This window comes from Muntiacus reevesi, chromosome 21 (genome assembly GCF_963930625.1).
Source record: "Muntiacus reevesi chromosome 21, mMunRee1.1, whole genome shotgun sequence".
Taxonomy (NCBI): domain Eukaryota; kingdom Metazoa; phylum Chordata; class Mammalia; order Artiodactyla; family Cervidae; genus Muntiacus; species Muntiacus reevesi.
The window spans coordinates 23,586,008-23,658,096 of record NC_089269.1 but is presented as its reverse complement, the minus strand read 5'-3'; the positions used below and the strand labels follow the sequence as shown (position 1 = coordinate 23,658,096).

The 72,089-nt window shown below is 35.7% G+C and overlaps 1 pseudogene; it reads right to left on the bottom strand.

Annotated features, from left to right (window-relative positions):
- Positions 1–33,834: 33,834 nt before the first annotated feature.
- LOC136152334 (small ribosomal subunit protein eS6-like) lies at positions 33,835–70,512 on the bottom strand (annotated as a pseudogene).
- Positions 70,513–72,089: the final 1,577 nt, after the last annotated feature.

Here is a 72,089-nt window from a genome sequence, read left to right as displayed (position 1 = left end):
TTTTATTAGTTGGAGGCCATTTACTTCACAACATTGCAGTGGGTTTTGTCATACTTTAACATGAATCAGCCATAGAGTTACACGTATTCCCCATCCCAATTCCCTCCTCCCACCTCCCTCTCCACCCGATCCCTCTGGGTCCTCCCAGTGCACCAGCCCCGAGCACTTGTCTCTTGCATCCCACCTGGGCTGGTGATCTGTTTCACCATAGATAATATACATGCTGTTCTTTTGAAACATCCCACCCTCACCTTCTCCTACAGAGTTCAAATTATTTATTTATTCTTTTAAAAATCACTTTGAGGTGTAGATGTACTTTATCCAAGTAATGCTTACAGATACCAGAAGTTGTTTTAAATCTTATATATGCTAAATTATAGGCTAAAAAATCACAAGACTTAAACTACAACATATTTAGAAGGGATTTAAGATTGTGTAAATATGCTACATTTCCTATGTTGTAACCTTAATTATAGTATCCATGAAAATGAAGCTCTTCTCTGATGGTCAAGAGGTAAGGGGGAGTTGCTATAAATAATCTGATTTAAGTCATGTGCTAATTAATGTTAAAGATTAATTTTATATTAGAGCCACACCATTTGAATGAGAGGGTTGACTTCTCCTCCTCCAAATTTATAAAGTAAATAATCAAGGGGACTGAGACAGCAGTGACAAATTGGAGCTTTTAGCAGTATCCCCACTATGTTATAACCTACTCTGTGAGAAAGCAGCTTGACAATAAGAGTGACTGATGTGGGCCCATGGTTTAGAGAAATGATAGATGGATATTCCTTAACATATCACATAATACAACAAGAGTCTTAGAATTTTTTTAGATTAAAAAAACACTTTATGCTGATAACATTTATACAGGAATAATTAAAATATGCTATGTATAAATTAATTAAGCTTATCTAGAAATCTTTTTGAAAACCCATACTGTCCCAAAATATATCATAGTCTATTTTCTCTGCCTTCATTTTTAATGAAATCTACAATGTCTTTATTTCATCAATAATCTAATGTAGGAACTTTTCTCGTGCCCATTAAAAAAGCACATTCTCATAATTTGTAATAAAGTGATGCTATCAATTGTCCTTTGTAACCATTTTATTTATTTTTCTGTGGCTATGTTGTTTTTTAATATCCAGTTATCAGGTATGTTAATTATACCTCCACTTTAGTACACATGGTAAATATTAGATGCTTTTCTGTACATAATGCCATGGTCTACAAGGTAATTTTGTTTGCTGAGTTGATACAATCAGTCTACATGTTTTCTTTCATATCCTTTAAAGGGAGCATGCTAATATAAATTGCTAAAGCATACTTCTTTCCTAAATTTGATAAATTATAATGAAAAATGAGAAAAAATAAGGCTTTAGAGCAGCACACACATTCAGTGGATATGGACTCTCTGTCATGAAAAAACCAAGTATGTCAATGAATTATGATATATTTCAGACTAACAATTGTTTGATAAGAATATCTTCTGAAGAGCTGTTTTATTACCTCAGAAATATTCAAAATACTCTCACAAAATCTAAAATAAGTGCAAACATTGAAATAAGATGCATATCATCTGCTAAAATTTTACAAACTGCTAAATATTTTTACAATAATTCAAAATTCTTAAAGTTCTTTTGATATATAATAATTTTCTGCACTTCTTATACATTTATAAGGTTGATTCATAAAATATTTTACTTTTTTCTTGAGAAATGACTGGAGCATTTTCTTGGGGTATTATGGAAATCCATATCTGAATTACCCTATAATAGCTCAATTTGTCTTTGACATAGGTTACTGAGAGAAAGGGAAAGGGAGAGGAAAAGTGAGGGAAGATGAAGTGAAGGAAAAGATACATGGTTTTCTGAGTAAAGAATAGACTGTGTCATGTCTACTAGTTAGAAGCAATGTTAAGAAAAAATGCATAACTTTCTGGCCACAGGGATTACACATGAATGGATAATTAACACTTGAAAATCAATTAATAAAGACAATCCTGTGATTATTTAAATAGAGATAGCTGTAGACAGAGATTACCACACAATATTTGAAACAATAAGATTAATATGTTATTTAAAATGAAGGAAAACTACAATAGTTGAGCACAGTCTTTTCAAAAAAGTAGACTTTTAATTTTTTATGAATATTTTGGTTGAGCAATTGTCCTGAGGCTGGTTGTATTGAGGCAGGAGGCATCTGATGTTAGCCTAGGGAGAGTTGTTTAATGAGACTTTTATTGATTTACTAGTTTCAGAAGGTGATTCATAGAAATGAATCCACTGTTGATTGGTTTACCTTCAAACTTAGAACCGTTCAACTTCAGCATCTTCAGCATTACTGATTGGGGCATAGACTTGGATTTCTGTGATACTGAATGCTTTTCCTTGGAAATGAACAGAGATCATTCTATCACTTTTGAGACTGCACTCAAGTACTGCATTTCAATCAATGAATAAGTGAATACAGTCAGTCAATCCTAAAGGAAATCAGTCCTGAATATTCATTGGAAGGATTGATGTTGAAGCTGAAACATCAATACTTTGGCCACCTGATGTGAAGAACTGACTCATTGGAAAAGACCCTGATGCTGGGAAATATTTAAGGCAGGAGGAGAAGGGAACGACAGAGAATGAGATGGTCAGATGGCATCATCTACTCGATGGACAAAAGTTTGAGCAACTTCTTGGACTTGGTGATGGACATGGAAACCTGGCATGCTCTTGTCCATAGGGTTATAAAGAGTTGAACACAACAGGGCAACGGAACCAAACTGAACTGCATTTCGGACTCTTTTGTTGACTATGAGGGCTACTCCATTTCTTCTAAGGGATTTTTGCCTAGGGTAGTAGATGTAATGGTCATCTGAATTAAATTTGCCCATTCCCGTTCATTTTAGTTCACTGATTCCTAAAATGTCTATGTTCACTCTTGCCATCTCCTGTTGGAGCACTTCCAATTAACTTTGGTTCATGGAACTAACATTCCAGGTTCTTATATAACATTGTTCTTTACAGCATCGGGTCCTACTTCCATCACTTAGTAAAATATTACTAAGAGACGTTGAAGATCTAGATAAGTAGAGACATGTTCCATGTTCATGAAATAGAAAACTCAATATTGTTAAGATAAAATTCTCCCAGTTGGCTATATATGTTCAGTGAAACCTCTACCAAAATATCAGCAGCTTCTTTTTAAGACAAATCTGGTAACCTACACTGCCCAGTTTCAAAGCTTAACGATGAAATGTAAAATTACAATAATCAACACTGTGTGATGCTGGTATAACAATAGACATAGATATATGCAACATAATTGAGAAGCCAGAAATATATCCTTAGAATATAATCAACTGATTTTAGACAAAGTATGACTATTGGCACAAATCCCTTAGAAGAAATGGATTAGCCCTCATAGTCAACAAAAAAAATCTGAAATGCAGTACTTGGGTGCAATCTCAAAAACAAAAGAATGGTCTTGGTTTGTTTCCAAGGCAAACCATTCAGTATCACAGTCATCCAAGTCTTTGCCCCAACCACTAAAGCCAAAGAAGATGAAGTTGAACGGTTCTATGGAGACCTACAAGACCTTCTAGAACATATATATATATATAAAGATTTCCTTTTCATCATAGGATAATGGAATGTAAAAGTAGGAAGTCAAGAAATACCTGGAATATCAGGCAAGTTTGGCCTTGGAGCACAAAATGAAGCACAGCAAATGTTAATAGTTTTGTCAAGAGAACATGCTCGTCATAGCAAACACTCTTGTCCAAAAATATAAGAGATGGTTCTACACATGGACATCAACTGATGTCAATACTGAAATCAGATTGAGTGTATTCTTTGCAGCTGAAGATGGAGAAGCTGTATACAGTCAGTAAAAACTAAGACCTGGAGCTGACTGTGGCTCAGATCATGAGCTCCTTATTGCAAAATCCAGACTTAAATTGAAAAAAGTAGGGAAAACCACCAGGAGTCTGAGGTGGCACTACTGATAAAGAACCAATTTGCCAATGCAAGAAAGTATTAGATATGGGTATGATCCCTGGGTTGGGAAGATACTCTGGAGGAGGGCATGGCAACCCACTGAGGGATTCTTGACTGGAAAATCACATGGACAGAGGAGACTGGTGGGCTACACTCCATAGGGTCACAAACAATCGGACACAACTGAAGTGACTTAGCATGCACTCAGGGAAAACCACTAGGCCATTCAGATATGACTTAAATCAAATCCCTTATGATTATACAGTGGAGCTGATTGAACAGACTCATGGGACTAAATTTGGTAGAGTGCCTGAAGAACTATGGACAGAGTTTCATAACATTGTACAGGAGTCAGTGACCAAAACCATCTCAAAGAATACGAAGTGCAAGAAGGCAAAGTGGTTGTCTGAGGAGGAATTACAAATAGCTGAGAGAAAAAGAAGCAAAAGGTATAAGGAGAAAGGGAAGGATACGATATACCCAACTGAATGCACTGAAAGTGGAAGCGTTAGTAGCTCAGTTATGGCCGACTCTAGCAATCCCAAGGACTGTAGCCTGTCAGGATCCTTAATCCATGGAATTCTCCAGCAAGAATACTGGAGTGGGTTGCTGTTCCCTTCTCCAGGGGATCTTCCCCATCCAGGGTTCAAACCTGATCCTGCTGCCTATACATATTAATAACAATAAATTTGTGACCTATAAACTGCACCCTCTCCCTACCTCAAGCTTCTTTGTAACTCAGCCAAATTTTCATAACAAAAGCAATATTTTCATAATATATCACTTAAACATATCATTCCCATGTTAAAATATCTTCCATGACCTTTTGTTATCTATCAAATGAGGTCTAGGCCAAAACTTAAGCAAAACTTACCAAATCACTTGCTAAATCACTGATCTAAGGATACAGGTATAATTGAGAGTCCTGATTTTGAATCCTTTTTAACATTCACTAGATATATGGCTCAACAAGGACAGAGGAGACTGTCAGGCTATGGTCCATTGGGTCACAAAGAATAGGACATGAATTTACAACTAAACAGCAATAACAACAAAATAGTGAGAGTAGCATTATATATTCCATAGAATGATAGGTAAAATAAATAATATATTTGAAAATTTCTTGGAACTATGCTTATTACTTTATAAGTATTAAAAATATATCACCCATTACTAGTTGTATTCCAAATGCCTTTCTGATTCTTATATGCATTACTGTTTTATATCTCAATCTTTTCTAGTACTATCAATCTTACAAGACCAATTCAGTGTCAATTCCTCCAATAATAATTCCAAGTATTTAATAAATATTTATGATGGATTATGTTTCATCCCTTATAAATAAATGAGAGGTATTTATAACCTTGCAGTAAACCTCACAACTAAAAACAATAATCATTAAATTAATTAGATATGCAAGATATTCAAAAGGACATAATAGAAAGAATAAATAAGCCTGTGTTTGGGAATCACAGAAAAGAATGTTTAAGTTGAACTTTGATGAGTAAATGACTTGAACATATCCAAGTTATTAGAGCTTTCCAAGTGAAGAGAAGCTGACATGATCATTCCAGAAATAAGGAATGGCTTATGAAAAGGACAGAGAATAGTTGGCAAGATTAGTTGAATAAAAGTACAGCTAAATGTGATTTATTTGACTTCCTTAATTATCTTCTTGTACTTACTAGCTAGGTGAATCTAACCATTGTGTTATTTTTTTCTTCTTTAAAATGGAAGTAATAATAGTTCAAATATCATAGATTTTCTGAGGACTAAATGAGTTCATATAGAAAAACTGATTACATCAGTGAATTTAGATAGCCTTTGATAAGGCAGGAAAGGAGACTCATTATAAGGGATCCTGATCAAAAATGGTCTTTTACATCTGACCAAGTAATTTGGATTTTATCATTGAATCTTGGAAAGTCATGGGATTCTTTGGGACAAGGAAGTGGAGGATAATATTTCCAAGTAAGAAAGATAAGTCTGTAAAAGATAACCACCAAGATAGTCCTCAATGATTCTATTTCCAGGTTTTCATGTTCTTATTTTATCTCCTCTCTCCTTTATATCAGAATTGATTTCCATGAGTAAGAGACACTGGCACAAATGATGATATGTGACTTCTAAGGTTAAGTCCTAAAAGGCATTGTGGTCTCTTAGAACCCTCATCCTGGCTGGTGTGAGCTTCCATTTGAAAAGGAAACCAGAGCATGCTTAAGAAGAGTCCACTGGGTTCCTGCAACAACTAATTAGAAATGGAAACAAGAAACCCACACCCATGTTAGTAAGCCATCTTGGGAAGAGAGCCTTCTCTAGCTTCATTCAGACTATCAGACAGCTACAGCACTGGTTGATAGCCTAATAGCAATCCCATAGCGAGAGCCAGTAATCTAAGCTGTTGTCAAGTTCTTACTGTAAAGAAACTATGAGATAATGTTAACTGTTTCAGATACTTTGTAACATAGTATGAGTTAATTAAAGAAAACATTAAAGAAATTTTCACTGGTATGTGTGTTTTCACTCATTTACCAGAGCAGTGAGCATTGTTTTAGAATATAATTTACCTTTCCTGATTATAAGTCAAGAATTGCTAATAAATGTGATTAGGATACATTGCACATAATAAGCACTCAATGAGTAAATGAATTAGTGCATGTGAATCATCATATAAGAATTACAATGATGAATATTTCAATGAATTGAAGGAAAATCTAAGTATGAAACATAGTATATAGTCAAAATGCCAGTCAATTTTGCTAAACTCACACAAAAATTGAACATTTGATAGTAGGATCCAACACAATATTTTAAATTATATTAGTATGCTAAAACAGTTTTGTCTACATTTTAAGTTTTCTTTTATTGTCTGGGAAAATACTAATCATTGTTTTTTTCATTTCTTTGAGAAACAACAGTTGTCATTGGTTTCTTGCTTTGAATATAAAAGAAAGATATTGTGTGTTGCAATGACACTGCAGACAGATATTGCAGAGTAAACTGCCCTCCTTAAAAGTCATCAAATTATAGAAACCATATGGATGTTATCATGAGATGATTGTGGAAATAGGCAACGGGTGCAAAACAGCAAGGAGGCCTAGATGAGGATGAGATGTAGAATATGGGATGCAACCAACCTAAGATAAACAAGACTGAATATGTCTTACATAGTAACTGTTTGAGTAATGTTAAGTCGTGTACATAAAATTCATCTCCATGTGAATGAGAAGATTGCAAACTAGCAGGATCCTGACTGAGAAAACTATACATTGAAGGTTATTTTAAAAAGACATGAAGTTTTGCATTTCTGAAATTCATCAATCCTCTTCAATCCCAGTGGCATGATTAGGACTCATGTTGTGACCTTCTGTTTCTCCCCTATGTGTGTTCTATGTTACAACTAACTGCATTATTAACTGCTCAAGTGTATCCAAATTCTGTTATAGAATACTGAAACCACCAAATAATAGAAGTTATTTTCAAATCCAGATGCAAAATACACCTAAATAGGCCATATGTAGTTCCTTAGAACCAATTTCAACAGATTTTAAAAAACCGAAATTACAAAGTATGCTATCTCCCACAATGAAATAAAGCTAGAAATGAGTGAAACAAGGATAATAAACATACCAAAATAATTTAAACACATACTTCAAAATAGCTCACAGACAAACTATCCAAAAGAAAATATTATATATGGCAAACATAAAACAGCAAAGCTTGTAGGCTCTAATTAAACTGATGTTTAAAAAGAAATTGATATTTAATATTTATCTACATATGATAACTACTGTATGTTTCTCTTTCTTCATTTTAGATACCACAAATGCTAAGAAAAGTAGATATAGTCAATTTTTATTTAAAAAAACAAACACAGAGCTGATTATTCCCAAGAAAAACTGATCTAAAAAAATTATAAAGATTGAAAAAATAAATAAATAAAAATCACTAGGTAGTGTATAGATAATAAAATAAGATAATGTTATAAAAATTTCATACAGATAAATTAGACATATTGAGTAAGCTGAAATATTCTTAAAACATACAATTATTGAAATACAAACAAGAAGGAACAGGTGATCCAAAAAGTTCATTATCTGTCAAAACTTTAACAATCTTACCAAGAAGGAATTTTCAAGTTTGGATGACTTCATTGTTAAAGCCTACAAAACATGTATGAGAAAAGTATCTTATCTATCCTGAACATGTTTTGTGGGCAACAGAAGAGAACAGAATACATCCCATTTATGTAATAAAGCCAACACAATGAAAATAAGATCCTAACATGGATATTAAAATAAATGAGTCTTGTAATTAATATCCCTCCTAAACACAATGTTTTTAATATTTTCATAAATTGAATAAAAATTATAAAATGTTTTCACTTTGTGACATGGCAAATATATGCAAAGAATACAAAGTTAAAGGTAATCAATGCAATTCACCACATTAAGAGACTAAATAATATAAGAATGCTAAAATGAATGTGACAAATAAATGACAAAAATAAGTCATTAGCAAACTGAGAGGAAGTACTTTGGGTAAAAGAATGTCTTTTCAATATATAGTGCTGAAATGACTGGATTACAAATGAAAAAGTAAATTTTTTTCAATTCCTCACACCATACACAAAAAATATATGAGATGGATTACATAGATGTATAAAAAAGATTAAATATCTTCACGGTATTAGGGAAAGACTTTTTCTCATACCAGTAACAGATTATAACAAAAGACAAAACTGGATTAAGTGAGAAATAGAACCCCAAAATTTCAAAATTTATCTTAATCAAAAAAAAAAAACATTATGCAAGTGATAAATCAGATACTAAGATAAGGTACTTACACTTCAAAAATCTGAAAACTAATTCTGATTAACAGTATTTCAACGTTTACGGATATATTAAAAAAAAAAAAAGCAACTCAGTTTAAGATGGACAAAATATTTGAGCAGTTACTTCAAAAGAAATGATATCTAGTTGCCAATGTAGGAGAAGTTGTTCTGCAGTATTATTTAACTCTAATTAAAATCACAATAGGATATACACACACATTGACCAAAAAGCCTAAAACTAAGGAAATACATGTTTACTGAGAATGTGCAGTAACTGGATTTTCATTTATTATAGTGTAATTGTAGAATTGTACAATTAAGTTGGAAATTATTTGGTAATATTTGATGGTAACCATATGCTTTCCCTACAATTCAGTAATTCTACTTTAAATTTTTATAAGAAAAATGTGCACTTATGCTTATAAAATTGTGCCATTTTTTCAAAAGTATTTGTTCACTTCATGTCTGTGTCACATTTTGTTAATTCTCAGAACATTTCAAGGGGCTCCCCTGGTGGTTCAGATGATAAAGAATCTGCTGGCAATGCAGGAGACCCAGGTTCGATTCCTGGGTAGGAAACGGCAATCCACTCCACTATTTTTGCCTGGAGAATCCCATGGACAGAAGAGAATGGCAGGCTAAAGTCCATGGGGTTGCAGAGTCAAACACCACTGAGTGAATTTCACTTCTGTGATCAGTGATCTTTGATATTACTATTGTAAAAAAATTATGACTTACTGAAGTCTCAGAAAATGGTTAGTGCTTTTTTTTAGCAATAAAGAATTTTTTAGGTAAGTATTTTGTTTAGCTATAAAGTATTTCTGAGGTATATACATTTTTAAAATTATAACGTTACTGCACACTTAATAGAATAGAGTCTAGTATAGACATAACTTCTATACGCCTAAAAATTTGGGAAGTAAAAATTTATGTGACTCACTTTATTGTGATACTTGCTTTGCTGCAGTAGTCTGGAATCACACATGCAGTATATCCAAAGTACACCTATAATCGCGCTAATTCTAATTCCATCATCAAGGTCTCATGATCTAATTATCTCCCCAAAGTCCCATTTCCAAATATGACATTGGGGATTAGTTTTCAACATTTGAATTCAAATGTGACAGAAATATTCAATCCATTGAAACACTGTAAATATAGTTTTGGGATTTACAGACCCTTAGTACAGCCCAGCCCCTGTTTCTATCTTTCAGCAATGTACTCAAGCTTTGCTCAGCCTTCAAAAATAAAAACCTCCAGGTTTCTGGTTCAATCTGGTAATGAACAAAATCCTGAACATAACTTCAGCTACATTTGGAAACATTTCTTCTATAAAGAATCTAAAAACTAGCTTAGCAACTCCTTCACATCAGAAAATGAGAAAAAAAAAAAATCAGGTAGAAAAGGTTGAGATACAATCTTATCATAAACCCTACCCTTGGTGAAGTGACCCACAATTAGTTCAGTCACTCAGTCGTGTCCGACTCTTTGTGACCCCATGAACTGTAGCATGCCAGGCCTCCCTGTCCATCACCAACTCCCAGAGTTCACCCAAACTCATGTCCATTGAGTTGGTGATGCCATCCAACCATCTCATACTCTATTGTCCCCTTCTCCTCCTGCTCTCAATCTTCCCCAGCATCAGGGACTTTTTAAATGAGTCAGCTCTCCGCATTAGGTGGCCAAAGTATTGGAGCTTCAGCTTAAACATCAGTAATTCCAATGAATATTCAGGACTGATTTCCTTTAGGGTGGACTGGTTGGATCTCCTTGCAGTCCAAGGGACTCTCAAGAGTCTTATCCAGCACCACGGTTCAAAAACATCAATTCTTCTGCACTCAGCTTTCTTTATAGTCCAACCCTTACATCCATACATGACCACCGGAAAAACCATAACCTTGACTAGATGGACCTTTGTTGAAAAAGTAATGTCTCTGCTTTTTAATATGCTGCCTGGGTTGGTCATAACCTTCCTTCCAAGGAGTAAGTGTCTTTTAATTTCAAGGCTGCAATCATTATCTGCAGTGTTTTCAGAGTCCCCCAAAATAAAGTCCGCCACTGTTTCCCCATCTATTTGCCATGAAGTGATGGGACCAGATACCTTGATCTTAGTTTTCTGAATGTTGAGCTTTAAGCCAACTTTTTCACTTTCCTCTGTCACTTTCATCAAGAGGCTCTTTAGTTCTTCTTCACTTTCTGCCATAAGGGTGGTATCATCTGCCTATGTGAGGTTATTGATATCTCTCCTGGCAATCTTGACTCCAGCTTGTGCCTCTTCTAGCCTCACGTTTCTCATGATGTACTCTGCATATAAGTTAAATAAGCAGGGTGATAATATACAGCCTTGATGTACACCTGCAATTAGAAAAGAACTCAAAATCTGGAGCTTCTCCCTGAGGAGTGATGAGTTTGAACTATAGTTCTGGCTCCTCAACTTTTAAGACATGCACTTGAGAGATGAGCCTCCAAATCAAGCATCTTTGAAAGTCAATGGGGTTCACATCGATAAGGCCTTGCTAAACTAAGAAACAGTTCTTAAAGGGCATGCATGCTGGTACTCGCTTAGGCCTGTGACCAGAGCTGAGACAGCAGATTCCCAGGTACCCAGACATTAGGTGAAAGAGGTTATTTTTTGTCTTAAGGTGTCAGCCTGAGGGGTGAACATCAAATTTAATACATCTCTAGGGGCGTCCTGGGGTATTTTCTGCAAATGGAGGCTGGTGGTCACCATCTTTGGTGTGTTCTCCCTCTGCCTCACTTCAGCTGGTAGGTACCACCTTTGTGGTCTTCTCTGCCACATTCCAGCTCACTTATATATATGCCCTTCCCTCTTGTGGTCCAGTAATTTTTGTGACTGCCATTCAGGGACACCTCTAGATTACCTTGCTCTGGTGATCACCAAGGCTAACATTCAACAGTCACACTGGACTATAGTCAAGCTTAGATAGATAGTTCTTAAACAGCTACTCCCTCAGGGCAGAGCAAAGAAAATCTTCCAGAAGCCAAGTCCTTCTGTGAAAGAGGCCTATTAGCTTACCTTCATAGCTGTGATCTCAGGGGCAGGGCTCTAATTAATCACATATCTAACAGATGACTGCAGTCTTATCAGAGTCCTTGGAGGGTGGACACTAACTTCATGCTCTCCTGTTGCTGCTCCAGAGTGCCAGTATCTCCTAGAGAGGAGGTTTTACATGTCTTGTCCCCTGACTTTATGCATGGTGGCAAGGATTGATGCTTCCCCAATAAGGGATGCCCCTTGATTTCCTGGCTCTGTTGACCAGGGAATCTTGCGATTTGGATTTCATGAGAATTTAACAATTGGAGAGAAAGTTCTCGACAGGCTACCATGCAAAGCCATTTCAGAGATAGTAGACTGATACAGCCTCCATTTTAATGTGAAACGAGCCTATTGGCTTGTCTAAAAGATTTAACGTGAGAGTCTGCAGCATATATCAGACAAAATATATGTAAAAATAGACTTACATTCATATTGGACATAAATTATAGAACAAAGATGATAATAAGAGACAAGCGCATTACATAGTGAAAATCAATCCAACAGGAGGCTAGCTATAACAATTTGTAGAGACTTATGCCCTAAACATATGAACACCTAAATATATAAAGCAAATATTAACAGAATTAAAGGGATCCTAATACTATAATATAATAATAGTAGGGGATTCTAATACTCCACTTTCATCAATGGATAGATTATTCAGACATAAAATCAATAAGTAAACACTGGCTTTAGTAGATACAGAGAAAGCACTGGACAAAACTCAAGATATATTTTTAACTAAACCTCACAACAGAATGGGTACAGAGGGAAGAAGCCTCAATATAACAAAGGTAATATACTCACCCTTAGTAATGTCAAAATTATTACAGAACCACACTAAGCAAAATAGTATGGCATTGGGACACTTTATACACAGAGATCAATGGAACAGGTCAAAGAGCAGAGAAATAAACCCACACACATATGGTTATTTAATTAGGGAAAAGAAGCCAGGAATATTTAAAAGGGAAAGGGTAAACTCTTCAATAAATGGTGTTGGGAAAACCGGACAATCACATGCAAAATGATGCAACTAGACTACTGTCTTACACCCTACACACAATTTAACACAAAATAGAATAAAGACTAAAGTAGTGAATGAAGCAGGACAAAGCTTTGCCAAGAGAATGGATAGCTCATAGCAAACACTGCCTTCCAACAACACAATAGACAATTGTACACATGGACATCACGAGATGGTCAATACCAAAATCAGATGGCTTACATTCTTTGCAGCCAAAGGTGGAAAAGCTCTATACAGTCAGCAAAAACAAGACTGGGAGCTGACTGAGGCTCAGATCATGAACTCCTTATTGCCAAATTCAGACTTACATTGAAGAAAGGAGGGAAAACCACTGGGCCATTCAGGTATGACCTAAAGCAAATTCCTTACAATTATACAGTGGAAGTGACAAACAGATTCAAGGGATTAGATCTGACAGAGTGCATGAAGAATGTGGAGAGGTTCGTAACACTGCACAGGAGGTGGTGATCAAAATCATCCCCAAGAAAAATCAATACAAGGAAGGCAAAATGATTGTCTGAGGAGGCCTTACAAATAGCTGAAAAAGAAAAGAAACAAAAGGTAAAGGAGAAAAGGAGAGGTTTGCCCAGCTACATACAGAGTTTCAAAGAAGAGCAAGGAGAGATAAGAAAGAATTCTAAGTGAACAATGCTAAGAAAATAGAGGAAAACAATAGAATGGGAAAGACCAGAGATTTCTTCAAGAAAATTAGAGGTACCAATGGAACATTTCATGTAAAGACAGGCACAGTAAAAGGCAGAAATGAATCTAACAGAAGCAGAAGATATTAAGAAGAGGTGGCAAGAATACACTGAACAACTATACAAAAAAGATCTTAATGATCCAGATAACCATGATGGTATGACCACTCACCTAGAGCCAGACATCTTGGAGTGTGAGTCAAATGGGCCTTAGGAAGTATCACTGTGAAAAAGGCTAGTGGAGGTGGTGGAATTTCAGCTGAGCAATTTCAAAGCCTAAAAGATGATGCTGTGGAAGTGCTGCACTCAATATGCCAGCAAACTGGAAACTCAGCAGTGGCCACAGAACTGGAAAAAATAAACTTTCATACCAATCCCAAAGAAAGGCAGTACAAAGAATGTTCAAACTACTGTACAATTGTACTAATTTCACATGCTAGCAAAGTAAAGCTCAACATTCTCCAAGCTAGGCTTCAACAGTAAATAAACAGAACTTCCACATGTTCAAGCTGGCAGAGGAACTAGAGATCAAACTGCCAACATCTGCTGCATCATAGAAAAAGCAAGATAATTACACACACACACACACACACACACACACGCACGCACAAATATACTTCTGCTTCACTGACTACACTAAAACCTTTGATTGTGTAGATCACAAAAAACTTTAGACAATTCTTCAAGAGATGGGAATACAATAACACCTCACCTGCCTCCTGAGCAACCTGTATGCAGGTGAACAAGCAGCAGTTAGAACTGGACATGGAACAACAGACTGGCTCCAAACTGGAAAAGGAGTATGTCAAGGCTGTATATTGTCACCCTGCCTATTTAACTTATATGCAGAGTACCTCATGCAAAATCCCAGGCTGGATGAAGCACAAACTGGAATCAAGTTTGCTGGGAGAAATGTCAATACCTCAGTTACGCAGTTGACACCACCCTTATGGTAGAAAGTAAAGAGGAATGAAATAATGTCTTGATGAAGGTGAAAGAGGATAGTGAAAACGTGACTTAAAACTCAACATTCATAAAACGAAGATCATGGAATCTGGTCCCATGATTTCATTGCAAATAGATGGGAATACAATGGAAGTTAGAACAGGACATGGAACAACATACTGGTTCCAAATAGGTAAAGGAGTACGTGAAGGCTGTATTTTGTCACCCTGCTTATTTAATTTATATTCAGAGTATATCATGAGAAATGCTGGGCTGGAGGAAGCACGAGCTGGAATCAAGATTGCCAGGAGAAATATCAATAACCTCACATAGGCAGATGACACCACCCTTATGGCAGAAAGTGAAGAAGAACTAAAGAACCACTTGATGATAGTGAAAGAGGAGAGTGGAAAAGCTGGCTTAAAGCTCAACATTCAGAAAACAAAGATCATAGCATCTGGTCCCATCACTTCATGGCAAATAGATGGGGAAACAGTGGCTGACTTTATTTTGGGGGGCTCCAAAATCACTGCAGATGGTGATTGCAGCCATGAAATTAAAAGACACTTACTCCTTGGAAGGAAACTTATGACCTACCTAGACCACATATTAAAAAGCAAAGACATTACTTTGTCAACAAAGTCTATCTAGTCAAGGCTATGGTTATTCCAGTGGTCATGTATGGATATGAGAGTTGGACTATAAAGAAAGTTGAGCACCAAAGAATTGACGCCTTTGAACTGTGGTCTTGGAGAAGGCTCTTGAGAGTCCCTTGGACTGCAAGGAAATCCAAGCAGTCCAGCCTGAAGGAGATCAGTCCTGGGTGTTCATTGGAAGGACTGATGTTGAAGCTGATACTCCAATACTTTGGCCACCTGATGCGAAGAGCTGACTCATATAAAAAGACCCTGATTCTGGGAAAGATTAAGGGCAGGAGGAGGAGGGGACGGCAAAGCATGAGCGAGATGGATGTCATCACCGACTCAATGTACATGAATTTAGGTGGACTCCAGGATTTGGTGATGGACAGGGAGTACTGGTGTGCTGTGGTTCATGGGGTCACAAAGAGTTGGACTCGACTGAGCAACTGAACTCAACTGAACAATGGAAACAGTTACATACTTAATTTTTTTGTGCTCCAAAATCACTGCAGATGGTGAGTGCAGTCAAGAAATTAAAAGATGCTTGCTTCTTGGAAGTAAAACTATCACAAACGTAGATAGAATATTAGAAAGTGGAGATATTACTTTGCCAACAAAGTTCCATCTGTTCAAAGCTATGATTTTTCCAGTAGTCATGTCTGGATGTGAGAGTTGGACCGTAAGGAAGGCTGAGTCCTGAAGGATTGATTCTTTTGAAATGTGGTTCTGGAGAAGACGCTTGAGAATCTTTAGGACTTCAAGGAGATAAAACCAGTCAATCCTAAAGAAATCATCCTAAATATTCATTGGAAGGACCGAGGCTGAAGCTCTAATACTCTGGCCACCTGATGTGAAAAGCTAAATCATTAGAAAAGACCCTGATGCAGAGAAAGATGAAGGCAGGAGGAGAAGGGGATGACATAAGATGAGATGGGTGGATGTTATCACTGACTAAACAGACATGACTTTGAGACAGTTCCAGGAGATGGTGAAGGACAGCGAAGCCTGGCATGCTGCTGTCCATTAGGTCTCAAGGTTTCAGTTGCAACTGAACAACAAAGACTAAAGACCTAGATGTAAGGCCTGAAACCATAAAACTCATAGAAGAAAACGGACACAGTAACCTCATTGACATAAGTCTTGTTGATATTTTAGTGGATATGCCTCCCAAGGCAATGGAAGCAAAAGTAAAGAAAAAATGCAACTATATCAAACTAAAAATATTCTGCATAACAAAGGACATCACCACCAAAATGAAGAGATGCTTTATAGATTGACAGAAAGTATTTGCAAATGATATTATCAATTAATGGGCTAATATCCAAAATATATAAAGAACTCATACAACTCAATAGCAAGAAAACAAGTTGATTAAAAATGGGCAGAAGATCTGAGAGAAACTTTTCCAAAGACATACATATGGCCAATAAGTACATGAATAAATGCTCAACTTCAGTAATCATAAAGAACATGCAAACCAAAATCACAATGATATATCACCTCAAACCTGTTAAAATGATTCTTATGAAAAAATAAATTACAAGTGTTGGCAAGAATGTCAAGCACACACACAAGAAGCCTCTAAACATGACTCAGTTTGTCCCCAATATAAAAAGACTAATCATAGTAAATATTTGATTGTGGAGCAACTGTAACATCAATATTTTTTGTATTCAAACCAAAAGTTAATAAAAAATACTTTTGAAAGTTATTTGTCAATCTGATAAAGCGATACTGAAGCATTTTCTATAACTCAAATTCAACATCATAGAGTAATTATTCTACTAAAACATGTGACGAAAATGTTCACACTTCTTTTGAACATTGACTTTCTTGATAACAGCCAAGTTAAAAATTTTTCATCATTAGAGAGAATACATAAAATTGGCTTACTCTTTATTAACCTTAAATGATTACAAAATACACTGAAACATGAACAAAAGTAGATATCTAGACACTTAAAGTATTTACAATTTGATTTCATTTTTGAAACAATAAAAACGAGTAACATTAACTGTGATAAGAAGACTAGGAACAGTGATTGAAAGGGATTAAGGTACGGGTGTTGTTCAGTTCATTAGTCTCAATTCATTAGTCTTAAATTTTAATAGTTTATCCAGCTATAAATTTATGGTTTGTGAAATTTTCTGGACAAATTATACTTCAAGAACAATTGTAAAAGTCACAAATCCACAAGGACAAAGAAAATGGGAGGAAAGGGAATAGTAATTTCAGAACCTGGAAGGCAGATGGATGAACAGTAAATCAGGGTCCTGTGTACTGGGCAGCTTATCTAAAGAATCAATTTAGCAGGGTATACCCATATTGCCTGAATTTTTGTTGTTCTATAGAACATTGGCTAGAAGAATTTTGTGGTTAGTCATATGTAAAATGTATAGATCCCAAATTAAGTGGTTTCTCTGGGTTATTCTGTAATGCACATAAACTGCAAAGTAACTGAAACAGTAATTATAGGCAATAAACCCAAAATATATTCAATGGCAAATACTCTGAATACATTGGGAATGAAAGAGTATCAAAACTGACTTGAAACCAATTATTCTTTCATCCTCACTTTCATATATATGTATCAATTTCTTATTCTTTGGGGATTCTTATGGGGTCAGATTCCTTCTCAATCTGGGGTATGTTTAGAAGTTTCATGCATACTTGTTAAGTTGCTCCTGTTATGTCTGCCTTTTTGTGACCCTATAAACTCTAGCCCATCACACTCTCCTCTCCATGGGCTTCTCCAGGCAAGAATACTGGAGTGGGTTGCATGCCCTCCTCCAGGAGAGCTTCCTGACCCAGGGATCAAACCTACATCTCTTATGCCTCCTTGAAGTTTCATATCATGGTTTAATTTCCATTTTTCCATGATATCTGAACTTTAGTAGTACATTATCATGTGTTTAATAGCTATGTGAATATCCTCTTTGTGATCTTTCTGTTCAAGTATTTGTCAGATTAATCTATTAGGTTATCTTTTAAAATTATTTTAAATGCTGTATATATTCATCCTTTGTCACTTATACATATTAAAATACAGTGTTTCCCTTTTTATGTTCATACAGTGTCTCTTGAAGAAAAAAATTTCTTGATTTTATTCCAGTCTAATTATCATTATTTTCTCTCATGGCGTACTTTTGTGCCCTGTTTAGGATATATTTACCTACTTCAATATCATGAATGCAGGTTTCTTGACTGCACATGTAAATCCATGAATATATTCTTCTAGAAGCTCTTTTATGATACCATCCATGATTATATGAACAATACACTTTGATAACATTTATATTTTTGTATAAGATAGGGGATGGTGATAATTTTTCCTATCTGAATTTTAACTGTACTGTTCTTAAAATTGCATTTTTCCTCACCTATGTTTTAAATAGACAACATCTCTGGATTTGTTTCTAGACTATATATATCCTAAAATCTATTTACTGTTATTCAAGTGGACTCAATAGGGAAAGACAGAAAGGACAATATTTCCTTAATCTGTAAACGGATGTCTACAAGCACTAACATTAGTTGAGTTTTGTACTTTTTATTAATAGACATTTTAATAATTAGAATTGTTTGTAGAACAACAACCTAAATTTTTATTATCTGAGAGTAACTTTGACTAATGACCCCTCTTGAGATTGCATCCAAAAGGAAGACACAATAGATCCATATGATGGTAAACTGTATATGTTGACTTGATTTGGCTACTCTGCTTAATTGTTTGTCAAACACTAGTGCAGAAGGTGGTATCAAGATATTTTGCAAATGTAATTAACATTTATAATCAACAGACTTTAAATAAAGAGGATTTGTTCTCAAATATATGTGTGGACCTCATCCAGTCAGTTGTTATATTGGATTAGATCCCTCTGTAATTATTTCAAAGTAACTAATTACCTCTACAATTTTATTTCCAAATCATCACCTGGATTGGGATTCCACGCAAGAGTGAATACAGTAAAAATTAAGTCATATGTTGAGGTCCTGGGTGTTATGATTTCAACATATGAATTTTAAGAGATATACATCAACCCATAACACCATATGAAATATGGCAGTTCCTCCTGATTTGAATTTTTAGAACATTATGAAACAAGGCATATTTGTTTTTCCCTAATGTGTTATAAATCTGTTATTTGAAAAGTTTACCTTCCTCCAGATTATGATCGCTTATACTTGACTTCCTTTTCATTTATTTTCCTCATTTCACAAATGCTCCCTAGTTAATAACCATATGGTGGGTTTTGTTTGGTTGATATTTGGCAACTAAATATCTCTAAGTCATGAATCTGTCAACAAATTAATTGAAAGTTACTGGCATGACAACATTTTAAATAAAAATTTTATTTAACCATATTCAACTCACTTTTCATCCTTTCTACATAATATTGCATCATGACCAGTATATAATTCATTGGCATGCATGACTTTTTTCTATAATTTATTAATGAGTGAATCTACTTTGATTTTGTGGGCTTGATAAGAGTTATAATATTAATCTTTTTATCTTCATTGTTGTGCCACAGATTGACAGTGAAGAAAATTCCAATCCATCTCCACTATATTTATTCAGGAATAAATGAATTCTCCAGCTCTTGCTGAAGTTTTGCTGGAACAAATGTTTTTCTCTTTGAATCCATCTAGGAAACTTCAAGAGCACATATAGGCTTTAGATAATCCTGTTCATTTATAAAAGAACAGAGATGTATACTTTAAGGCTCACTTCTGATATTTCTTTTATTGTTGCAGTGAAGTTACATGTTGATTATAGGTACTTTATTTCTGTATACCTTTAACTATTCAGTTGTAGAGGGCATAAATATATTCTAAATTGTTTCCTGCAGGAAGTATTGCCTTTCAAAGAGAAGAAACATACTTACTTACTTAGATTAAGTAAGGCTCCCTAATGTTGGCATTTGTTGTACATATTTACATATTGTAAAAAACTCCAAAAATACATGGAGTCAGAAAAAAGAAAAGATTAATGTGTTCTCAAAATCCTTGAACTGCAAGGAGATCCAACCAGTCCATCCTAAAGGAAATCAGTCCGGAATATTCATTGGAAGGACTGATGTTGAAGCTGAAGCTCCAATAACTTTGGTTCCTGATGTGAAGAACTGACTCATTGGAAAAGACCCTGATGCTGGGAAAGATTGAAGGCGGGAGGAGAAGGGGACAACAGAGGATGAGATGGCTGGATGGCATCACTAACTCAATGGACATGAGTTTGAGTAAACTCTGGGAGTTGGTGATGGACAGGGAGGCCTGGCATACTGCAGTCCATAGGGTTGCAAAAGTTGGACACAACTGAGTGACTGAACTGACTGAACTGAAAATCATTGGTGGCTGGAGTACATTGTTTTTATAAGTATATATTTATGTGTCTTATTTCTGTAACTTAGGCTCAAACTGTATTTTAGTTTTCAGTAATCATTATGTTTACTAATTTAGATGGGCTTAAGAATCAATCTTTGGTTATGATTATTGCCACTTGTTATTAAAACTTCAATTTATAAAATAATCAACACTAATATGAAGAAATCCAATAAATAATTTAGGAAACAAACACAAGGAACCAACTTATTCTTTTTTACTTTTGGATGATAAACAAAAGAATGGCAGGATTTTTTATTTTCTCATCTTACTGCATGAGAAGTTAGTTCTATAAATCTCTATACATATCACTGCTTGTTAAATAGCCCAAAGTAAAATCAATAGTCAATGAAATTATATTTTTAAACTTCAAAGTGCCATAAACAATATAAAATGATTTTAAAAAATCTTTTGTAAGGAACATAATTGACAGCTTCTTTTCTGGTGGTGATAGTGGTGGAATGATTTGAATATCAATAAAGATACTATTATAATAATAGCTATAATGTGCTACTTCAGTTTCTTAGAATGATTGTGACTTAATACATAGGTTGATAATATTTTCTCTCAGTTTCCTAAGTAGAGTCTGTTTCATTGTAGACTAGGAGACTTGGAACCAGTTTTGACCACTGAAAAAAAGTGTGATCTTGAAGGCAATTATATTTACTTTAGAAGGAGGCAGGCCAGATGTGGCAGTTAAATATGCCAGACCAAGAATCAGTAAGCTGACTTAATGCTCAGTCCAAGGAGGTTAACAGAGTCCTTTAAATGCATTTTACGTGGGGTTAATATCTCCCTAAAGGAAAATCAGTAAGTTGGAGATGCTAAAAACAAGGCTTGAGAAAAGAAATGTCTCAAAGATTAAAAAATATTTTAAAAAGAACGACCAACTTCCTAATAATCTCCTTAAAAATGTTACTTAGAATGTCAGATAATATTTTCCTCATTCTTTTTGATGCCACCTGAATTTCTGAAATAAAATGAAGACTTCTGTGCAAATCTATGAACTGCCAAAACACCAATATTACCCTTGAAAGGGAAAACAAAACAGAAGGAAAAAAAAAACCTTAGATAGTACCAGAACACAGAACATTGTTGGTCCATACATATGTTAGGTAATATGTGATAAAAGGGAGACTAAATCCAGATCATACCTTGTGAATAGCTTTTAGAGTCAAACCTGAAAAACACCTGAAGGATACCAGCAACTGTCCAAGACTCAGATGGTGAAGACTACCTCCAACTTGAGTCTGTGACAAAATTATTATTTATTTCAACATAGCTTGAATGATGTAAGTGAACAGTGACTACAATAAGAGAAGTCCTGTCAGCAAGACAGTAGACAATGAAAATCCAGCCCTTGCTGTCAAACAAGATATCAGTTTAATGATCAACCAATGAGTATACCTCTGAGGAAATGGCTACCCACTCCAGTACTTATGTCTGGAGAATTCCAGGGACAGAGAAGCCTGGGGGTGGGGTGGGGGGTGGGGGTGGGGCTATAGTCCATGAGATTGCAAATAGTCAGACAGGGCTGAATGACTAACACACACAGAGAGTTCTGGGATATAGTGGAGTACACTTAGGGGAAGCAGCAACTCAAATGAATGCAGAGATTTGGGATCGTTGCATAGAAATGAACAGGACACATACTACCTATATTTTACTTTCTGACACCAGGGCAGGACCGTGAAGAATTCCATTGGCTGTAAGTTCCCTTAGTGGGAAAGATGGAGAAGGCAGACCCCAGCAGCCGTTTGTCATGGAAGATTCCACAAAGCCCTAGCTCCCACCACAGAGGCCTCCCAAAATCTTCACTGTTACAGACTGCAGTTGCTGGAGTTAGTCAGGTGCATAGCTCCTGCATCCCTTGGAGCTGGAACCTCTAACTACTGACTCTCTCCATCCCAGATCTAGGGCAATGGCACCCCTGTAGACTAGGTGTGTCTGAGCCTGTGAGAAGTGACCACCACCATGTGACAGTCATGCAATGCCCCCAGCGTATTCTGGTGCCACTGTGCGCTCTCAAGCCTGAGGACAAGTGCCTGCCTCAGAGCACACTCGTGAAGGCAGATGACTGCCACAACGTAACTCAACCCCTCAGACAGTGGCACTAGACACCCCAGAACCCAAGTCTTCCTAAGCTCCTGTACATGGATCCGGCTGAGAGCCACAGTGTACCTCACTCAGCTATTGTCCTCAGGTCCACCCACGTGAGGAAGTCTCTAACTAGGCCGATTTGTGATATTTGGACGAGGTGACTGCTTATTCAAATGAAAATACAGCAGTACAAGGCACAAGGAACATGAAAAAAATCAGGAAACATGACACCTCCAAAAGAACACAATAATGCTCCCATGACCAATCCTGAAGAAACAGAAATATATGAAGTGCCAGACAAAGAATTCAAAACAATTGTTTTTAAAAAGCTAATTGGTACTACCAGAAAACAGACTTAGATATCTCACCAAAAAACAGGAAAATAATACAAGAACAAAATGAGAAGTTCAACATAGAAAAGTCATAAGAAAGAAACAAAGAGAAATATTAGAGCTGAAATATAGGTCTGAAATGAATAACACAATAGTTTCAACAACAGATTTGAATAAGCGGAAAAAAGAAGCAAATCCAAACACAAATCATTTGAAATTATACAGAGGAGAAAAAAAAAAAAGAATATAAAAAGCCCACAGGATTTCTGGGATACTCCCAAGAGAATCAATAAACATCTTATGAAGCCCCAGAAGGAGAAGAAAAAGAAAGGGAAAGAAAGCTTATGTAAATAAATAATGGCTAAAAACTCTCTAAATCTGTGGTAGGGAATCAACATTCAGCTTCATGAAGTTTAAATGTCCCTGAACAGTTATTAACCCAAATAAGCCTATATCAGTGCATGTAATAATTTGTAGAAAATTTTGAAAACAGCAAAAGTGATATATAAGGAAGCACCATCTAAGAGCATAGTCAGGTTTCTTAGCAGAAACTTTGCAGGACAGGAGACAGTGGGGTGAAATAATAAAAATTCATTAAAAAAAATATCCTGCCAATGAAAAGTATACTTGGAAGAAATTCCTTTAAAAATTAAGGAAAGTGTCTCAAACAAACCAAAAACTGAGAGTGTTATAACAGATTTCTTATAAGAAAGGAGGAGTTATTCAAATTGAACAAAAAACAAGCTAAGCAGCATGAAAGCATGTGAAGACATAAACAAGACAGAAGCTGAATACATAATCAACTTAGAATAATCCAACACAATAATGATGGCACATACATTATTTTCCAACCCTGATATAAAAATTATAAGACAAACATATTAAGAATAACTATAATCACAAAAGTTTGCTAATGGGTACAATATGAAAAGAAGTAAACTAGGACATAAGAAAAAAAAATGTGTGTGTTTGTGTGCGCATGTGTAGGGAGTAAAACTATAGAGATTTTATATGCATCTGGAGACAAATTGCTATCAGATTAAAAGAGAAAATTTTAACCTCAAGTCTCATAGTAACTGCAAAAAAAAAAAAAAAAAAAAAAAACCAACAAAAAACTACAGTATAAAAAATTAAAAGAATTGATTCAATGAAAATCATTATAAAAATCATTACATAACAAAGGAATACATCAAGAGAGGCAGAGGGGAACTTACCAACAGCCAAACAGACAGAAAATTAGTAACAAAATGGCAGCAGTAAATCCTTGAAAAAGAAAGTGAAAGTGAAAGTGAAGTCACTCAGTCATGTCCGACTCTTTGCGACCCCGTGGACTGTAGCCCACCAGGCTCCTCCATCCATGGGATTCTCCAGGCAAGAATACTGGAGTGGGTTGCCATTTCCTCCTCCAGGGGATCTTCCCAACCCGGGGATCAAACTCAGGTCTCCTGCATTGCAGGCAGACGCTTTAACCTCTGAGCCACCAGGGAAGCCAAATCAATAATTACTCTAACGGTAAATCCTTTAAAGTTCCTAGTCAAAAAACTTAGAGTGGCTAAATAGGGTTTAAAGAACTCAAAATACAGTGATCTGTTGTCTAGAAGAGGCAATTCAGATTTAAGGACAAACATAGGCTAAAACTGAAAGGATGGAAATAATATATTCCTTATAAATGGTAAGCAGAAGAAACCCAGAAGAGCTATACTAACACCAGACAAGACAAACTTTAAGTCAATAACTGTCTCTAAAAATGAAGGAGATACTTATATAAAGATGAAAGAGTCAATTCAACAGGAAGACATAACAATTCTTTGTATATATTGTACATACACATACACACACATATATAAATATATACTATATATATATATATATATATATATATACACACACATACACACACCCACCCAACATCATAACACCTAAAGAGGTATAGCAAATATTGACAAATCTAAACAGAGAATAAGACTTCAATAACTCATTCTCTATAATGGATAGAACATCAAAACAGAAAATCAATAAAGAAATAGTAGTTTGGAAAACTATAGGCCAAACAAACAAACCTAACAGACATATTTTAAAACTTTCCATACAAGTTCAGTTCAATTCAGTCGCTCAGTTGTGTTCAATTCTTTGTGACCCCATGGACTGTAGCATGCCAGGCTTCCCTATCCATCACCAACACTCAAAGATTGGTCAAACTCATGTCATCGAGTCAGTGATGCCATCTAATCACACCATCCTCCATTTGAAATAGCTCAGCTGGAATTCTATCACCTCCACTAGCTTTGTTTTTAGTGATGCTTCCTAAGGCCCACTTGACATCACATTCCAGGATGTCTGGCTCTAGGTAAGTGATCACACCATCATGGTTATCTGGGTCATGAAGATCTTTTTTGTACAGTTCTTCTGTGTATTCTTGCCACCTCTTCTTAATATCTTCTGCTTCTGTGAGACTCATTTCTGTCCTTTATTGTGCCCATCTTTGCATGAAATATTCCCTTAGTATCTCTAATTTTCTTGAAGAGATCAGTAGTCTTTCCAATTTTATTATTTTCCTCTGTTTATTTGCATTGATAGCTGAGAAAGGCTCTCTTATCACTCCTTGCTATTCTTTGAAACTCTGCATTCAAATGGGTATATCTTTCTTTTTATCCTTTGCCTTTCACTTTTCTTCTGTTCTCAAGTATTTGTAAGGCCTCCTCAGGCAACCATTTGGCCTTTTTGTATTTCTTTTTCTTGGAGATGATCTGGATCACTGCCTCCTGTACAGTGTCACAAACTTCCATCAATAGCTTTTCAGGCACTCTGTCTATCAGATCTAATTCCTTGAATCTGTTTGTCATTTCAATTGTATAATCGTAAGGGATTTGATTTAGGTCATACCTGAATTGCTACTTCTACTGCTAAGTCGCTTCAGTCGTGTCCAAATCTGTGCGACCCCATAGACGGCATCCTATCAGGCTCCGCCGTCCCTGGGACTCTCCAGGCAAGAATATTGGAGTGGGACCCTATTTCCTTTTCCAATACATGAAAGTGAAAAGTGAAAGTGAAGTAACTCAGTTGTGTCCTACTCCTAGCGACCAAATGGACTGTAGCCTACCAGGCTCCTCTGTCCATGGGATTCTTCAGGCAAGAATACTGGAGTGGGTTGCCATTGCCTTCTCCGTCATACCTGAATGATCTAGTGGTTTTCCCTACTTTCTTTAAGTCTGAAGTTGGCAATAAGGAGTTCATGATCTGAGCCTCAGTCAGCTCCCAGTCTTGTTTTTGCTGACTGTATAGAGCTTTTCCATCTTTGGCTGCAAAGAATATAATCAATCTGATTTCAGTATTGACCATCTGGTGATGTCCATGTATAGAGTCTTGTGTTTTTGGAAGAGGGTATTTGCTCTGACCAGGGCATTCTCTTGGCAAAACTCTGTTAGCCTTTTCCCTGCTTCAGTCTGTACTCCAAGATCATATTTTCGTGTTACTCCAGGTATCTCTTGACTTCCTACTTTGCATTCCAATCCCCTACAATGAAAAGGACATCTTTATTGGGTGCTAGTACTAGAAAGTCTTTTATGTCTTCAGAGAACTGTTCAACTTTTTCAACATTACTGGTTGGGGCATAGACTTGGATTACTGTGATATTGAATGGTTTGCCTTAGAAACCAACAGAAATCATTCTGTCATTTTTGAGATTGCACCCAAGTACTGCATTTCAGACTCTCTTGTTGACTATGAGGGCTACTTCACTTCTTCTAAGGGATTCTTATCCACATTTGTAGATATAATGGTCGTATGAGTTAAATTCACCCATACCAGTCCATTTTAGCTCACTGATTCCTAAAATATCAAGGTACACTCTTGCCATCTCCTGCTTGACCACTTCTAATTTACTTTGATTCATGGAGCTAACATTCCAGGTTCCTATGCTAATTGCTCTTGACAGCATCAGACTTTACTTCCATCACCAGTAACATTCACAACTGGGTGTTGCTTTTGCTTTGGCTCTGTCTCTTCATTCTTTTTGAGTTATTTCTCCACTTATCTCCAGTAGCATATTGAGCAGTTACCAACCTGGAGAGTTCATCTTTCAGTGTCGTATCTTTTTGCATTTTCATACTGTTCATGGGATTCTCAGGGCAAGAATACTAAGGCAATTTGCCATTCCCTTCTCAGCTGACCATGTTTTGTCAGAACCCCCACCATGACCTGTCAGTCTTGGGTAGCCCTCCAAGGCATGGCTCATCATTTCCATACAAAGATGAATACATATTCTTTTTTTGTACACAAGGAATACTTTCTGGAATAGTCATATATTAGCTCACAAAACAAGACCCAACAATTTAAGGTTGAAGTTATCCCAAGTATTTATTTAGAAAACAATATAGCAAATTTAGAACCTAACAATAGTGAGAATTTTTTTTTTTTTAATCTTGGAAAAGGCAATTTTATTTTATTTTTTTTAAGTGGTTTCTTTTTTTTTTATTAGTTGGAGGCTAATTACTTCACAACATAGAAATTTTAAAAATATGTGAAATTGAAAAACTTAATTTAATAACTATTGGGTATAAGACAAATCAGTAGGGAATTTTAAAATCTCTCAAATGAAAATAAAATGATAATGCAACAAAGCTTGCAGAATGCAGTGGATATGGAAACAACCTAAGTTTCTGTTGGTGGACAAACTGGTGGAGGATAAATAGATATATATTTATACATATATAACTGCATACACAAACAAAATATTATTCAGTCTTTAAAAAGGATATCTGCCATTTGAAACAAAATGAATTAACTTGGAGGCCACTACACTAACTGACATAAGCCAGACATAGAAAGAAAAATTCCATGATCTCACATATACATGGGAATTGTAAAAATTAACAGATTTCATTAAATTCATAGAAGCAGAGACTGGAGAGGCTATTACCAGGGTCAGACGGTGTGAGACATGGTAAGATATTGGTCAAATTATATAAGCTTTCAGTTTTGCATGATGAATAAAATCTATATAGCCACTGTTACTTAAAGAGAAGGGAATACCATACCACCTTGCCTGTCTCCTGAGAAAACTATATGAAGGTCAAGAAGACACAGTTAGAACCAGACAGGGGACAATAGACTGGTTCCAAACTGGGAAAGGAGTACATAAAGGCAGTATATTCTCACCCTGTTTATTTAACTTATATGCAGAGTACATCAGTGAAATGCCAGGCTGGATGAATCACAAGCTGAAATCAAGATTGTCTGGAGAAATACCAATAGCCTTAGATATTAAGATGACATCACCCCTTTGGCTGAAAGCAAAGAGGAGTTAAAGAGGCTCTTGATGAAGGTGAAAGAGGAAAGTGAAAAAGCTGACTTAAAACTCAACATTCAAAAAATGAAGATCATGCCATCCGGTACCATCACTTCATAGCAAATAGACAGGGAAACAAAAGAAACAGTGACGAACTTTATTTTCTTGATCTCTAAGTAAACTCCGGGAGTTGTTGATGGGCAGGGAAGCCTGGCGTGCTGCAGTCCATGGGATCAAAAGAGTCGGACCCGACTGAGCGCTGAACAGCAAATGTTACTACTATAGCTAATAAATGACTTTATACTGTATACCTGAGATTTGCTAGATAAGTTTTCTCTCCACCCATACACAAAAATATAACTATATTACAATTTGGATATGTTAATTAGCTTACTTTGTCATCATTTCACAAAGTATGTATATATAAAAGCATTATGTTGTACTCCTTAAGTATAAACATCTTTCAAAAAGAGCAAATGCACTAAGGATGAAATTCTTCAGAATAAAAGAATAATAGCTCCTGCTATTAATTTCTGGGTCCTTAATACTGCCAGTTTGCTATATTCCTGAATTGGCAGAGTAGAACTGTTAAAAATTTTGCCTTGGCTCTTTTATCTCATTTCATTCCAACCTTTCAAGAAGGACCTATAAATGTCTCACTCAATAGATGCATCATTCCTCAGGAATGGGAAAACAAATACCAAAAGATGAAAGAAAGGAAAACAAAACAAAACAAAACAAAAAACAAAGAAATACCCCTAGTGAGTTAAAGAAAGAAAGAGCAAACAATCCAATCTAAAATGTACACAGAATTTAGCTAAAAGTTTGTAAATGTTGGAAGTAAAGACATTAAGTATTGTTTTTATTGTAAGCTTCTGATACTTCTATTAGGCAGCATATTGAAGTTTACTGGTTAATACAAGGCCACAATCCACAATTAGCTGATAGGTTTAGTTCTATTGTGATCATATTACCGAGATAAGTTTTTAAATGCCTAATCATTAATGAGATTAGTAAAATTCAGTTCAATTCAGTTCAGTCCCTCAGGGAGTTGGACTCCCTGTCCAACTCTTTGTGACCCCATGGACTGCAGCACACAAGGCCTCCCTTTCTATCACCAACTCCCAGAGGTTACCCAAACTCATGTTCATTGAGTCGGTGATGCCACCTAACCATCTCATCCTCTGTCTTCCCCTTCTCCTCCCACCTTCATTCTTTCCCAGCATCAGGGTCTTTTCAAATGAGTCAGCTCTTTGCATCAGATGGCCAAAGTATTGGAGATTAAGCTTCAACATCAGTCCTTCCAAGGAACACTCAGGACTAGTCTCCTTTAGGAATGACTGGTTGGATTTCCTTGCAGTCCAAGGGACTCTCAAGAGTCTTCTCCAACACCACAGTTCAAAAGCATCAATTCTTCTGCACTCAACTTTCTTTATAGTCCAACTCTCACATCCATACATGACTACTGGAAAAACCATAGTCTTGACTAGACAGAACTTTGTTGGCAAAGTAATGTCTCTGCTTTTTAATATGCTGTCTAGGTTGGTCATAACTTTCCTTCCAAGGAGTAAGTATCTTTTAATTTTATGACTGCAGTCACCATCTGCAGTGATTTTGGAGCCCCAAAAAATAAAATCTGCCACTGTTTCCCCATCTATTAGCCATGAAGTGATGGGACAGGATGCCATGTTCTTAGTTTTCTGAATGTTGAGCTTTAAGGCAACTGTTTCACTCTCCTCTTTCACTTTCATCAAGAAACTCTAAAGTTCTTCGCTTTCTTCCACAAGGGTCGTGTCATCTGCATATATGAGGTTATTGATATTTCTCCTGGCAAACTTAATTCCAGCTTCTGCTTCATCCAGTTTGGCATTTCTCATGATGTACTCTGCATATAAGTTAAATAAGCAGGGTGACAGTATACAGCCTTGACGTACTCCTTTCCTGATTTGGAACCAGTTTGTTTTTCCATGTCCAGTTCTAACTGTTGTTTCTTGAACTGCATACAGATTTCTCAGGAGACAGTGAATGTGGTCTGCTATTCCCATCTCTTGAAGAATTCTCCACAGTTTGATCCACACAATCAAAGGCTTTGGCATAGTCAACAAAGCAGAAGTAGATTATTTTCTGGAACTCTCTTGCCTTTTTGATGGCCCAGTGGATGTTGGCAATTTGATCTCTGGTTCCTCTGCCTTTTCTAAATCCATCTTAAACTTCTGGAAGTTCACGGTTCACATACTGTTGAAGCCTGGCTTGGAGAATTTTGAGCATTACTTTGCTAGCTTGTGAGATGAGTGCAAAGGAGTGCAAAAGACAAAGGAATAATATTAGGCTGAAAAATGTTTCCTGTTCTGAAAGAAGTTGAAGAAATATGTCTTCATGTTATTTTGTTCTTAGAAATAACATATAGTCTTCTAGTCCCTAGTGTTGGGTATTATTTGCCACACTGAGTGAAAATTTGTTTCGCATTATGGTAATCTAATGAAAACAAATTCCCTGGTAGCTCAGCTGGTAAAGAATCTGCCTGCAATGTGGGAAATTTGGGTTCAATCCTTGAGTTGGGAAGATCCCCTGGAGAAGGGAAAAGCTATCCACTGCAGCATTTTGGCCTGGAGAATCCATGGGGTTGCAAAGAGTCGGACACACCGAGTGACTTTCACTTTCATGGTAATCTAAAGTGGTAAAAACATTGTTCTTAAAAAATCTGAGACTTTTAGAAATTCAAAAAGCAACTGAAATTTTAAGGCAAGAAAAATCTATATACATGCCCTTCTTAAAGACAGCACATATTTGAAACTTCAAATAAAAAAATGTTATGTTCTCAGTTGGGTGCATCTTCAAATGAATAGGTCATGATACTACTTTTTAAAATATCTCTTTTGCTTTTGGCTTATTTTTGCTTGCTTAGATAGGAATTCAGTTGACTACACAGAAAGAAACTATTTCTTCACAGGTAAAATCAAAGAAATATAAAAGAAGTTATATTGTGATCTGAATCATTGTGAATAGACAGTTCACATAGCTGAACAATGAGGACTTGAAGTTTCACTAGGAGTTAATTTTCTTTCATGAATTCTTGGACTATTTACCCTAAAATCCTTATAAATATAGTGGTTTAATTGTGCAGACTTTTTTTTGGCTTTTTTTAAAATTATTTTTTAGAAAAATCTCCCTATATTGTACCTCTAAATTTTTAACAATAACATTATAGATTTGTAAGTCTTAATGTATTAATTATCTCAATTGAGAATAAGTTAACCTAGAGATTTTGTGAAATTAAAACCTGCAGTATAGCAAATCATATTTTCAATATTTTCCTACTGAGAACATTTGCACAGACTTAATTCTTAAATATTTTCACTAGGAACATATGTGCATTAAAACATTTAACTTTATTTTCCTTTCTGTCCATATGCAAAAATTAGAAACCAGTTTTTTAATCTGGCTTTTATTTTTCAACTTTTATAAAAGAAAGTAGCACTAAAACGGCTGCAGGCCTACTCTGCCCAACTACAGTTGCTCAGTCATTATTTTAAAGTTGAGCAGAAGATTTGCTATCTTCTTAAAAAAAGCAAGAAAAAGGAAGAAAGGAAAGTGATCCTTGCCTGTGTGTCTGAGAAAGATACATGGGAGGGAGGGAAAAGGTAAGAAGAAGTGAAAGAAGGAAATAAGGAGTGAAAGAAGGAAAGAAAGAAAAAGGTGAAACTGCAGAAGAGAGAGAACATCTAAATAAACATCTTCAGACCCAATTATGTACTTCAGCTGCTGCTGTCTGACTGTGGGCTCACATGGTGAAGAGAGAAGGTGGAGGGAGAGAGAAAGGTAACCATTAGAGAAATGTGTGCAAAAAAGTAACACCATTTTTTGCTGACTATAACGATTAATTTGATGTGATGAGGGTGAGACAAGGATGAGACAAGGTTTCAGGAGTCTGTTGCAACATGCCAGATAAATGACAAGCCCTTGAATATGCAAGAGGCAAGAATCAAATGGACCCCTACTAACGGAAATCCTTGACTATCATTAAAAGAATGGAATAGAAGCAGTCTTCCCACTAGTAAGGGAGAGCATACAAAGGAGAAATTTGAAGGAGTGTCTGCTCCCCAACAGAAGTGACCTTGCTCCTTTTTAATGGGAATTGCAAGCACTATCCACTGAGGTTGGCAACTTTTCAGTATATTGCAACCTGCAAAGCTAACAAGGGCAAGAGATTCACTTAAAAAGTTCTGTCTGGACTCAAAACCTCGTGTGCACCAGTACCCAGGAGAAAAGAGCAGCGTCTCCACAAGAGACTGAGCCAGACTTGCCTGTGAATGCCCAGGAGTCTCTGGTGGAGGTGTCAGTCAACAGAGGCAAGACAAGGTTAACCCAAGAATCTTTGATTATTCTTAATAATGTTTGAAAGTGTGATAAGATATGAAATAGCATCTCTCAAAACTTTCAGTAATCAAATAAAAACTTGATGACCAATAATTAAGTAAAAACTAATTTTAAATTTCTAAATATAAGAATTAAAATAAAATATAAAATAAATTTTGAAAATTTCTCATTGAGAATATAGGTATACCTCAGAGATATTGTGGGTTTGGTTGCAGCGCACTGAAATAAAACAAATATCCCAACAAAACCAGTCACATGAATTGTTTCATTTCCCAGTGGATAAACATTCATGTTTATACTATATTATGGCCTGGATGAAGCAGAAGCTGGAATCAAGATTGCCGGGAGAAATATCAATAACCTCAGATATGCAGATGACACCACCTTTATGGCAGAACGTGAAGAACTAAAAAGCTTCTTGATGAAAGTGAAAGAGGAGAGTGAAAAAGTCGGCTTAAAACTCAATATTCAGAAAACTAAGATCATGGCATCTGGTCCCATTACTTCATGGCAAAAAGATGGAGAAACAGTAGAAACAGTGACAGACTTTATCTTTTGGGGGCTCCATCATCACTTCAGATGGTGACTGTCGCTATGAAATTAAAAGATACTTGCTCCTTGGAAGAAAAATTATGACCAAACAAGACAGCATATTAAAAAGCAGAGACATTACTTTGTCAACAGAGGTCTGTCTAGTCAAGGCTATGGCTTTTCCAGTGGTCACGTATGGATGTGAGAGTTGGACTCTAAAGAAAGTTGAGCACCAAAGAATTGATGCTTTTGAACTGTGGTTTGGAGAAGATTCTTGAGAGTCCCTTGGGCAGCTAGGAGATCTGTCAGGAAGCATTTAACAAAAGGCTTCCTGTGTGCTGTTTTGGATCTGTCAGGAACCCTCTGGCCCTTAATGATTTCTGAATATTCAGGAATTAAGAGAGGAGGCACGCCTTTCCCGGGCTGAGTAATCCAGGCATTTCTCATTACAGTGATAAGTACCTTCCTTCCTTCTTATGAAAAGGTGATTGTTTGCAACTCTCTCTTTGATAGGGATCATCTTATGTTTATGTAACTCTGGAATTTTAATCTTTATCTTTGCTGAGAATAACCACCTTGTAAGACAGTATATATGCCCACACTATGTTGATTAAAATACCTTTGCTACTCTCTCTCTCTCTCTCTCTCTCTGTCTCTCTCTCTCTGTCTCTCTCTCTCTCTCTGTCTCTCTCTATTTCCTGCTAATTCCTTGGAGCGCGGAGGCCCGCTGAGCTCACTTTCTTGTCCGGGCTTCTGAGACCCTCTCGAGAAGGCGCCCTGTGCCTTCACCCACTCGAGAGGGCGCCTGGTGCCTCCGTGCAGCAGCGCGAGCCCTAAGAACAGGACCCAATTGGCTTTCCGGGTAAACCAGGGGATAGCAGCCTCTTTCTCTCTCTGACTTTCTTATGGTCGACTCCGGACCACCAGGTTCTGGTCCATTAAAGGACCAACAGAGATCCAACCAGTCTATCCTAAGGGAAATCAGTCCTGAGTGTTCACTGGAAGTACTGATGCTGAAGCTGAAACTCCAATACTTTGGTCACCTGATGCAAGGGCCAACTCATTGGAAAAGACCCTGATGCTGGGAAAGATTGAAGGTGGGAGAAGAAGTGGACGACAGAGGATGAGATGGTTGAATGCCATCAGTGGACATGAGTTTGAGTAAACTCTGGTAGTTGGTGGTGTATAGGGAAGCCTGGCATGCTGCAGTCCATGGGGTCACAAAGATTTGGACATGACTGAGCAACTGAACTGGTCTATTAAAGGTACAGTAGCATTGTCTTAAAAATATGTATAACTCAATTAAAAATTACTTGCTAAAAAGTCATAACTATCACCTGAGCCTTCAATGAGTCAGTCATGACTGTTTGCTGGTAGAAGGTGTTATATCTATGTTTATGGGTGCTGACTGGTTAGAGAGGTGAACTTTGGGGTGGCTGAGGTAATTTCTTAAAACAAAATACCAATACAATTTGTCATGTCAACTGAGTCTTCCTTTCATGGATGATCTTCTGTTACATGCAATGCTTTAATAACATTTTACCTACAATAAAACTTTCAAACTTGGAGCCAATCCTCTCAAAACTTAATTATTAATTAAGTTTACATAATATTTGAAATCCTTTGTTGTCATTTCAACAATTTTCACAGCATCTTCATCAGGAGTTAATTCCACCTAAAAAAATAAATAAATAAAAACATTTTCTCTGCTCTTTCATAGGAAGCCATGCCTCATGCACTCAAGTTTTATCATGGGATTGCAGCAATTCAGTCATGTCTTCAAGATCCACTTCTAAGCCTAGTTGTGATATTTCTGCCTGCCTGTTTGCTAAGTTGCTTCAGTAGTGTCCAATTATTTGCAACATTATTTACAGTACCCCACCTGCTGCTACTAAGTCGCTTCAGTCATATCTGACTCTGTGTGAACCCATAAATGGCAGCCCACCAGGTTCTGCCGTCCCTGGGTTTCTCCAGGCAAGAACACTGGAGTGGGTTGCCATTTCCTTCTCTAATGCATGAAAGTGAAAAGTGAAGTCGCTCAGTCGTGTCCGACTCTTTGCGACCCCATGGACTGCAGCCTACCAGGCTCCTCCGTCCATGGGATTTTCCAGGCAAGAGTACTGCATTGGGTTGCCATTGCCTTCTCCAAAAGTACCCCACCAGTGACACCTATAATTTCCTACACTGAAGTTTTAAACTCTTTAAAGGCATTGATGAGGGTTGGAATCAACTTATTCCAAATTTTTGTTCATGCTACTATTTTGACCTCTTCCAATGAATCAGGAATGTTTTAATGGCATCTAGAACGGTGAAACCTTTTCAGAAGGTTTTTAATTTACTTTCCCCAGAGGAATATATCTCTGTGGCAGTTTTAGCCTTAAGATATCTATTTCTTAAATGATAAAACTCAAAGGTCAAAATTTGTCTTTGCTCTATTCGGCAGAGCAGGTATGAAAACAACATTTACCTTACTGTACATACCCATCAGAGCCCTTGGGTGATCACGTGCATTGTCAATAGGTAATCATGTTTTGAAAGGTATTTCTATTTTTCTTTTTCTTTTTTGGTCTGAGTAGTTGTTCTTACCATTCAGGCAACTCTTTGTGAACCCATGGACTATAGCATGCCATGCTTCTCTGTCCTTCACTATTTTATGGCGTTTCCTCAAACTCAAGTCCATGGAGTCAATGATTCCATCCAACCATCTCATCCTCTGTCACCCTCTTCTCATGTACTCAGTCTTTCTCAGCATCAGGGTCTTTCCCAATAAATCAGCTGTTCACAGCAATACTTGGCCAAAGTAGTGGAGCTTCAGCTTCAGCATCAGTCTTTCCAATGAATATTCAGGGCTGATTCCCTTTAGGATTGACTGGTTTGACTCCTCACTATCCAAGGGACTCTCAAAAAGTCCACGAACCTATGGACACCTTATTTTTAACAAAGGAGGCAAGGATATACAATGGAAAAAAGACAACCTCTTTAACAAGTGGTGCTGGGAAAACTGGTCAACCACTTGGAAAAGAATGAAACTAGAACACTTTCTAACACCATACACAAAAATAAACTCAAAATGGATTAAAGATCTAAATGTAAGACCAGAAACTATAAAACTCCTAGAGGAGAACATAGGCAAAACACTCTCCGACATAAATCATAGCAAGATCCTCTATGACCCACCTCCCAGAATATTGGAAATGAAAGCAAAACTAAACAAATGGGACCTAATGAAACTTAAAAGTTTTTGCACTACAAAGGAAACTACAAGTAAGGTGAAAAGACAGCCCTCAGATTGGGAGAAAATAATAGCAAATGAAGAAACAGACAAAGGATTAATCTCAAAAATATACAAGCAACTCCCGAAACTCAATTCCAGAAAAATGAATGACACAATCAAAAAATGGGCCAAAGAACTAAACAGACATTTCTCCAAAGAAGACATACAGATGGCTAACAAACACATGAAAAGATGCTCAACATCACTCATTATCAGAGAAATGCAAATCAAAACCACAATGAGGTACCATTACACGCCAGTCAGGATGGCTGCTATCCAAAAGTCTACAAGCAATAAATGCTGGAGAGGGTGTGGAGAAAAGGGAAACCTCTTACACTGTTGGTGGGAATGCAAACTAGTACAGCCACTATGGAAAACAGTGTGGAGATTTCTTAAAAAACTGGAAATAGAACTGCCATATGACCCAGGAACACCACTTCTGGGCATACACACCGAGGAAACCAGACCTGAAAGAGACACGTGCACCCCAATGTTCACCACAGCACTGTTTATAATAGCCAGGACATGGAAGCAACCTAGATGCCCATCAGCAGATGAATGGATAAGGAAGCTGTGGTACATATACACCATGGAATATTACTCAGCCGTTAAAAAGAATTCATTTGAATCAGTTCTAATGAGATGGATGAAACTGGAGCCCATTATACAGAGTGAAGTAAGCCAGAAAGATAAAGAACATTACAGCATACTAACACATATATATGGAATTTAGAAAGATGGTAACGATGGCCCTATATGCAAAACAGAAAAAGAGACACAGAAGTACAGAACAGACTTTTGAACTCTGTGGGAGAAGGTGAGGGTGGGATGTTTCGAAAGAACAGCATGTATATTATCTATGGTGAAACAGATCACCAGCCCAGGTGGGATGCATGAGACAAGTGCTTGGGCCTGGTGCACTGGGAAGACCCAGAGGAGTCGGGTGGAGAGGGAGGCGGGAGGGGGGATCGGGATGGGGAATACGTGTAACTCTATGGCTGATTCATATCAATGTATGACAAAATCCACTGAAATATTGTGAAGTAATTAGCCTCCAAATAATGAAAAAAAAATAAAGAAAAGAAAAAATAAAATAACCAAAAAAAAAAAAAAAAAAAAAAAGTCTTCTCCAACATGACAACTTGAAAGCATCAATTCTTCAGCACTCAGCCTTCCTTATGGTCAGACCTCATATCCATACATGACTACTAGAAAAAGCATAGCTTGGAGTATATGGACATTAGACATCAAAGTGGTGTCTCTGTTTTTTGTTTTTGTGGTTTTTTTAATATGCTGTCAAGCTTTGTCGTAACTTTTCTTTCAAGGAGCAAACGTCTTTTAATTTCATGGCTTCAGTCACAATCCACGTGATTTTGGAACCCAAGAAAATAAAATCTTTCACTGTTTCCACTTTTGCCCCATCAATTTGTCATGAAGAGATGGGACCAAATGCCATGTTCTTAGTTTTTTGAATGTTGAGTTTAATACCAACTTTTTCACTCTCCTCTTTCACATTCATCAAGAGGTTCTTCAGTTCCTCTTCACTTCCTGCCATTAGAATGGTATCATCTAAATATATGAGGTTGTTTCTATTTTGCTCATCAATTTTGATTCCAGCTTGTGAGTCATACAGCCTGGCATTTCACATGATATACTCTGTATGAAAGTTAAATAAGCAGGGTGACAATATACAACCTTGACATAGTCCTTTCCCAATTTTGAACCAGTCTGTCATTCCAACCCTGATTCTAACTGTTGCTTCTTGACCTGCATATAGATTTTTTTCAGGAGAGGTAAGGTATGGCTGGTATTCCCATCTCTTTAAGAATTTTCCACAGCTTGTTGTGACCCATACAAAGGCTTTAGTGTAGTCAATGAAGCAGAGAAGACATTTTTATGGAATTCCTTACTTTTTTTTAGTGACCCAACAAATATTGACAATTTGATCTCAGGTTCCTCTGACTTTTCTAAATCCAGCTTGTACATCTGGAAGTTCTTGGTTCATTTATCAGTGAAGCCTAGCTTGAACGAGTGTGAACATTACCTTGGTGGCATGTTAAATAAGCCACATTATATGGTAGTTTGAACATTTTTGGCATTGCCTTTCTTTGGGATTGGAATGATAAGTGATCTTTTCCAATCCTGTGACCATTGCTGAGTTTTCCAAATTTGTTAATATGTGGAGTGCAGCATTTAACAATATCATCTCTTAGGATTTGAAATAGCTCAGCTGGAATTACATCACCTCCACCAGCTTTGTTCATAGTAATGCTTCCTAAGGTACACTTGACTTCACACTCCAGGATGTCTGATCTAGGTGAGCGATCACTGAGCAGTAGGTCTCCACAATGGGTTTAAGATATCCAGTGAAGCATGTTATACACATTAGTCATGTCATCTGGGTTTTGTTGTTCCATCTATAGAAGAGGCAGCATTGATTTATCATAATTCTTAAGGGCCCTAGGACTGCAGAATGGTGAAGGAGCATTGGGACCTCCCAAGTGGCACAGTGGTAAAGAATCTTCTTGCAGTGCAGGAGAGACAGACACAAGGGTTTGATCCCTGGGTTGGGAAGATCCCCTGGAGGAGGACATAGCAAACTGCTCTAGTATTTTTGCCTGGAAAATTCCACGGACAGGAGACAGATGGGCTACAGTTAATGGGGACATAAAAAGTCAGACACAGCTGAATGACTTAACACAAAGGAGCATTGACTTCAACTTAAAGCTGTTGTTGTTTCATCGTTCAGCCATGTCTGACTCTTTGTGACCCCTCTTTGGACTGCAGGCCACCAGGCTTCCCTGTCCTCCACTTAAATTTACCAGCTGGATTTTCCCCTAATAAGACTACCCTTTGAGATTTTAAAGAAGGGCACTGAATTTTTCTCTCTGGCTATACAAGACCTAATGGTTATCTTCTTTTAAAATAAGACTGTTCTGTTGACATTAAAAATCTGTTGTTTAGTTCTGCCATCTTCATTAATTATCTAAATTAGACCTTCTGAATAACCTGCTGCAGCTTCTACAACAGTACTTGCTGTTTCACTTTTCCACTATGGAGATGGCTTCTTTCCTGAGACTTTGTGAAGCTTATGAACCATACTCTTGTAGCTTCAAACGCTTTCTCTGCAGCTTCCTTGTCTTGGTTTTCATAGAATTAATGGTGTTATAGCCTTGCTCTGGATGAGGTTTTGGCCTAAAGAAATGTTGTGTCTGGAGTGAACTTATATCCAGACCACTAAAACCGTCTTCATAGCATCAGTAAACCTGTTTCACTTTCTATCATTCGCTTTTTATCAATCTTGTTAATGTTCACTGAACTAGCGCTTTTAATTTTCTTCAAAATCTTTACCTTTCTATTCACAACTTGGCTAACTGGCTCAAGAGGACTAGTTTTCTGCCTGTTTTGACTTACAAAATGCTTTGCTTACTAAATATAATAATTTCTAATTTTTGATTTAAAGTGAGAAACAGGCTTCTTGCTTTCACTTGAAGACTCATGAGTCCATTGTAGGGTTATCATTTGGCTTAATTTCAATTTTGTTATGCCTCAGGGAGTAGGAAGCCTGAGGAGAGGGTGAAAAATGGAGTAATGGTAAGCTGAGTGAATAGTCAGAACACAAACAACATTCATCAATTGTTTGCCATCTCATAAGGGTGCAGTTTGTAGTATCCCAAAACAATTACAATATTAATATCAAAAGTCATCGTTCACAGATGACCATAGCAAATGCAATAATAGTAGTGAGCGAATCACAAAATGCGACACAGAAACAAGGAGGGATTCAGCAATTGCTATTGGAAAATTGATGCCAATAGACTTACTTGATAAGGGGTTGCTACAAACTTTCAACTTATAAAAAATGTAGTATTTGCAAAGCACAATAAAACCAAGTGCAATCAAACAAGTTACGCTTGTGTATTGCAAACTTTATGGCTGTTCATTGTATAAAATCCATGATACAGCTAAAATATACAAAAGTGGATGTTATAAATAGGATTGAAAATGAAAGTACAGTTTCTTTATCGAGTCAATGGACCTTGCATTTAGAGAATGAATAGATTAAATATTAATTAAAACTAAAAAAAAAACTAAATCCATAAGACCTCAAAGCAGATATATAGATTCTAAATATATTCACCCCAATAATACCAATATAACCTCAAGTCATAATAATGAAGGAAAAAAAAGGAAGCATTAGAAAAATATATTGTGACAAATGAATGATGACATCATAAAAAATACATATGATTTTGCAATAAATATAAAGATATACTTATGAATATAAATGTTTCGTTGTTTAGATCACAAGCAAAAAGGCCCTTTAAATTAACAGGAAATAAAATCTGAGGCTATCATATTAAGAGTTGAAGACAAAGCAAAGGCATTGAACAAGATAAAGAATGTGACCTTAATTATTAAGTTGCGATGAAATTTTAACTGAAAATATATACTTTATAGAATAACAAAATACTGAAGGAGAAAAACAAAGATGGAGGTCTAGAAATACTAACTTTAACACTTACTTGAACCTACAATAATCAAGACAGTGTAGTGTTGGCAAAATAATTGACAAATAGACCAATGGGAAAAAATAGAAAGCCCAGAAATAGGCCTCCACAAATATTGTCAAGGGACCTTTGACAAAGTAGCAAAGACAATAAAATGAAGCAAAGGTAGTCTTTTCAACAAATTTTACTGGAACAACAGGACATCCACATGAAAAAAATAAATAAACCTCTACTCACATGTCTACTTTCATAAAATTAACTCAAAATGAATCATAAACATAAATGTGAAATGCAAAGTTATGAAACTCCTGGAAGCTAACAAAAGAGAAAACTTAGATAACCTTGGGAACGATGGTACCTTTATATACAACACCAAAGTCACAATCCACAAAAGGAATAACTGATAAACTGAACTATATTAAAATTAAATTTCTGCTCTGTGAAAGGCAATATCAGAATGAGAAGGCAAGACAAAGATTTGTAGAATATATTTGTAAAAGTCAATCTGATAAAAAAAAACCATTATCCAAAACCATCAAAGAACTTTAAAACAATAAGAAAAAGATAAATAGCCCCATTACAAAATGGGTCAAATATTTAAACAGATACCTCACCAAAGAAGATATATACAGATTGGCAAATAGCATGTGAAAAGTTGCTTCATATCAGTTGTCATCAGAGAAATGCAAATAAAAACAAAAATGAGATACCATTATATAGCTATTGGAGTGGCCAAAATCCAAAACAGTAACAATGAATGCTGGTGAGAACATGTGTCAATAGAAAGTTTCATGCATTGCTGACAGGAATGTAAATTGGAGTACCCACTCTGGAAGACAGTTTTGTGGTCTCTTAAAAAATTAAACACGCTCCTACCACACAACGGGCTTTGCTGATGGCTCAGATGGTGAAGCATCTGCCTGTAATGTGGGAGACCTAGGTTTGATCCCTGGATTGGGAAGATCTCCTGGAGAAGGAAATGGCAATCCACTCTAGTATTCTTGCCTGGAGAATTCCATGGACAGTGAAGCCTGATGGGCTACAGTCCATGGAGTCACAAAGAGTTGGAAACGACTGAGAAAGGAACACTTTCACTTTTACCAAGAATCCAGAAATTTCACTCCCTGGTAATTACTCAAAGGAGTTGAAAACTTATGTCCACATGAAAATCTGAACACAGATATTCTAGAAGCTTCATTCATAATTGCAAAGCCTGAAAGCAACCAGGACATTCTTTAGTAGGCAAGGAATTAAAGGATATAATTTCTAACATGGATTAAAGCACATGGAATTGCTTTAGCAAAAATCAGATTGCTAGAGGAACTATTCACCTTCATGAGTCTCTTCTTGTCTGCATACCATCACTGCAATCATGTAGAAGATTTATGAAATGGGCAATTCATTTGTAGTAAATGGCTCTCATTCTTTGCATGGTAGTTTCCATAATATTCTGAAGGAATACTATGACCCTCATTGGGCAACAGAAGTAAAATATAAAGAGAAGCTAACTAAAATTAAGTCACCCTAGTCTTCTTCATTCTAATGAGAGAAGAATCGTACTGTGGGGGACAAAAAAAAAAAAAAGGATATAAAAGTAGTATACCGTCTGACTACAAAAAGAATCAGAATTATACACTACCTATCGCTAAATAAATACCCAAAGAGAAACTAATGGACTGAAGTCTTCACTAAATAAGAATGAAAATACACTATGAATAATTAGCTTAAGAAGCAAGAAAAACTGCAAAAATATAAGAAAAAAAATCACAGGGATACAGAGGGGAAATTTTCACATAAAAAAACACAAATTAACAAACTGAATTACTTAAAACTCAGAGAAATTTTCTTTATGGAAAAATTTAAAAATATGAATTTCAAGCTATTCTTAGTTACAGAAGAAAAGGATTTTAATTACACATATGAATATTCAAACAAATATATATCTCACAAATTGGACTTAATAGATTCAATTTATATTTCTGAATAACAAAGCTGAATCAAGATCACAGAACAACTATACTACAGCTGAAGACTAATTAATATGTTATATTAGTAACAAAAAACCAAAACCAAGAAGTTTCATAGTATCTCCCTAAGGTATTCCTATGAAGTCACTAAAAAGAAAAGAAAAAAAAAAAAAAAGAGGTTAAGGATAAACTAGTTTAAATTTATAGAACTTAAATATTAAAAATTATATAGAAAACACTGCATTAGACATAAGATTGAAGATGCCCCAAATCACTCAAAATCAGACAAACATAAATCAAAACCACAATGAGAAATCACCTTACTCCTGTTAGAATGCTGATGACTTGAACCCAAATGAATACTAAGAGCCTGTATTTTTACAATGAGTAAACATTTAAATAAAAGAGTACAAGTTATATATATACTATATATTCTTGAAGAGAGGTGGGCTGCACTTTGTATTGAAAAAAGTCTGTCAAGATGGTGATACAAGTCATCCCTAACAGTCCCCCTCATAAGAAGACCAACTAGCATCTATCCACAGACAAGATGCCATTGTGAAAATCCTAGAATCTGGTGGAATGGGCTCAAGCACTCTCATGGACCACAGTGGTCCAGAAGGACCATGTTAGAAGGGAAAGAGAAGTTGCTCTGACGGCATCACCCATCCTCTAGGAGGCCCAGTGCTGCACCAAGGGGCTTCCTTTGACCTAAGGTTTCTCCAGTGGGAAAAAGGAACCCAAAGGTGAGCTTCCAGAATGCCCAGTATTGTCAGATATGTTCCAAATTCCACTCAGGTCTTGCCTCTTGGATATTACCGGGGGGAACTGGAGGGCTTGACACCAGGGAATCAGGTAGAGACCAAGAAAGCAAGTGACAACGATTTTATGATCATGACACCAACCAACAAAAGCAAAAATAAAATAAGCGGGCTTTATCAAACTTAAATGCTTCTGCACAGTAAAAGAAATATCAACAATGAAAAGACAACATAGAGACTAGGAGAAAATATTTGCCAACCGTGTATCTATAAGGGGTTAATATTCAAAATATATAAGAAACTCCCACTTCCCTGGTGGCTCAATTGGTAAAGAATCTGCCTGCAATGAGGGAGACCTGAGTTCAATCTGTTGGTTGGGAAGATACCCTGGAAAAGGGCATGGCAACCCACTCCAATATTCTTGCCTGGAGAATCCCATGGACAGAGGAGCCTGGCGGGCTACAGTCCATGGGGTCACAAAGAACTGGAAACAACTGAAGTGACTTAGCACACGGCACAGCACATACAAGTCAGCAGCAAATAAATAAACTGACTAAAAAATAAGCACAGTATCTAAATAGACATTATTCTAAAGTAGGTATTCAAGTAGGCAATAAGTCCATGAAAAATTGGTCAACATCACTAATCATCAAGGAAATGCAAATCAAAACCATGTTGATAAATCTCCTCATACCTGTAAGTTCTGGAGAGAATGTGAAGAAAAGGAAACAGGAAATTCTTCTGCACTGTTGGTATAAAGTAAATTGATACAGCAACTATGAAAATAAATATGCAGTTCTCAAAAACAAAACAAAACAAAAACTAGACCTAACATATGACCCAGCAATTATACTTCTAGATACATATCTGAAGGAAATTAAATTTTGATCTCAAAAAGATATCTGAATTTCCAAGTCAACTGTAGCATTATTTGCCATAGCCAAGACATGGAAGCAACCATGTGTTCATAAGTGTATTTATGGATAAATAAATTGTAAGATATACATGTAACAGAATATTATTTAGTCATAGAAAAGAAGGAAATCTGCCATTTGCAGAAAACATGCATTAATCTTGAGGGCATGACATTAAATAAATCAGAGAAAGACAAATTTTGTATGATCTCACTTGTATGTATTATCTAAAATTAAAAAAAAAAAAACAAAAAACACCTAATTGAAACAGAGAACAGATTTGTTGTTGCCAGAGGTAGACAATGGGGACTTGAGGGAAATGGGTGAATGTGTAAGAAGGTAGAAACCTGCCAGTTACAAGGTAAGTGATTTGTGGGGATGTAATGGACATCAAGATGACTACAGTTTATAATGCTGCATTACATATGTCAAACTTACTAACAGAAGAGAGAATTTAAAGTTCTCAACACATGCATACAAAAAAATGTAATTATATGAGGTCATTGGATGTGTTAACTACATTAAATTGGTAATTTGCAATGTAAACATATATCAAGTCATTATATTGTGCATCTTAAACCTACATAATGTTATGTGTTAATTGTATCTTACTAAAGCTGGAAAAAATAAAACCTAAAAAATCCTAGGAAAAACATTGAAAACATTTAAACTCTAATATTATAGACTACATAAAATAATATATAAAACATTTGATCATATCAACATATGTTTAAATATGCTAATACTAGGACACCAAATTCATTTTATTAATCCTGAGTAATATTTATTTCTTTGATTGATATAACATTTCATAGCAAAGATTTCTATAGATCTCTGATATGATTTAGCTGTGAAGATAATATTAAAAAATAATTTGTCAGTATTTCTAAAATATATTTTCTACATTAATTTTTAAAGAAAATTTAAAGTGTTATGAAATACTTTTATGAAGAATATGTGAAGAAAAGGTAAGTTATAATGCAACATATAAGATACTATTCCCCCTTGAGGTATCAAATTTCATATCAAAGTAAATCTATGTTTTTGAATGCTCTAAGATTATGAAATGTTTCACACTAATCAAAAGCAAAAAAAAATTAAAGATAGGGTCATATACTAGGTAATTTTTAGTGAACAACAGTTAAAGAATATTTTCTACTTGAAATAAGCAAAATAAAACTTGAAATATATATAACGTATTGAATATATGCTTTTAAACCAAAAACAAAGTTTAACACAAATGTTCTGTAAAAAGAGAATGAGCTGGTCATTTATTTACTAAATATCCTGGAAAGGTCTAAGCCCTGTCCAAGAAGCTTTGTCTTTCCAAAAGTAAATAAAGTGATAAAATGATTACTTTTTTCAGATTACTAGCTATCTGTCAGTAATCCTTTAAGTCTAGACAATAGTGTTCAATTCTTTTTTTATTCATACATGGGTAATTGTAGAAAATATATATGTGCTTTGGAAACCCTTTCCTGGACTTTCTAGCATTAAACAGGCTTATATCATTGAGTGGATAAAAGAACTGTACAAAAAATATCTCCATGACCCAGATAACCACAATGGTGTGATCACTCACCTAGAGCCAGACATCCTTAGAGTGTGAAGTCAAGGTACTCTAGGAAGCATCACTATGAACAAAGCTAGTGGAGGTGATGGAATTCCAGCTGTGCTATTTCAAATCCGAAAAGATGATGCTTTGAAAGTGCTACACTCAATATGCCAGCAAATTTGGAAAAATCAGCAGTGGCCACGAGACTGGAAAAGATCAGTTTGCATTTCAGTCCCAAAGAAGGGCAATGCCAAAGAATGTTCAAACTACTGCCCAATTACACTCATCTCACATGCCTGCGAAGTAATCCTCAAAATTCTCCAAGCTAGGCTTCAACAGTAGTGAATCAATAACTCCCAGATGTTCAAGTTGAATTTAGAAAAGGCAGAGGAACCAAAGATCAAATTGTCAACATCCACTGGATGTTGCTATTAGAAATAGCAAGAGTTCCAGAAAAACAGCTACTTCTGTTTCATTGACTTTGCTAAAGTGTTTGGCTGTGGATCACAACAAACTGTGGAAAATACTTAAAGAGATGAGAATACCAGACCACCTTACCTGTCTCCAACAAAACCAGTAAGCAGGTCAAGAAACAACAGTTAGAACTGGACATGGAACAATAGACTGATTCCAAATCACTCCTTGGTAAAGGAGTACATCAGGACAGTATATTGTCACCCTGCTTATTTAACTTATATGCAGAGTACATCATGTGAAATGTCTGAGTGGATGAAGCACAAGCTGGAATCAAGATTGCTGGTAGAAACATCAATAACCTCAGATATGCAGATGGCACCACCCTTACGGCAGAAAATGAAGAGGATCTAAAGAGCCTCTTCATGAGTGTAAAAGAGGATAGTTAAAAAGCTGGCTTAAAACTCAACATTCAAAAAATGAAAATCATGGCATCTGGTCCCATCACTTCATGGCAAATAGATGGGGAAACAATGGAAACAGTGACAGACTTTATTCTCTTGGGCTCCAAGATATTGCAGATGGTGACTGCAGCCACGAAATTAAAAGATGCTTGCTCCTTAGAAGAAAAGCAAACCTACACAGTCTATTAAAAAGCAGTGAATTGACTTTGCCAACAAAGTCTGTCTAGTCAAAGCTGTGGTTTTTCCAGTAGTCATACACGGATGTGAGAGCTGGACCATACAGAAGGCTGAGTGCCAAAGAATTGATCCTTTCGAACTGTGGTGTTGAAGAAGTCCCTTGGACTGCAAGGCGATCCAATCAGTCAATACTAAAGGAAATCAGTCTTGAATATTCACTGGCAGGACTAATGTTAAAATTGAAGTTCCAATACTTTGGCCACCTGATTTGAAGAGCTGATTCATTAGAAAAGACCCTGGTACTGGGAAAGATGGAAAGCATTAGGAGAAGGGTCGAGAGAGGATGAGATGGTTGGATGGCATCACCGACTCAACAGAGATGAGTTTGAGCACACTCCAGGAGATGGTGAAGGACAGGAAAGTCTTGCAGGCTGCAGTGCATGAGGTCACACAGAGTCGGACAGCCTGAGTGACTGAACAATGACAGCAACATATATTTTACAAATAATATAATTATTTTGAAGGGATACATTGGACTATAGCAAAATCCAGCTGTTTTAAATATATGAAATGTAGAATTGAGTTTTAAGAAAACCATACCAAATTCCATGCTTCTTATACCTATATATACTTTGAGAAATTTTTAGAAGAGAGCATTTGAGTGAATTATAAGTAGTCATAAGAGTTTGGTATTTGAAAAGCATTCATTAATTTACAAATTTTTATCATGAATTTCTAGCTTATGGAATAAAACATTTATATTTGGACAAAATTACTGCATATTATTATAGACAATGAAATATAATGTATCCTGTCACATCAAAACTTACATGCCAACATTTTAATATTTTAACCTACAAAAGCATCAGTTCCATACATTACAACTAACATATCAGTGAAGCAGAAAAGAAGTAGTTCTGTTCAATATCGTACTTTAGAACACCGCTCTCCATGTATGCTGAAAAATAAAGTACTCATAGAAATTTATAAGAATTTGTAATTGTGTTTGCATGCAACTCTTTCTACTAAATGGAAAAACCTATCAGTGGTTATTTAATATCAAAAATGATATGGAACTCCAAGTACTGAGAATAAAGATCTTTAATTTTATATAAAATTGGTAAAATTTTCATATTCACAAAGTCAATTAGTTGGACTGTTTAAAAAGGCTATCACTGGAAGTTGTGATGTGGGCTCTCCATCTATTGGCTAGTTTAGCTGACATTAGTTATCAACCAGATATCAGTGCAATTCAGTAATTGGAAAGAACCCTAACATCTAACTTTCTACCTTAATTTCTTAGTGAATAATGCCAGTAAAAAAGAAATGGGAGAAAAGAACATCAAGACATTTAGGCTGAAAGATTCTGAGCTCAGTTTTGGACATGATGAATTGAAGATAACTTGTAATGTGACTAAATGTTCCTGACTATGAGGAAGGTATAAGTACATGAAATTTGAGAAGAAAAAATAACCAGGAGTAATAATTTTTGAAATTATCAGCATATAATTATACAGAAACCATAAGAAATTCCCATTAAATATATAAAAACTCAACTGCTTCTAGTCAAGCAGGTATAAAGGGTTTCTCTTTACAATACTCACATTTCAAAAAGTAAAATAAAATACTATGTAAACATCTTCTATAGAGAAAGGGTGATCAACACAATGATACCAAACAGACACTCCTTGTCTTTTAAAAGAAGGAATGACAATCCAATACCACTTAACCAATAAGTCAGAGAAAAAAAAATGTAAAATGTAAAAACATTCTATCCCTTCATTATTTTATAATTTACAGATCATTCAATTTAACTACGAGTATACAATTCTAGCCTAGAGAATCCTGTGGATGGAGGAGCCTGGTGGGCTGCTGTCCATGGGGTCACAAAGAGTTGGACACAACTGAAGTGACTTAGCATGCATGCATGCATTGGAGAAGGAAATGGCAACCCACTCCAGCATTCTTGCCTGGAGAATCCCAGGGACGGGGGAGCCTGGTGGGCTGCCGTCTATGGGGTCACACAGAGTCGGACACGACTGAAGCAACTTAGCAGCAGCAGCAGTATACAATTTAGTTTTTAAAGTAAATTTATAGATGTGTGCAAATCAAATCCAGCTTAAGAACATTTTTATTTTTCCTAAAATATCTTTTAAATTCATTTTTAATCAATCCCCAAATACACCCTTCTAGTCCTAGGCAAACAATGATCCAATTACTATCTCTTGAAGTATCTTTTCTAGACACTTCAACAAGATAAGCTCATAGAATACTTAATATTTTTCAGCTAGCTTTCACACCTAGAAGGTGTAAGTGATTTTTTTTTTTAAATTTTATTTTGAGGTTTACCATGAGAAGGAGTGTATTAGGAGTTTGTTTCTCTATATTTTAAATGGTATTCCATTGTATGAATTCCATTGTATGAATCAAGATTACTTTGAATAATCAAAGGTTCATTTTCCTATTGTGTTCCTTTTATTTAAGTTAAAATATTGGGCCGACAAAAATTTTGTTCATGTTTTTCCACAAGAAGTTAAGGAACTTTTTGGACAACACAATATTTCTGATAAATTCTGTGCTATATTTTTGAACCCCAAAAGTGGAAAAGTGCCTAAAATACAGGACGATGCAGTAATAAGTCTGGAAATTTTGTGCTGTACTGAAAAAAAAAATCTACTGATATGTTTTGAATATTAGTATTAATACAAAATGGTAAATGAAATAGATTTAAGTAATCAATACTACTTTTTAATGTCTGGTCAAAGATAGTTTACTGTAGTTACAGAATTAGTCTAAGATAAAAAAATTTTTAATATGATTTATCATATATTCTGTTCATAGCAGAAGTACTATAAAATTAAAACCATTTAAATATGCATTGGTTCTATGTATTAGCATTTTCTCTGGAAATAAATTTTATTTTCCAGATTCTAAAGTATATTTATTTGCAACAGAAGTTCTTTTCCAGGAATTTATGCTACTTAACTAAAAATATTATAAAAGACTGCCATCATTTAATTTAAAATAAATTGGATTAAATGAATCATGATAGATAATAATGTACTGTTTTAGTATATCTGTTTATAATAGAATTATATGACGACTTTAACTATTGTAGCCTTGCCAGAAAAAAAAAAAAAAAAAGATTCTATGTCTAAGGAATATATTCAGTTTATATAGCAGAGGAATAGAGGCAGATCAGTAAATAGTAGATAATACTGTCTTTGAAAAACAAATTATCAAGTGATCAATTGTCTGCTGTACACTGGTAGATGAGCAGAGGAGAATGACTCCCTCCACCCAAAAAAAGCCAGGTTAATGGTATTCTTCCCTCAAGTGTTGATTAGGCAATTTTATTTTACTTTTTCTTTTCAAAAGTTCATATATACCATTTTGAAGTTATACAAAATTTAAATGAATATTTTAATTGAGGACCAAAATAAGGATATTATTAAGAATAATGTAAAGTCAGAGTTAAAATGAACAGCTACATTATTAGCATCACCTATTTCTACTTTCTTCTAGAATGTACTTTATTAGTTCCCACAGCTGTAGATATGCTACTTTATATCTCTCTCGATTGCATTTTTCCCCTCCACTACAAAAACCTCATAGCCAACATAAAGAAAATCTACATATGTAAAACAAGCTAAACACTGTCCACAAAATTTTCAGAATGCTTTGCTGTGTTTAGCAGATGTACTTTACAGAGATTTGATGTAACACTGACAGAAGAAGTTCTTATTCCAATACTTATACTAGTATAATTTTTTATAAATAATGTTTTGCCTGCTGTGCCTCAAAATTTTCATTTGACACTGCTTCCTTCTGGAATATTCACAATGTGATTGAGAAATTGGCATGTTTTCAGTTCCTCAGTATACAGTTGCATGTTTGATTTGCAACTGTCCATTTTTTTCTTTATTTTAATTTTAAATGTCTCCCATTTAGAAATAAGCTAACTGTAAAATGGACTAGTGTTTACATATCATTACCAGTATGCCAGTTCTCAATTCCCCTAATTTTATTCCTCTCAGGGTTAAATGCTTGCGGTCCTGACCACAATTCTATGAAATTAAAAATCAATTACAGGAAAAAAGACTGTAAAAAACACAAACACATGGAGACTAAATAACATGTTACTAGACAACCAATGGATCACTGAAGAAATCAAAGAGAAAAGCAAAAAATACACAGAGACAAATGGCAGTGAAATTACAATGACCCAAAACCTATGGGATGTAGCAAAAGCAGTTCAAACTTCACATCTTGAGCAAATAGAGAAAGAACAACAAGCAACGTTAATAGAAGGAAAGAAAGCATAAACATCAGAGCAGAAATGAATGAAACAGAGACTAGAAAACAGCAGCAAAATCAATGAAACTAAAAGCTGGCTCTCTGAGAAGATAAAATTGATAAACCTTTAGCCAGACTTATGAAGAAAGAAAGGGAGAAGACTCAAGGAAATTAGAAATGGAAAAGGAGAACTTAAACAGACACCACAGAAACACAAAGGATCATAAGAGACTACCATAAGCGACTATATGCCAATAAAATAGACAAAACTAGAAGAAATTGGCAAATTCTTTAAAAAGTACAACCTTCCAAGACTGAAGCAGGAAGAAATAGAAAATATGAACAGGCCAATCACAAGCACTGAAATTTGAAACTGTGATTTAAAAACTCCCAGCAAACAAACTCCAGGACTGGATGGTTTCATATGTAAATTAGATCAATCATTCAGAGAAGAGGTAACATCTATCCTTTTGACACTCTTCCAAAACATTACAGAGGAAGGAACACACCCAAGCTTATTCTGAGAGGCCAGCATCAATTTGACACCAGAAAAAAGATACTATCACAAAAACAAACTTACAGGCCAATGTCACTGATGGACAGAGACACAAAAATACTCAACAAAATACCAGTTATAAAACACTCCTCATTCAAGCAATATGTTACAGACATTCTTATTGGAGAATTGTAAAAAAATAAAACATCGCAAACACTTCTAAATCAAAAAATTAGTTACTAAAATACCCATCAAAAGTATATATATTTAAAAAAATAATAACAAATAATACTTTAAAAGATAATTTGAATTGCAGAAAATGTAATGGATATTCAACTTAAATATCTTGTTTTGATATAAAATCACAGAGCAATAAACAACTTGAGCTTAGTTACCTTGCTAATTGCCAGCAGAATTAAGGCTTAAACCTGGTCATTCCAGTTTCCAATTCAGTGTTTTCTAGACAAAATACATTTGAATTTAGATATACTTGTAGATAAAATGATTAAAATGTGAATTTTAATGTATCTTTAAAAATACAGAATATCAGTGATACTATGAAAGTGTTAAGTCACTCAGTCATGTCCTACTCTTTGTGAATTCTCTGTCCATGGAATTCTCCAGGCAAGAATACTGGAGTAGGCAGCCATTCCCTTCTCCAAGGGGTCTTCCAAACCCATGTCTCCTGCATTGCAGGCAATTTTTTTGCCTACTGAGCCACCAGGGAACCCCAATATTTGAAAATGTACTGCAACTTTTTTCTTTAAAAAAACATGGTGTAATGAAAAGTTCTTGTGACATCTCTCTCTCTCTCCACCAGATTTTTATTAGATAGAGCTGAGCACCATGGGAGTGGGGTGGGGGAGAACATTTGCAATGCTGGTATTAAATATTTTCTTTAAAAAAGAATGGAGGAAAAATAAGAAATGGAAAGAAAATTGATTTTTCTCTCAAGATTTCTAAGATCAGAATATTTAAATTTTTGAAATGGATTGATAATCTTTAAAAGAGAAACTCTGATTAGTCTAAATTCTAATGAAACTATATCTAATGTGATTATGCCCACAGTATTTAAAAATAATGGACGTACATTTTTCTTCTGATTAGCTTCTAGTATATATGTTGGCTATGCTAGACTAGATTAAAATGGGTTCTCTTTAGGATAAAATATTTACTTAGGCTTTATTGAAAGAATAATTTAATATTTGGTATGTTTGTGTATGTGCATGAAGCATTCAACATGGTGCTTCTGCTCTATAGTGGGGACTAGTCCAGCTGTTTCTCAACAAAGGATTCATGTTCAATAAGCCCTCATTCATTGCCTGTTTATTTCTACAAATGTTTTCATTTTTCAGAGGTTTAAGAATGCTGAAGTATGAAATCATTGGAATATTTGTTCCAACTGGCTTTAGACAAAATACCATTGTTTTAAGAAATCAGATGGTTCAGCATGTTTTTCATGTCCCTTTCCTAATTCAAGCATATTACATTAGATTATGATATGCATATTAGAGCTATGTCGCTAAAGCACTCAACTTCTCTACTGAAGTACAATTGCAATTATGATTCAACATTTGTCTACAGTATTACCATACACATTATAATGCAGTAAGCTTTCTTATCATTCTATATGTTTTTCCTTCCCATGCACTTAAACAGTGTGTGGCAGCAGCGATGCTCATGATATCTGAAGGATCACACGACAAAACAGCATTCCAAAACCATACTCAACAAAGTGTAGCGAAAGGGAAGAGAGGGAAACCTAAGGAGTAAGTGAAATAGCTTTCTATTGAAGTATGTTAGATTGCAGAGTGGTTCCATGGGAAATAGCAGAAACTCTTTTACTGGAATCATTTTAAATCTTTCTTAGAATATTTAAGCATATATTTCTGGAATAATCTCATATTGGAACAGAGAGAGACAAGATGACCTAGAATTCCTTTCCTTCTCTAGCTTCTAATACCTTATGATTCTGTACATAGCAGAAGTATATTAAAGTCTGAAGTACAGTTTTAGATGGCATTAAATTGTTTGTAGAGTTTTACAGTTGTGTACAGAAATGTCAAGTTGTGGTGTATAGGCAGTAATACTGTAGAAGAGCACCCTGAAATTTACAAATGGATTATGTGAATGTATTACTAATGCAAGTATCTGCTGAACTGAACCTTTCATATTCATGCAACCTAATGTGGTCCTCTAAAAACAAGGTACTGAAATTTGTACTCTGTTTTGTGTTCAGTGTTTTGAACCCATGAAATATGCTGATAAAATTTATATCGAAAAGTCTAGTTTATAAAACAAAAAGAAAATAAACTCCAGTTACTCTTGTTCATACAGGCCTTTGAAAAATTAGAAATGTCTTTGAACATATGAGATGAATTTATAATGAACATATGGGAAATTCTAAACCATTTATACTTTTTAAAAATAGTATAACAATTTTAAATATAGTCAACTCTAAAAATAGTGTGAAATCTTGCATGTCTACTTCAAACTTTCATAAATATGTACTTACTCTGCTATGGAAAATATATTGTACTTACTGGACAAAAATATTCTTTCACCGTGTTCTTAGTTGCTTCATTGTGTAATTACAACTTGAAAAATCTTCAAACAAACAAACAAAAAAAATGCACAGAAGGTGATTTGAGTAAAAAAGCTCACCTAAAATACGGAATGATATTCCTTTTGAGTAGCACATGTTAGGCAGAAGTATTACCTTTTATCTTTTTTTAATCGGAGGATAACTGCTTTATATTTTGTTGGTTTCTAGTGTACAACAATGTGAATCAGCTAGAAGTATACACACATCCCCTTCCTCTTGAGTCTGCCTACCACTTCCCTCAGGTCACCCCTCTAGGTTATCTGTAATAGTACAAATTTGTCAAAATGTTTTTTGTATATATGACTTTTCTTCTTTTATTCAAAAACCTAGCATTAAAATGTGACAAGGTGGGAATGATAGACAAATTATAGATAAAAAGAAAGTTAAGGAACACATAACCAATACTGTTAGTGTGTATATACCAATAGTAATAGATGAGATCCATTTGTATTAAATTTGAATTAACTTAAATACATTTTCAGATAAGCAGAGAAATTTGAACAGAAACCAGATATTGGATATTATTTTGAGAATTGATTATATTTAAAGATCGGTATGTGTTCATATTACATAGTGGGACCTTTATGGAAAAAAAAATGTTTTCCATCAATGGTGGCTAATTACCTTTAAATAATATATAGGTGTACTCTTCAAACATATACACAATACAGTATTTTAAAATAGATATTGCTGAAGTTGTATGATGGGTTCAAAGAAATTCATGATGATATTCTCCCTCTACTTATGTATGCTTAGAAAATTTTGATATTTTTAAAATATCTGATCATCATAATAAATGTTATAAAATGTATAAAAAAAACAATCATAATTACTTGAAGTTTTTCTATTCATTTACACTGTTTATTGCAATTGTTTTTCTGCATTTTTACTATATTGATGATCAAATTAATGTGGCACCAGTACAAACAGATTTTCATTTTTTTGCACTATGATTGATAATATACTATAAAAATATATACTTAATTTTTTCATGGATTTTTTTTCCTTTCTGGAGATTCTATTTCAGAGGCATTTTTACTCAGTTTGCATTCATGTTTGCTTCTTGGGCTTTATCAATAATTATGGATATCAGTTGCTATGCATATTCAATAGCATACATACAAATTTCAGGTTGTATAAATCATTTAACAAGAATTTTATGATTGCTCCTAAGCCCACCTCATCAAACAAATTTTGAGTGCTAGATGTTTAGTCAGTGACACCAGATCAATAATACAAAAGCTCATGTGGAAAGAAGGTTTATAATCTTACACACATACTAAAAAATTTTAGATCTTCAATTTGAAGAGGGTGTCAATATACACATCACCTGCCTGAAACACTAATGTTGCCCATTTCAACTACTCTTCAAGGGGTTCTGAATAGTATTTCTGCTTAAATATCTACCTCTTCCACTTAAAAAAAAAAAAAAAATCCCTGCCAATAAGATTTCCTCAAAAATAAGGCTACAGGCACTTATCAATTGCTTTTCCTTTTGAAGTTAAGGTAGATAGTGCAAAATAAAATAAGCATGCTATAGATTCAGTTTATAGATTCATTAGAAAACTTTTCTAACCAAAATCTGAGAAAGTTACTATTAATCACATTTAAATTCTACATGTATTGAAGGAGGAAAAGCTTCAGTGAACTTTAGTAAGCCAATGACACACTCAATAAGATTTTTCTAACATTTAATAAGGTCTACTATGGGACTCAAATTTCTTAAGGGTTTTTGAAATTGAAATATGAACTAATGGCTGACAAATTAATGGCTGATATACTTAGTATTCTTAATATGTTAAATATTTACCAATAGGTTTATGTACATATATATATATATCTTAATCTCATTAACAATAAAGAAAATAATGCCATTTGCAGCAACATGAATATAATTAGAGATTATCACACTAAGTCAGAAACAAAAAGACAAAGATATATGATATCACTTATATGTGGAATCTAAAATATGGCCTATCCTATCAAATACTAACTGGGAATAAGTCACAAATTTGCATAAAGGGAGCATAAGGAAAGAAAACATATTCTTACAGAATTCAGAAAAGTACTTTTAAAAGAGAGAAGATAAATTTGCTTTGGTCACTTATTTTCAAAACTAATCAACTGCACAGTTGGAGAAGTGGCCCAAATAATATTTATAATTCTCTTTCAATTCCTTGGAGGAAGATAAGTAAAATCTTAAAGTTTTCATTCCCATTGAATGATACACCTGTGGGACAAAATGCTGTCTATAAATAATTTTCGTAACTTATCAAGTTCACTGAAAATGGTGATATATGGATCTTGAATTTAACATGATATTAAAGAAACATAGCAGCAATTATTTCTAGAAAAGATAGAAGACTAGGAAATTCTATCTTCTGGGAGGCTGGAGAAAAAATATTATGTCCCTTAACAATCATGGCTTTTTAGCAAAACTTTTAGCCAATTTCACTAAAACTTGCTACCCACTCTAAAATAAAAGCCTATAAGTTAAATTATGACTAATTAGCTAGTTAGATAAATATACCTGGAGTCTTGTGTTTATATTTCAAGAGTTGGTAATTTACCCCTTCTATGGGGATACATTTGGATTAAAAATCTGCAAATTCTAATATCATCTTTCCCCTGAAAAATTCATTACAAAAGACCAGGGTAAGAACACAAAATCCTTCCCATTATATTTCTGAGGAGACTCAGAGTAGAAAGGGAGACAACTCTTTCTCTTTCCTATTTAATATCCACATTCACTATTTTTGGATCTCTTCTTTGCAGTTGTTTAGTTGCTCAGTTGTATATGATTCTTTTGTGACCCCATGGACTGTAGTCCTCCAGGCTCCTTTATCCATGAGACTTCCCAGGCAAGATTACTGAAGTGGGTTGCCACTACATTATATGTAAAATGATACCCTCTTCTAGTTCTCCTTGTTGTACCCCAGGGTGAAATATTGAGGCAAAGACAAAGGCACTTTTATTATTTGCTGTATGTAAATAGTGTATCCTCTCTGTGTATCTCAAGTTGGTATTCATAACAATATCAATACATACGGTGGTTGTTAGTTGCTAAGTCAGGTCTGACTCTTTGTGACCACATAGACTGTAGCCCTCCAGGCTCCTCTGTCCATGGGATTTTCCAGGCAAGTATACTGAAGTGGGTTGCCATTTCCTTCTCCAGGGGATCTTCCTGACAAAGGGATCTAACCCAGGATCTAACCCAGTCTGCCTGTACTGCAGGCAGACTCTTTACAGACTTAGCTACCAGGGAAGCTAATTAAAACATGTATTAATACATATAGATACTAAAACTATAATTAATATATGTATTAATACATATAGGTAATAAAACCTGAACATCCATATTGTAGAAATTTACAGGAGACTGGAAACAGAAATATAGGCCTTCTTTTTTTTTTTTTTTTCAGGCCTTCCTTTTTATTTTTATTATTTTTTTTGTCAATGGGTTTTGTCATACATTGATATGAATCAGCCATAGAGTTACACATATTCCCCATCCCAGTCCCCCCTCCCACCTCCCTCTCTATCCGATTCCTCTGGTCTTTCCAGTGCACCAGGCCCAAGCACTTGACTCATGCATGCCACCTGGGTGGTGATCTGTTTCACCATAGATAATATACATGCTGTTCTTTCGAAACATCCGACCCTCACCTTCTCCCACAGAGTTCAAAAGTCTGTTCTGTACATCTGTGTCTCTTTTTCTGTTTTGCATATAGGGTTATCGCTACCATCTTTCTAAATTCCATATATATATGTTAGTATACTGTAATGTTCTTTATCTTTCTGGCTTACTTCACTCTGTATAATGGGCTCCAGTTTCATCCATCTCTTTAGAACTGATTCAAATGAATTCTTTTTAACGGCTGACTAATATTCCATGGTGTATATGTACGACAGCTTCCTTATGCATTCATCTGCTGATGGGCATCTAGGTTGCTTCCATGTCCTGGCTATTATAAACAGTGCTGCGATGAACATTGGGGTGCACGTGTCTCTTTCAGATCTGGTTTCCTCGGTGTGTATGCCCAGAAGTGGTATTGCTGGGTCATATGGCAGTTCTATTTCCAGTTTTTTAAGAAATCTCCACACTGTTTTCCATAGTGGCTGTACTAGTTTGCATTCCCACCAACAGTGTAAGAGGGTTCCCTTTTCTCCACACCCTCTCCAGCATTTACTGCTTGTAGACTTTTGGATAGCAGCCATCCTGACTGGCGTGTAATGGTACCTCATTGTGGTTTTGATTTGCATTTCTCTAATAATGAGTGATGTTGAGCATCTTTTCATGTGTTTGTTAGCCATCTGTATGTCTTCCTTGGAGAAATGTCTGTTTAGTTCTTTGGCCCATTTTTTGATTGGGTCATTTATTTTTCTGGAATTGAGTTTCAGGAGTTGCTTGTATATTTTTGAGATTAAACCTTTGTCTGTTTCCTCATTTGCTATTATTTTCTCCCAATCTGAGGGCTGTCTTTTCACCTTACTTGTAGTTTCCTTTGTAGTGCAAAATCTTTTAATTTTCATTAGGTCCCATTTCTTTAGTTTTGCTTTTATTTCCAATATTCTGGGAGGTGGGTCATAGAAGATCTTGCTGTGATTTATGTTGGAGAGTGTTTTGCCTATGTTCTCCTCTAGGAGTTTTATAGTTTCTGGTCTTACATTTAGATCTTAATCCATTTTGAGTTTACTTCTGTGTATGGTGTTAGAAAGTGTTGTAGTTTCATTCTTTTACAAGTGGTTGACCAGTTTTCCCAGCACCACTTGTTAAAGAGACTGTCTTTTTTCCATTGTATATCCTTGCCTCCTTTGTCAAAGATAAGATGTCCATAGGTTCGTGGATTTATCTCTGGGCTTTCTATTCTGTTCCATTGGTCTATATTTCTGTCTTTGTGCCAGTACCATACTGTCTTGATGACTGTGGCTTTGTAGTAGATTCTGAAGTCAGGCAGGTTGATTCCTCCAGTTCCATTCTTCTTTCTCAAGATTACTTTGGCTCTGCGAGGTTTTTTGTATTTCCATACAAATTGTGAAATTATTTGTTCTAGTTCTGTGAAAAATACCGTTGGTAGCTTGATAGGGATTGCATTGAATCTATAGATTGTTTTGGGTAGAATAGCCATTTTGACAATATTGAGTCTTCCAATCCATGAACACGGTATGTTTCTCCATCTGTTTGTGTCCTCTTTGATTTCTTCATCATTGTTTTATAGTTTTCTATGTATAGGTCTTTCGTTTCTTTAGGTAGATATACTCCTAAGTATTTTATTCTTTTTGTTTCAATGGTGAATGGTATTGTTTCCTTAATTTCTCTTTCTGTTTTTTCATTGTTAGTATATAGGAATGCAAGGGATTTCTGTGTATTAATTTTATATCCTGCAACTTTACTATATTCATTGATTAGCTCTAGTAATTTTCTGGAAGAGTCTTTAGGGTTTTCTATGTAGAGGATCATGTCATCTGCAAACGGCGATAGTTTCACTTCTTCTTTTCCTATCTGGATTCCTTTTACGTTTTTCTGCTCTGATTGCTGTGGCCAAAACTTCCTACACTATGTTGAATAGTAGTGGTGAGAGTGGGCATCCTTGTCTTGTTCCTGATTTCAGAGGAAATGCTTTCAATTTTTCACCATTGAGGGTGATGCTTGCTGTGGGTTTGTCATATATAGCTTTTATTATGTTGAGGTATGTTCCTTCTATTCCTGCTTTCTGGAGAGTTTTAATCATAAATGAGTGTTGAATTTTGTCAAAGGCTTTCTCTGCATCTATTGAGATAATCATATGGTTTTTATCTTCCAATTTGTTAATGTGGTGTATTACGTTGTTTGATTTGCAGATATTAAAGAATCCTTGCATTCCTGGGATAAAGCCCACTTGGTCATGGTGTATGATTTTTTTAATATGTTGTTGGATTCTGTTTGCTAGAATTTTGTTAAGGATTTTTGCATCTATGTTCATCAGTGATATTGGCCTGTAGTTTTCTTCTTTTGTGGCATCTTTGTCTGGTTTTGGAATTAGGGTGATGGTGGCCTCATAGAATGAGTTTGGAAGTTTACCTTCATCTGCAATTTTCTGGAAGAGTTTGAGTAAGATAGGTGTTAGCTCTTCTCTAAATTTTTGGCAGAATTCAGCTGTGAAGCCATCAGGTCCTGGGCTTTTGTTTGCTGAGAGATTTTTGATTACAGTTTCAATTTCCTTGCTTGTGATGGTTCTGTTAAGATCTTCTATTTCTTCCTGGTTCAGTTTTGGAAAGTTATACTTTTCTAAGAATTTGTCCATTTCATCCAAGTTGTCCATTTTATTGGCATAGAGCTGCTGGTAGTAGTCTCTTATGATCCTTTGTATTTCAGTGTTGTCTGTTGTGATCTCTCCATTTTCATTTCTAATTTTGTTAATTTGGTTCTTCTCTCTTTGTTTCTTAATGAGTCTTGCTAATGGTTTGTCAATTTTGTTTATTTTTTCAAAAAACCAGCTTTTAGCTTTGTTGATTTTTGCTATGGTCTCTTTAGTTTCTTTTGCATTTATTTCTGCCCTAATTTTTAAGATTTCTTTCCTTCTGCTCACCCTGGGGTTCTTCATTTCTTCCTCCTCTAATTGATTTAGGTGTAGAGTTAGGTTATTTATTTGGCTTTTTTCTTGTTTCTTGATGTGCGCCTGTAATGCTATGAACCTTCCCCTTAGCACTGCTTTTACAGTGTCCCATAGGTTTTGGGTTGTTGTGTTTTCATTTTCATTCATTTCTATACATATTTTGATTTCTTTTTTGATTTCTTCTATGATTTGTTGGTTATTCCGAAGTGTGCTATTTAGCCTCCATATGTTTGAATTTTTAACAATTTTTTTTCCTGTAATTGAGATCTAATCTTACTGCACTGTGGTCAGAAAAGATAACTGGAATGATTTCAATTTTTTTGAATTTTCCAAGACCAGATTTATGGCCCAGGATGTGATCTATTTTGGAGAAGGTTCCGTGTGCACTTGAGAAAAAGGTGAAGTTGATTGTTTTGGGGTGAAATGTCCTATAGATATCAATTAGGTCTAGGTGGTCCATTGCGTCATTTAAGGTTTGTGTTTCCTTGTTAATTTTCTGTTTAGTTGATCTATCCATAGTTGTGAGTGGGGTATTAAAGTCTCCCACTATTATTGTGTTACTATTAATTTCCTCTTTCATACTCGTTAGTGTTTGCCATACATATTGCAGTGCTCCTATGTTGGGTGCATATATATTTATAATTGTTATATCTTCTTCTTGGATTGATCCTTTGATCATTATGTTGTGTCCTTCTTTGTCTCTTTTCACAGCCTTTATTTGAAAGTCTATTTTATCTGATATGAGTATTGCGACTCCTGCTTTCTTTTGGTCTCCGTTTGCATGAAATATTTTTTTCCAGCCCTTCACTTTTAGTCTGTATGTGTCTTTTGTTTTGAGGTGGGTCTCTTGTAGACAGCATATATAGGGGTCTTGTTTTTGTATCCATTCAGCCAATCTTTGTCTTTTGGTTGGGGCATTCAACCCATTTACATTTAAGGTAATTATTGATAGGTGTGGTCCCGTTGTCATTTACTTTGTTGTTTGGGTTCACGTTTATACAACCTTTCTGCATTTCCTGTCTAGAGAAGATCCTTTAGCATTTGTTGAAGAGCTGGTTTGGTGGTGCTGAATTCTCTCAGCTTTTGCTTGTCTGTAAAGCTTTTGAATTCTCCTTCATATCTGAATGAGATTCTTGCTGGGTACAGCAATCTAGGTTGTAGGTTATTCTCTTTCATTACTTTCAGTATGTCCTGCCATTCCCTTCTGGCCTGGAGGGTTTCTATTGATAGGTCAGCTGTTATCCTTATGGGAATCCCTTTGTGTGTTATTTGTTGTTTCTCCCTTGCTGCTTTTAGTATTTGTTCTTTGTGTTTGATCTTTGTTAATTTGATTAATATGTGTCTTGGAGTGTTTCGCCTTGGGTTTATCCTGTTTGGGACTCTCTGGGTTTCTTGGATTTGGGTGGCTATTTCCTTCCCCATTTTAGGGAAGTTTTCAGCTATTATCTCCTCGAGTATTTTCTCATGGCCTTTCTTTTTGTCTTCTTCTTCTGGGACTCCTATTTTTTCAGGCCTTCTTAAATAGAGTTAAAAAGTAAAGTAAAGGTAAAGTGAAGCTGCTCAGTCGTGTCCAATTCTTTGCGGCCCCATGGACTGTAACCTACCAGGCTTCTCTGTCCATGGGATTTTCCAGGCAGGAGTACTGGAGTGTGTTGCCATTTCCTTCTCCAGGGGATCTTCCCGACCCAGGGATTGAACCCGAATCTCCCACATTGCAGGCAGACGCTTTACCCTATGGTCACCAGTATTTAACCCTATATAGTAATTCAAAAGTTTATTAATGTTTTAGGGATTCAGGAAGATAAAAATGGAAAACCTTTAGTTTTAGATGATTTAGATTTCACAGAATTTTATTTCATGGACACTTCCTTCAGCTTAACCCAGTACTAACATCTTGCATAACTCTTGCACAATGTCTAAACCAGGGAACAGACATTGATGCAAACCATGTTATTTGTTATACCTGCACACCAGTTACACCTGCACAAATCTGTACATATAACTTTCCACATAGTTTGAAGTGTTTGTAGCTCTATGTAACCATAACACAATTGCAACTTCATGTGATGGAGGCTTCACCACCAAAATCAAATTACTCATTGCACCTTGATCTCAGAACTCTTAACAGTCTACCCCGGCAGAGCCATATCCTACCCTTCACCATTATAAACCATTAATGACCTTTAGCCTGTGTTTAATATTTATAATGTTTTTCTATATATTCACGAATGCTATGTAAGTGCAGTCATGCAATATGTATTTTTTTAGATACTTTTTTTTTCATTCACCATGATTTGAAATTTACACAAGTTATGTGTATCTACAGTTTGTTACTTTAGATTGCTGATTAGTTTCCCATAGTATGGATGTACCACAGATTGCATAACCATTCATCATTGAAGGACGTTTGGGTAGTTTCCAGTTTCTGGCTATTACTAACAAAACTTTTATGAATATCTGTTAACAAATTTTAAAATGAAAATACATTTTAACTTTTTTAGGATATTTTCTCAAGAACACAATTGCTGGGACATATGGTAAAGCCATTGGTTTATTTTTAAAAGAAACTGCCAAACTACTTTCCTGAGAGGCTTCATACTTTTACATTCCTACCATCATTATGTCAGCCATCCAGTTTCTCTACATTCTCATCAGCATTTGGTGGGATCATTATTTTTATATTTATCCATTCTGATAGGTGTGTAGTGATATCTCATGATATTTCTCATTTCTATTTCTAGATGTTCACCTTTTCTCATTTGCTTATTTGTCATCTATTTATCCTCTATAATAAAATTTCCACTTATGCAGCTTCACCATTTTCTAATATTACTGTAATTGAGGTTTGGGAGTTGTTTTTGTTATGTTTTGTTTGTAAATATTTTCTTCCAGTCTATAATTTGCCTTTTCATCCTCTTAACAGGATCTTTCACAGAGCAAATGTTTTTAACTTGATGAAATCAAACTTATCAATATCTTTTTCATGTTTTGATTTTTAGTGTCATCTAAAAGTTATTTTCCTAGTACTACTTCCAAAATATCTTCTATTTTTCCTACAAGTTTTACAGTTTTGTGTTGTACATTCAAATTCACAATCCATTCATATAAATTTTATGTACAGGGTAAGGTTTGGTATATAGTTCATCTATTTGTCTATGAATGCCCAACTGATCCTGTATCATTTGTTGAAAAAGTTAACCCTTCTCAATTGAATTATTTTTACTACTTTGTCAAAATTTAAATGGACATATTTATGTGGATCTATTTCTGTGTTCTTAAGCTAATTTTTACTAAGATAACTTTATGGTATCACATCACCCAGGGGGAAAGAAAGCATTCAGGCACCTAAACACAAGGCCAAATGTGACTGTTTTTTGTTTCCAGATTTTAAAGATCCAGCAGATTACCAAATCCTGAGTGTTATGTATCCCAAATAACATGTAAATCATGTCCACTATCTCCATTTTCCAGTGCTATTGTGTTAATCTGTGTTTTAATATTTCTTCCGTGGATGTCTATAGTACTTTCACTTTGACATTCTGAAACAATGACCATGTGTGCTAAGTCATTTCAGTTGTGTCTGACTCTTTGCAACCCTATGGCCTGTAGCTTACCAGACCCCACTGTTCATGGGATTTTCCAGGCAAGAATACTGTAGTGGGTTGCAATTTCCTTCTCCAGGGGATATTCCTGACCCATGGATTGAACCTGCATCTCTTAAGTCTCCTGAACTGGTAGTCAGATTTTTTACCACTAGCACCACCTGCAAAGCCCAAAATACTGTGGTGTTTTTTTTTAACTCTCCTGAAAATTCATCATGGATTCCCTGGTGGTTCAGATGGTAAGGAGTTTACCTGCAGTGCAGGAGATCCGAGTTTGATCCCTGGGTCAGGAAGATTCCCTGGAGGAAGAAATGGCAACCTGCTCCAGTATTCTTGTCTGGAAAATCCCATGGACAGAGGAGCTTGGTAGGCTACAGTCCATGGGGTCGCAAAAAGTTGGACGTGACTGAGTGACTTCATCTCACCTCCTGAAAATAAAATCTGCAAATAAAATGCTTAGTTTCCCTTTCATTATTTGTGGTATTTACCATTATATTACTCAAATATAAAATTAAATGACACAAGCCATGTAGACTAGTGACTGGCAAATCACTGCTCAAGAAATAGTCAAGAGGTAATAACTATTTACATTATTTAGTAAATAACACAAAACCCTTGATACTTGAAAACTTGACTACATATTCAAACTAATATTCTAGAACTTTCCATGAGCAGTTTAAACTCTGACCTTAATGTATCCCAGAAACCCCCTTAATAACTGAATGCCAACCCATTCTTTGGGATTCTGATCAAAAATCATGTTTGTTAAACCATTACTTGTTCTCACTGGATAGTAAGGCATTTTCTCTTCCTTCTCTAAAGCAATGTATAATAACAGTATGTATGGAATTTTCATATATTTTTTCAATACATTTTACAACTCATTCCTTCAGGGAACTGAGTTCCTAAAGGTCTGTTACCTCAGTGATTATTGTACATTTTCTGTGCTTAAATGCCTAATTGATTCAATGAAAATCTTTGTTATTCAATATAATTAAATAAGAAATGAGATTAAAATATGCATTCTTAAAACACTTGGTTGAAAATTAGAAATAATGACACTTCCATAATGAGTTGAAACATTATTTTTCATAATTTTTGAATATTTTCCTCACACTTTCTTAACACATTTGCTTTAGGCTAACTAGAGTAACAAATTGTGATTTCATTTTCCATTGTTTATGTACATACATATATGACTATATCCTAATAAAGGTCTCTTTCATAACTTTATTTTCTAAAAGAAAATAGTCTAAATATAATCTTCAACTTTGGTTTTCTTTTGATAAATCATACATATACCTACAAATCTGTAGTTGAAGTAATAAGTGATCAAACACTCTCTTGTTCTTATTTAAGAAGTTATTTTAATTAAAGTATAGCTGCTTGACAATATTCAATAGCTTCAGGTGTACAGTAGAAGTATGTGATATTTTTCTAGATTATACTCTACTTAAAATAATTACCATACAATTGCTTTATTTACCTATGGTGTACAATGTATCACATTGCTTATCTATTTTACATATAGTAATTTGTACCACTTAATCCCATACCCTTAACTTGTTCCTCTCTCCTCACTCCTCATTGGTATTCTGTATGTCTGTTGGGTCTCTTTCTGTTTTGTTACATATATTTGTTTATTTCATTTTTTAGATTTCATAAATAAGTGATAACAGAGTATTTGTCTTTCTCTGACATTACACTAAGCATAATATGCTCTAGGTCTAAGTTGTTTTAAAGGACAGAATTTCATTTTTATTTTTGTATGGCTGTGTAATATCCCATTGTGTGAGTGCGTGTGTGTGTTTGTGTGTTCATTGCCATGCTCCTTGGTGGCTCAAGTGGGAAGAAACTGCCTGCAATTCAGGAGACCCAGGTTCAATACTGGGTTCAGGAAGGTTTCCTGGAGAAGGGAATGACAGCCCACTCCAGTATTCTTGCCTGTGAAATCCCATGGACAGAGGAGCCTGGTGGAAACACACACACCCATCTTCTTTATCCATTCATCTGCTGATAGACATTAGGTTGCTTCCTTATTTGATCTCTATAAATAATACTGTGGTAAACATTGGACTACACACATATTTTCAAAAATGTGTTTTCATTTTTTTTCAGATACACACACACCCAGGGGTAGAACCCTTAGATCACGTGGTGGTGCTATTTTTATTTTTGCTGTTTTGGTTTATTGGCTTTGTTTTGTTTCTTTTTGCTTTTATTCTTAGACGACTGATCTTAATTGTTATTTTTTAGTTCAGTTCAGTTCAGTTGCTCAGTCATTATGGGATCTTTGTGACCCCATGTATTGCAACATGCCAGCCTCCCTGTCCATCACTAACTCCATGAGTTTACACAAACTCATATCCATTGAGTCGGTGATGCCATCCAACCATATTGTCCTCTATCTTCACCTTCTCTTTTGCTTTCAATCTTTCCCAGAATCAGGGTCTTTTCAAATGAGTCAACTCTTCGCATCAAGTGGCCAAAATATTAGAGTTTCAGCTTCAACATCAGTCCTTCCAATGAATATTCAGGACTGATTTCCTTTAGGGTGGACTGGTTGGATCTTCTTCCAGGCCAAGGGACTCTCAAAGAGTCCTTTTCAACACCACAGTTCAAAAGCAGCAATTCTTTGGCGCTCAGCTTTCTTTAAAGTCCAGTTCTCACATACATGCATCACTACTGGAAAAACCATAGCTTTGACTAGACAGATCTTTTTTGGCAATGTTTCTGCTTTTAAATATGCTGTCTAGGTTGGTCATAAATTTCCTTTGAAGAAGTAAGCATCTTTTAATTTCATGGCTGCAGTCACCATCTGCAATGATTTGGGGACACAAAAAAATAAAGTCTGTCACTGATTCCACTGTTTCCCCATCTATTTGCCATGAAGTGACGGGACCGGATGCCATGATCTGTTTTCTTAATGTTAAGCTTTAAGCCAACTATTTCACTCTCCTCTTTCACTTTCTTCAAGAGGAACTTTATTTCTTCTTCACTTTCTACCATAAGGGTGGTGTCATTTGTATATCTGAGGTTATTGATATTTCTCCAGGCAATGTTGATTCCAGCTTGTGCTTCATCCAACACAGCGTTTCTCATGAGGCACTCTGCATATAAGCAGGGTGAAAATATACAGCCTTGATATTCTCCTTTTCCTATTTGGAACCAGTCTGTTGTTCCATGTCCAGTTATAACTGTTTCTTCCTGACCTGCATACAGTATTTTCTAGAGGCAGGTCAGGAGGTCTGGTATTCCCATCACTTGAAGAATATTCAAAGTTTGTTATGGTCCACACAGTCAAAGGGTTTGGCATAGTCAATAAAGCAGAAGTAGATTATTATCTGGAACTCTTGCTTTTTTCATGATCCAGATGTGTTGGCAATTTGATCTCTGTTTCCTCTACCTTTTCTAAATCTGGCTTGAACATCTGGAAGTTCTTGGTTCACATATTGTTGAAGCCTGGCTTGGAGAATTTTGAGCATTACTTTGCTAGTGTGTGAAATGAGTGAAACTGTGCGGTAGTCTGAGCTTTCTTTGGCATTGCCTTTCTTTGGGATTAGAATGAAAATTGACATTTTTCAGCCCTGTGGCCAGTGCTGAGTTTTCCAAATTTGTTAGCATATTGGGTGCAACATTTTCACAGCATCATCTTTTAGGATTTGAAATAGGTGAGTTGGAATTCCATCATCTCCACTAGCTTTGTTCATAGTCATGCTTCCTAACAGCAACTTGACTTCTCATTCCAGGATGTCTTGCTCTAGGTGAGTGATCACACCATTGTGATTATCTGGGTTGTGAAGGTCTTTTTTGTATAGTTCTGTGTATTCTTGCCACCTCTTCATAATATCTTCTGCTTCTGTCAGGTCCATACCATTTCTGTCCTTTATTGTGCCCATCTTTGTATGAAATGTTCCCTTGGTACCTCTAATTTTCTTTAAGCGATCTCTAGTCTTTCCTATTCTATTGTTTTCCTCTATTTCTTTGCATTGATCACTGAGGAAGGATTTCTTATATCTCCTTGCTATTCTTTGGAACTCTGCATTCTAATGGGTTTTTATTTCCTTTTCTCCTTTGCCTTTCACTTCTATTCACAGCTATTTGTAAGGCCTCCTCAGACAAACATTTGACCTTTTTGCATTTTTTCTTCTTGGGGTTGGTCTTGATCCCTGACTCCTGTACAATGGACAAGCACTCTGTCTATCAGATTCAATCCCTTGAATCTACTTCTCACTTCCACTGTATAATTGTAAGGGATTTGATTTAGGTCATACCTGAATGGTCTGGTGGTTTTCCCTACTTTCTTCAATTTAAGTCTGAATTCGGCAATAAGGAGTTCATGGTCTGTGCCACAGTCTGCTCCTGGTCTTGATTTGTTGACTGTATAGAGCTTCTCCATCTTTGGCTGCAAGGGATATAATCAATCTGATTTCGGTATTGACCACCTGGTGACGTCCATGTGTAGAGTCTTCTCTTGCGTTTTTGTAAAAGGGCATTTGCTATAACCAGTGTGCTATGACCTCTCTTGGCAAAACTCTATTAGCCTTTGCCCTGCTTCACTCTGTACTCCAAGGCCAAATTTGTCTGTTACTCCAGCTATTTTTTGACTTCTTACTTTTGCATTCCAGTAGGAATGCAAAATAATGAAAAAAACTTGCATATATGTCTATAATAAAAAAGACATCTTTTGGGGGCAATGGTCTAGAAGGTCTTACAGATCTTCATAGAACCATTCAACTTTAGCTTCTTTAGCCTTACTCGTCAGGACATAGACTTGAATTACTGAGATATTGAATGGTTTGCCTTGGAAATGAACAGAGATCATTCTGTCAATATTTGATGTTACTTTTAGAAATCTCATTTTTCACTCAATTCAGACTTAGAAGTTCTCAGAGAGGAATAGTCACTATCTCTTGGCAATTTATTCCAAGCATTTGTGTGTGTGTGTGTGTGTGGTATGTGTGTGCGCGCACATGTTTGTGTGGCCTCCTTCATTTTCTTGGCCGAAAGTTCAGCGTATTCTGCAGCCTCTTCCTTATTTTTCTTAATACAGTGTTTCTTTAGAGATATACAGCAGTGTTTGTGTTGCAGAACATGAAATAACAAGACACTGAATCTTAGGTATTTTGGTTCTAGATTTCTTACCTTCCTTGTTTAGGAGCTTTCTCACAACATACCAGTGGACATCATTTCTTTAGAGAGACTGAAAAGTTTGTGGATTATGCTAGCTCTTTTGGGTTCTAAGTGACAGAGCAGAGTGATATCAGCGAGTCCAGGAATAAATGCTTCTCCCCTCTCTTGTTTTTTTTTTTTTTTTTTTTTTTTTTTACATTGACTGAATTGAGAACACTCTGATTGGCATCCACAAACTAACACTGTACAGATCTACCATGTCTTTCTCCAGTCCTTCTTGGTCTATAACAGGAATGCCCCATACTCAATAGCAGGCAGATTTGTCAATGGGTCAAGACACCCTGATTCATGGGAAGCCTTGCTGTCATTGCCACCACTGATTAAGACCACACAACCCTTCCCTTCCTTACCCAGAGCGTCAGTAGCAACTTCTGTGGTCATACACACCTCATAAAAGGTACAACATTGCCATTCATCATCGAGAACTTCAGTAAGTTCTTGGGAGCCAGTAACCAGGAAAGAGATGTTCAACTTCATCCTGAAGTGGTTGACTGCATCCAAAGCACCACAAAAATGAGAGGCAGTGGAAGATCCCCTGGAGAAGGAAATGCCAGCCACTTCAGTACTCTTGCCTGGAAAATTCCATGGACGATGGAGCCTGCTATGCTAACATCCATGGGATTACAAAGAGTTTCACACTACTGAGCAACTTCACTGCAGTGCTTCTTTTAATTTGAGGAACTTCCATACTGTTTTCCATACTGGCTGTACCAATATACATTCCTACCAACAGTGTACAAGGGTTCCCTTTTCTCTATATCCTAGCCAACATTTATTTGTAGACTTTTTGATAGTAGCCTTTATGATTGGTATGAGGTCATATCTCACTGTGGCTTTTATTTTCATTTGTACAATGATTAATAATGTTAAGCATATTTTCATGTGCCTGTTGGCCATCTACAGCACTTCTTTGGAAAAAGTGTCTATTCAGGTCTTTTGCCCATTTTTAACTAGTTTTTTTTTTTTTTTTTTTTTTTTTTTTTTTTTTATACAGTTCTATGAGCTTTTATATATTTTGGATATTAAACCCTTATTGGTAACAAAATTTGCAAATATTTTCTACCATTTAGCAGGTTGTCTTTTCATTTTGCCAATGGTTTCTTTTTCTGTGCAAAAGCTTGAGTTGGGAAGACCCACTGGGGAAGTGATAGGCTACCCACTCCAGTATTCTTAGGCTTCCCTTGTGGCTCAGCTGGTAAAGAATCTACCTGCAATGTGGGAGACCTGGGTTTGCTCCCCGGGTTGGAAAGATTCCTTGGAGAAGGGAAAGACTACCCACTCCAGTATTCTGTCCTGGAGAATTCCACAGACTGTATAGTCCAAGGGGTCGCAAAGAATCGCATGACCAAATGACTTTCACTTAATTAGGTCCCATTTATTTATTTTTGCTGTTTTGTGAAGGAAATGGCAACCCACTCCAGTACTCTTGCCTGGAAAATCCCATGGACCAAGGAGCCCAGTAGGCTACAGTCCATGGGGTCACAAAGGGTCGGATATGACTGAGCTACTGCACTTCACTTCACTATGTTTTAGATGAATGAGTGTTCTGCCTATGATCTCTTCTAGGACTTTTATGGTTTTAGGTCTTATATTTAAATATTTATCCTATTTTGAGCTTATTTTTGCATATGGTGTGATGAAATGGCCTAATCTCATTTTTTACATGTATCTGCTCAGTTTTCCCAACACCATTTATTGAAGAGACTGTCTTTTTTTCATTGTATATTCTTATCTCTTTTATAATAGATTAACTTACCATAGGTGCATGGGTTTATTTCTGGGTTCCCTATTCTGTTCCCTGATCTATGCTTCTTTTTTTGTGCCATTATCATACTGTTTAGATTACTGTATCTTTGTAGTATAGTCTAGTTAGGGAGTTGTAATAGATTAACTTACCATAGGTGCATGGGTTTATTTCTGGGTTCCCTATTCTGTTCCCTTGATCTATGCTTCTTTTTTTGTGCCATTATGATACTGTTTAGATTACTGTATCTTTGTAGTATAGTCTAGTTAGGGAGCTGACACCTCCACATATTTGTTCTTTGCTCTTAAGA